This window comes from Triticum urartu, chromosome 5A (genome assembly GCF_056163025.1).
Source record: "Triticum urartu cultivar PI428250 chromosome 5A, HENAU_Tu73, whole genome shotgun sequence".
Taxonomy (NCBI): domain Eukaryota; kingdom Viridiplantae; phylum Streptophyta; class Magnoliopsida; order Poales; family Poaceae; genus Triticum; species Triticum urartu.
This window is the reverse complement of record NC_141877.1, coordinates 433,767,213-433,839,301: the sequence shown is the minus strand read 5'-3', so window position 1 is coordinate 433,839,301 and position 72,089 is coordinate 433,767,213. Positions and strand designations below refer to the sequence as shown.

At 45.6% G+C, this 72,089-nt stretch overlaps 2 protein-coding genes and 1 pseudogene across 2 annotated transcripts in view; 1 reads left to right on the top strand and 2 right to left on the bottom strand.

The window, feature by feature from the left end:
* Positions 1-1,165, bottom strand: part of LOC125509471 (disease resistance protein Pik-2) — a 4,139-nt gene extending 2,974 nt beyond the window's left edge. Inside the window, exon 1 of the mRNA XM_048674457.2 lies at positions 1-1,165. This exon is cut by the window's left edge and continues 36 nt beyond it. Within this exon, the coding sequence (XP_048530414.2) occupies positions 1-908 (908 nt within the window). The 5' untranslated portion in view covers positions 909-1,165.
* A 24,632-nt stretch (positions 1,166-25,797) lies between these two features.
* Positions 25,798-26,379, top strand: LOC147971777 (ethylene-responsive transcription factor 1A-like). Its single transcript, XM_087524111.1, has one exon. It carries the CDS (start codon positions 25,798-25,800, stop codon positions 26,377-26,379), a length of 582 nt encoding a protein of 193 aa, XP_087380237.1.
* A 25,363-nt stretch (positions 26,380-51,742) lies between these two features.
* On the bottom strand, positions 51,743-57,283 carry LOC147971776 (uncharacterized; annotated as a pseudogene).
* Positions 57,284-72,089: the final 14,806 nt, after the last annotated feature.

Sequence of the window (72,089 nt, the reverse complement as noted above, 5' to 3'; positions counted from 1 at the left end):
AGTAGATCCAGCTTCGCCCTGTCTTCCTCAAGGATGCCGGCGCCGCCGCAGCACTTGGCCATGACGGCTGACGTGCCTCGGCTGATGTGACCCCGTACACCCTTGATGGCTGCGGTGACACCGCTCTCCGCTGAGCTGCTTTGCTGCTTCTCATTGCTTGCCTGCGGCCTGACTTGATCGTCGATGCTTCTGAGAATGCCCCCCAGGTCTGAGATCTGAGACACCGTGACCATCGCCCGGTGGTGGAATTTGTCCCCAAATCTCCTATACAGGGCTGTTGCAATGGCGGTCTTCCCCACCCCGCCGAACCCCACGATGCAGGTCACGGGCTTCTCCAGCTCCCGCATGTGCTCCTCCACCCCCACCGGGCCCTTCAACGCGACAAGCTGCAGGCTCTCCTCCTGGTTGTCGGCGGCGTCGAACCCAACGGCAGTACCGCGAGTGCCCGTGGGGGCTCCGCCGGCGCCGGTCTCCGGGTTGTTGACGCCGTAGCGATTGCGCCGCTCGCCGATCTGCTGCGCCCGCATCTTGAGGACGGAGATCCGGCTGGCGACGTCGCGGCGAGGCCACCACGTGAGGACCTCGTACATGCTGTTGACGAGGAAGTAGCAGCAGACGTCGGAGCGCAGGCCGTGGAGGCGGTCGGCGGAGTCGTCGATGCAGTCTTCAATGTCGTAGGTGATGTCGCGGATCTGCTTCATCCAGTCGTCCATCAGGTCGTCGTGGCCGTGGCCGTGGCCCTTGCCGACGGCACGGAGGAAGGACGGCATGGTGCGTAGCTCGTCGTTGATGTACTGGAGGTCGCCGTTGACTCCCCTTATCAGGGTGTACTCCTGGGAGAGAAGGCCCCCCAGCTTGCCCAGGAGGGACTTCATCGTCGCCTCCGACGCGCCCACCACAAGCTCCATGGCTAGGGACTGAGGTCTCTGGATAATTTTGGTGGATAGAAGAAGAAGAGAGAGCCGACGGTGAGCGAGGTGTCAAGGATTCGTTGCTGCTGCCGCCTTCTTCCTCTTGAGTCTTGAGGGTGGCAAGAGCAGAGAAATTTCCAAGGTAGGAGATGGACACACACAGCTTTTCGCTCTCGGGCACTCGTGCGCGAAACAAAAAAAATCGTAATGTTGTCCGGCGACCGTTCCCATTTTCCCAGCTCCCATCCTCCCCTGCCGTTCGATCTGCGTCGCGGCCATAGTGGCCAGGGCGCGTGATGGTGGTGGCAAGGGTCGCGCATTTCGTTTTTCGCCGTGGGGGCTACGGGTCGCGGTTGCCGGGTTGCATGGTGGTGGTCGACGGGGCGTGGTGATGGTGGTGGTCCAGTGCTAGGCTTCGTCGACATTTTTTATTTCTTTTGAATGTTGGCAGAAGAATTGCCAAATTTATTGATCGGAAGAAGATGTTATAAGAGCTTTCAGAGGAGGAAATCACTGCAAAGGCAGCACAAAAAGAAAAGAAAGAAAAGGACCTGTCGGCAGCACCACAAACCCAAGCTCAACCATCAAGCGCGAACACCATCAGAACCCCTCGGCGGGATCACCAAGGTGACGCCTCCAAGGAGGAAAACGAAGCTGAGGACTCCATCGTCACCCGATCTGGCACTGCCCGATCTTAGGTTTTCACCTGGAGATCTCACGCTATTGGGAAGAGAGGGAATGACTCCACAACGATACCTCCAAGGAGGAAGACGACATCCATGGATGCCGTTACCGCCGGCAATGACAGAGTCGATGCATGATTTTCATCCGGAGCCGAGTCTTCCACCAACAATCCAAAGATTCAAGGCCACCAGCGCCACAGTGCAACATGAGCCCAAAGCAATCACTACTAGAGACGAATTGGTCAAGCCGCACGCAGGAACTCGGCGAGCACACGCCAACCCGACCGGTCCGCACCGCCGCTCGCAGGCCCTGGGCAATCCAAGCCAGATCTGGCCATCCTCTGCCTCCGCGCGCAGACCTAGGCGATCCTCCGCACCGCAACGCACAGGAAAGGTCAAGGGAGAAACCAAACATAGCCGATCCGCACCACCGCGCGCGGGACTTGGCAGGATCCAGGCCAAACTATGCGGTTCAAACCGCTGCGCGCAAGAACGGGACTATCCATGCTAGATCTGGCCTGCCCGAACCTTCTGTAGCACATGACAAACTGAACGGCACCACAGCTCCAGGAGACGGGCGTGGACGCGCTTGAAGGAGAGGCAACTGAAGGAAATATGCCCTAGAGGCAATAATAAAGTTATTATTTATTTCCTTATATCATGGTAAATGTTTATTATTCATGTTAGAATTGTATTAACCGGAAACATAATACATGTGTGAATAAATAGACAAACAGTATGTCACTAGTATACCTCTACTTGACTAGCTCGTTGAATCAAAGATGGTTAAGTTTCCTAGCCATAGACATGAGTTGTCATTTGATTAACGGGGTCACATTATTAGGGAATGATGTGATTGACTTGACCCATTCCGTTAGCATAGCACTTGATCGTTTAGTTTGTTGCTATTGCTTTCTTCATAACTTATACATGTTCCTATTACTATGAGATTATGCAACTCCCGTTACCGGAGGAACACTTTGTGTGCTACCAAACGTCACAACGTAACTGGGTGATTATAAAGGTGCTCTACAGGTGTCTCCGAAGGTACTTGTTGGGTTGGCGTATTTCGAGATTAGGATTTGTCACTCCGATTATCGGAGAGGTATCTTTGGGCCCTCTCGGTAATGCACATCACTCAAGCCTTGCAAGCATTGCAACTAATAAGTTAGTTGCGGGATGATGTATTACGGAACGAGTAAAGAGACTTGCCGGTAATGAGATTGAACTAGGTATTGGAATACCGACGATCGAATCTCGGGCAAGTAACATACCGATGACAAAGGGAACAACGTATGTTGTTATGCGGTTTGACCGATAAAGATCTTCGTAGAATATGTAGGAACCAATATGAGCATCCAGGTTCCGCTATTGGTTATTGACCGGAGACGTGTCTCGGTCATGTCTACATAGTTCTCGAACCCGTAGGGTCCGCACGCTTAAAGTTCAGTGACGATCATAATTAGGGTTTTTGTGTTTTGATGTACCGAAGGTTGTTTGGAGTTCCGGATGTGATCACGGACATGACGAGGAGTCTCGAAATGGTCGAGACATAAAGATTGATATATTGGAGCCTATATTTGGATATCGGAATCGTTCCGGGTGAAATCGGGATTTTACCGGAGTACCGGGGGGTTACCGGACCCCCCCCCGAGGGGTTAATGGGCCCTACATGGGCCCTAAGGGAGAAGAGGAGGGCCGGCCAGGGAAGGCCGTGCGCCCCTCCCCCCTAGTCCGAATAGGACAAGGAAGGGGGGCGGCGCCCCCCTTTCCTCTTTCCCCTTCCCCTTTCCTTCTCCAACAAGGCAAGAGGGGGGGAGTCCTACTCCCGGTGGGAGTAGGACTCCTCCAGGCGCACCCCTAGGGGCCGGCCGCACCTCCCCCCTCCCTCCTTTATATACGGGGGCAGGGGCACCCCATGACACACAAGTTGATCTTCGTGATCGTTCCTTAGCCGTGTGTGGTGCCCCCTTCCACCATATTCCACCTCGGTCATATCGTAGCGGTGCTTAGGCGAAGCCCTGCATCGGTAGAACATCATCACCGTCATCATGCCGTCATGCTGACGAAACTCTCCCTCAACACTCGGCTGGATCGGAGCTCAAGGGACGTCACCGAGTTGAACGTGTGCAGAACTCGGAGGTGCCGCACGTTCGGTACTTGGATCGGTTGGATCGGGAAGACGTATGACTACTTCCTCTACGTTGTGTCAACGCTTCCATTGCCGGTCTACGAGGGTACGTAGACAACACTGTCCCCTCTCATTGCTATGCATCACCATGATCTTGCGTGTGCGTAGGAATTTTTTTGAAATTACTACGTTCCCCAACAGTGGCATCCGAGCCAGGTTTTATGCGTTGATGTTATATGCACGAGTAGAACACAAGTGAGTTGTGGGCAATATAAGTCATACTGCTTACCAGCATGTCATACTTTGGTTCGGCGGTATTGCTGGATGAAGCGGCCCGGACCGACATTACGCGTACGCTTACGCGAGACTGGTTCTACCGACGTGCTTTGCACACAGGTGGCTAGCGGGTGTCAGTTTCTCCAACTTTAGTTGAACCGAGTGTGGCTACGCCCGGTCCTTGCGAAGGTTAAAACATCACCAACTTGACAAACTATCGTTGTGGTTTTCGATGCGTAGGTAAGAACGGTTCCTGCTCAGCCCGTAGCAGCCACGTAAAACTTGCAACAACAAAGTAGAGGACGTCTAACTTGTTTTTGCTGGGCATGTTGTGATGTGATATGGTCAAGACGTGATGAGATATAAGTTGTTGTATAAGATGATCATGTTTTGTTGAAGTTATCGGCAACTGGCAGAAGCCTTATGGTTGTCTCTTTATTGCATAAGATGCAAGCGCCAAATAATTGCTTTACAATTATCGCTATGCGATAGCAATAGTTGCAAGAGCAATAGTTGGCGAGACGACCATGTGACGACACATTGATATAGATCAAGATGATGGAGATCATGGTGTCATGCCGGTGACGATGGAAATCATGACGATGTTTTGGAGATGGAGATCAAAGGCACAAGATGATGATGGCCATATCATGTCATATATTTTGATTGTATGTGATGTTTATCTTTTATGCATCTTATCTTGCTTTAATTGACGGTAGCTTTATAAGATGGTCTCTCACTAAATTTCAAGATAAAAAGTATTCTCCCTGAGTATGCACCGTTGCCAAAGTTCGTCGTGCCTAGACACCACGTGATGTTCGGGTGTGATGAGCTCTACGTCCATCTACAATGGGTGAAGCCAGTTTTGCACACGCAGAATACTCAGGTTAAACTTGACGAGCCTAGCATATGCAGATATGGCATCGGAACACTGAGACTGAAAGGTCGAGCGTGAATCATATAGTAGATATGATAAACATAGTGATGTTCACCATTGAAAACTACTCCATTTCACGTGATGATCGGTTATGGTTTAGTTGATTTGGATCACGTGATCACTTAGAAGATTAGAGGGATGTCTTTCTAAGTGGGAGTTCTTAAGTAATATGATTAATTGAACTTAAATTTATCATGAACTCAGTCCTGGTAGTATTTGCATATCTATGTTGTAGATCAATAGCTCGCGTTATTGCTTCCCTATATTTTAGATATGTTCCTAGAGAAAACTAAGTTGAAAGATGATAGTAGCAATGATGCGGACTGGGTCCGTGATCTAAGGTTTATCCTCATTGCTGCACAGAAGAATTATGTCCTTGATGCACCGCTAGGTGACTGACCTATTGCAGGAGCAGATGCAGACGTTATGAACGTTTGGCTAGCTCGATATGATGACTACTTGATAGTTTAGTGCACCATGCTTAACGGCTTAGAATCGGGGCTTCAAAGATGTTTTGAACGCCATTGAGCATATAAGATGTTCCAAGAGTTGAAATTGGTATTTCATACTCATGCCTGTGTCGAGAGGTATGAGACCTCTGATAGTACTTTGCCTACAAGATGGAGGAGAATAGCTCAACCAGTGAGCATGTGCTCAGATTGTGTGAGTACTACAATTGCTTGAATCAAGTGGGAGTTAATCTTCCAGATAAGAGAGTAATTGACAAAGTTCTCTAGTCACTATCACCGAGTTGCTAGAACTTAGTGATGAACTATAATATGCAAGGGATGACAAAAGTAATTCCCAAGCTCTTCGTGATGCTGAAATCGATGAAGGTAGAAATCAAGAAAAGCATCAAGTGTTGATGGTTGACAAAGACCACTAGTTTCAAGAAAAGGGCAAAGGGAAAGAAAGGGAACTTCAAGAAGAACGGCAAGCAAGTTGCTGCTCAAGTGAAGAAGCCCAAGTCTGGTCCTAAGCCTGAGACTAAGTGCTTCTATTGCAAAGGGACTGGTCACTGGAAGCGGAACTGCCCCAAGTATTTGGCGGATAAGAAGGATGGCAAAGTGAACAAAGGTATATTTGATATATAGATTATTTATGTGTATTTTACTAGTGTTCGTAGCAACCCCTCGGTATTTGATACTGGTTCAGTTGCTAAGAGTAGTAACTCGAAACGGGAGTTGCGGAATGAACAGAGACTAGTTAAGGGTGAAGTGACGATATGTGTTGGAAGTGGTTCCAAGATTGATATGATCATCATCGCACACTCCCTATACTTTCGGGATTAGTGTTGAACCTAAATAAGTGTTATTTGGTGTTTGCATTGAGTATGAATATGATTTGATTATGTTTATTGCAATACGGTTATTCATTTAAGTAAGAGAATAAATTGTTGTTCTGTTTACATGAATAAAACCTTCTATGGTCATACACCCAATGAAAATGGTTTGTTGGATCTTGATTCTGGTGATACACATTCTCATAATATTGAAGCCAAAAGAAGCAAAGTTAATAATGATAGTGCAACTTATTTGTGGCACTGCCATTTAGGTCATATTGGTGTAAAGCACATGAAGAAAATCCTTGTTGATGGGCTTTTGGAATCACTTGATTATGAATCAGTTGATGCTTGCGAACCGTGCCTCATGGGCAAGATGACTAAGACTCCATTCTCCGGAACAATGGAGCAAGCATCTGACTTATTGGAAATAATACATACTGATGTATGCAGTCCGGTGAATGTTGAGGCTTGCGGCGGGTATCGTTATTTTCTGACCTTCACAGATGATTTGAGCAGATATGGGTATATCTACTTGATGAAACATAAGTCTGAAACATTTGAAAAGTTCAAAAACTTCAGAGTGAAGCGGAAAATCATCGTGACAAGAAAATAAAGTTTCTACAATCTGATCGCAGAGACAAATATTTGAGTTACGAGTTTGGTCTTCAATTAAAACAATGTGGAATAGTTTCACAAAATCGTGCCACCTGGAACACCACAGCATAATGGTGTGTCTGAACGTCATAACCGTACTATTATTGGATATAGTGCAATCTATGATGTTTCTTACCGATTAACCACTATAGTTTTGAGGTTATGCATTAGAGACAGCTACATTCACGTTAAATAGGGCACGATCTAAATCCGTTGAGACGACACCGTATGAACTATGGTTTGGCAAGAAATCTAAGCTGTCGTTTCTTAAAGTTTGAGGTTGCAATGCTTATGTGAAAAAGTTTCAACCTGATAAGCTCAAACCCAAATTGGAGAAGTGCGTCTTCATAGGATACCCAAAAGAAAATGTTGGGTACACCTTCTATCACATATCCGAAGGCAAGATATTCATTGCTGAGAATGGATCCTTTCTACAGAAGGAGTTTCTCTCGAAAGGAGTGAGTGGGAGGAAAGTAGAACTTGATGAGGTAACTGTACCTGCTCCCTTATTGGAAAGTAGTTCATCACAGAAATCTGTTCCTGTGACTACTACACCAATTAGTGAGGAAGCTAATGATGATGATCATGTAATTTCAGCTCAAGTTACTACCGAACCTCGTAGGTAAACCAGAGTGAGATCCGCACCAGAGTGGTACGGTAATCCTGTTCTGGAAGTCATGCTACTAGATCATGATGAACCTACGAACTATGAGGAAGCGATGATGAGCCCAGATTCCGTGAAATGGCTTGAGGCCATGAAATCTAAGATGAGATCCATGTATGAGAACAAAGTATGGACTTTGATTGACTTGCCCAATGATCGGCGAGCCATTGAGATTAAATGGATCTTCAAGAGGAAGACGGACGCTGATAGTAGTGTTACTATCTACAAAGCTAGAATTGTCGCAAAAAGGTTTTCGACAAATTCAAGGTGTTGACTACGATGAGAGTTTGTCACTCGTATCTATGCTTAAGTCTGTCCGAATCATGTTAGCAATTGGCGCATTTTATGAAATCTGGCAAATGGATAAACAAAACTGCATTCTTTAATGTATTTATTAAAGAAGAGTTGTATATGATGCAACCAGAAGGTTTTGTCAATCCTAAAGGCACTAACAAAATATGCAAGCTCTAGCGATCCATCTATGGACTGGTGCAAGCATCTCGGAGTTGGAATATACGCTTTATAAGTTGATCAAAGCATATAGTTTTATACAGACTTGCGGTGAAGCCTATATTTACAAGAAAGTGAGTGGGAGCACTACATCATTTCTGATAAGTATATGTATGACATATTGTTGATCGGAGATAATGTAGAATTATTCTGCAAAGCATAAAGAAATGTTTGAAAGGAGTTTTTTCAAAGAAAGACCTCGGTGAAGCTGCTTACATATTGAGCATCAAGATCTATAGAGATAGATCAAGACGCTTGATAAGTTTTTCAATGATTACATACCTTGACAAGATTTTGAAGTAGTTCAAAATGGAACAGTCAAAAAGGAGTTCTTGCCTGTGTTACAAGGTGTGAAGTTGAGTAAGACTCAATACCCGACCACGGCAGAAGATAGAGAGAGAATGAAAGTCATTCCCTATGCCTCAGCCATAGGTTCTATAAAGTATGCCATGCTGTGTACCAGACCTATTGTATACCCTGCCCTGAGTTTGGCAAGGGAGTACAATAGTGATCTAGGAGTAGATCACTAGACATTGGTCAAAATTATCCTTAGTGGAATAAGGATATGTTTCTCGATTATGGAGGTGATAAAAGGCTCGTCGTAAAGGGTTACATCGATGAAAGTTTTGACACTGATCCAGATGACTCTAAGTCTCAATCTGGATACATATTGAAAGTGAGAGCAATTAGCTAGAGTAGCTCCATGCAGAGCATTGTTGACATAGAAATTTGCAAAATACATACGGATCTGAATGTGGCTAAACTTCCCTCACAAGCAAAACATGATCACATCTTAGTACTCTTTGGGTATTAATCACATAGCGACGTGAACTAGATTATTGACTCTAGTAAACCCTTTGGGTGTTGGTCACATGACGATGTGAACTATAGGTGTTAATCACATGGTGATGTGAACTATTGATGTTAAATCACATGGCGATGTGAACTAGATTATTGACTCTAGTGCAAGTGGGAGACTGAAGGAAATATGCCCTAGAGGCAATAATAAAGTTATTATTTATTTCCTTATATCATGGTAAATGTTTATAATTCATGATAGAATTGTATTAACCGGAAACATAATACATGTGTGAATACATAGACAAACAGTATGTCACTAGTATGCCTCTACTTGACTAGCTCGTTGAATCAAAGATGGTTAAGTTTCCTAGCCATAGACATGAGTTGTCATTTGATTAACGGGGTCACATTATTAGGGAATGATGTGATTGACTTGACCCATTCCGTTAGCATAGCACTTGATCGTTTAGTTTGTTGCTATTGCTTTCTTCATAACTTATACATGTTCCTATGACTATGAGATTATGCAACTCCCGTTTACCGGAGGAACACTTTGTGTGCTACCAAACGTCACAACGTAACTGGGTGATTATAAAGGTGCTCTACAGGTGTCTCCGAAGGTACTTGTTGGGTTGGCGTATTTCGAGATTAGGATTTGTCACTCCGATTGTCGGAGAGGTATCTCTGGGCCCTCTCGGTAATGTACATCACTCAAGCCTTGCAAGCATTGAAACTAATAAGTTAGTTGCGGGATGATGTATTAAGGAACGAGTAAAGAGACTTGTCGGTAACGAGATTGAACTAGGTATTGGAATATCGACGATCGAATCTCGGGCAAGTAACATACCGATGACAAAGGGAACAACGTATGTTGTTATGCGGTTTGACCGGTAAAGATCTTCGTAGAATATGTAGGAACCAATATGAGCATCCAGGTTTCGCTATTGGTTATTGACCGGAGACGTGTCTCGGTCATGTCTACATAGTTCTCGAACCCGTAGGGTCCGCATGCTTAAAGTTCGGTGACGATCGTAATTATGGTTTTTGTGTTTTGATGTACCGAAGGTTGTTTGGAGTCCCGGATGTGATCACGGACATGACGAGAAGTCTCGAAATGGTCGATACATAAAGATTGATATATTGGAAGCCTATATTTGGATATTGGAATCGTTCCGGGTGAAATCGGGATTTTACTGGAGTACCGGGGGGTTACCGGAACCCCCCAGGGGTTAATGGGCCTACATGGGCCCTAAGGGAGAAGAGGAGGGCCGACCAGGGCAGGCCGCGCGCCCCTCCCTCCTAGTCCGAATAGGACAAGGAAGGGGGGGGGGCGCCCCCTTTCCTCTTTCCCCCTTCCCCTTTCCTTCTCCAACAAGGCAAGAGGGGGGAGTCCTACTCCCGGTGGGAGTAGGACTCCTCCAGGTGCACCCCTAGGGGCCGACCGCACCTCCCCCTCCCTCCTTTGTATACGGGGGCAGGGGGGAACCCCATGACACACAAGTTGATCTTCGTGATCGTTCCTTAGCCGTGTGCGGTGCCCCCTTCCACCATATTCCACCTCGGTCATATCGTAGCGGTGCTTAGGCGAAGCCCTGGACCGATAGAACATCATCACCGTCATCACACCGTCATGCTGACGAAACTCTCCCTCAACACTCGGCTGGATCGGAGCTCGAGGGACGTCACCGAGTTGAACGTGTGCAGAACTCGGAGGTGCCGTACGTTCGGTACTTGGATCGGTTGGATCGGGAAGACGTACGACTACTTCCTCTATGTTGTGTCAACGCTTCCGTTGCCGGTCTATGAGGGTACGTAGACAACACTCTCCCCTCTCGTTGCTACGCATCACCATGATCTTGCGTGTGCGTAGGATTTTTTTTTTGAAATTACTACGTTCCCCAACAGCAACCATCAGCCATCCCCGACACCACCGCTGCAGCCACCACACGTCGCCGGACTAGGCGCGAAACGCAGCCACTCTCCAATGACACCTGGTGCCTCCTCGAGCCAGCCCTCCAGCCACAGGTTGCCAGAGGCCAGATCTGGCCAAAGCCGACCGCAGCGCCCCTGCACCCCCACGGCGGCCGAGCGGGCGGAACTGGCCAGCCGCGCCCGCCGTGCCTGCCTGGCGCCCCGCCGCCTGCACTCCACGCCCGCCGCGCGCATCGCCAGCCCATTCGCCGCGCCTGCCTGGCGCCCCGACGCCCGCTCGCCGCGCCTGCCTGGCGTCCCGACGCCCGCACGCCGCGTGCGCCGCGCCGACCATGCCTGCTCCTCGCGTGTGCCGCGCCCCCGCGCCTCTCCTTGGCCGAACGGCACCGCACCGCCATAGCCTCGCGATTGGGAAGAAAAGGAAGGCCCCGCCGCCGCCGATGCCGTGCAGTCTTTGCCCGGTGGCGCTTTCCGGCGGCGGCGAGGGGAGGTGGGTGGATCTGGAGGAGGCTGGTGCGGCTGCTAGGTTTCACCCGGGGCACCTGCGGGGTGGGGCGGCACGAGCGACTTTTCAAGAGAAAATGGCTTCGTCGACATATACTTAGTGTTTTTCCCCGTGCCCACTACCGCCACAGGCCATCCTCAGGCTACCGTAGCGTGGCGCCGAGGGAGCTGCCACGACCGCTAATGTGTTCATCTCCGTGGACACCCTGCAGGTGTTGTTGTTGTCATAAGTCTTTTGTCACAAACAAATTGAGATAGACTAGAGTTGAAACCCATAAGATCTCTCAACTAACTCATGGTTCTGACACATGGATAGCTAGCTTTCACGCATCCCTGTTCATGGCTAGTTCTTTGGTTATACCCCAGTCCTTTAGATCTCTCTTTTTGAACTCCTCCCATGTCAAGTTTGTGTTGGGGAATGCAGTAATTTCAAAAAAATTCCTACGCACACGCAAGATCATGGTGATGCATAGCAACGAGAGGGGAGAGTGTTGTCTACGTACCTACGCAGACCGACTGCGGAAGCATTGACGCAACGTAGAGGAAGTAGTCGTACGTCTTCCCGATCCGACCGATCCAAGCACCGTTACTCCGGCACCTCTGAGTTCTTAGCACACGTACAGCTCGATGACGATCCCCGGGCTCCGATCCAGCAAAGCGTCGGGGAGGAGTTCCGTCAGCACGACGGCGTGGTGACGATCTTGATGTTCTACTGTCGCAGGGCTTTGCCTAAGCACTGCTACAATATGATCGAGGTGGAATATGGTGGCAGGGGGCACCGCACACGGCTAAGGAACGATCTCAAGGATCAACTTTTGTGTCTAGAGGTGCCCCCCTGCCTCCGTATATAAAGGATCCAAGGGGAGGGGCTGGCCGGCCAAGGGGGGCGCGCCAGGAGAGTCCTACTCCCTCTGGGAGTAGGATTCCCCCCCCCCCCAATCCTAGTTGGAATATGACTCCTTGAGGGAGGGAAAGAGAGAGAGAGGGGGGCCGGCCACCTCTCCTAGTCCTAATAGGACTAGGGGAGGGGGGAGGCGCGCGGCCCACCTTGGGCTGCCCCTTTCTCCTTTCCACTAAAGCCCACTAAGGCCCATATAGCTCCCGGGGGGTTCCGGTAACCTCCCGGTACTCCGGTAAAATCTCGATTTCACCCGGAACACTTCCGGTATCCAAACATAGGCTTCCAATATATCAATCTTTATGTCTCGACCATTTCGAGACTCCTCGTCATGTCCGTGATCACATCCGGGACTCCGAACTAACTTCGGTACATCAAAATGCATAAACTCATAATAACTGTCATCGTAACGTTAAGCGTGCGGACCCTACGGTTCGAGAACAATGTAGACATGACCGAGACACGTCTCCGGTCAATAACCAATAGCGGGACCTGGATGCCCATATTGGCTCCTACATATTCTACGAAGATCTTTATCGGTCAGACCACATAACAACATACGTTGTTCCCTTTGTCATCGGTATGTTACTTGCCCGAGATTCAATCGTCGGTATCCAATACCTAGTTCAATCTCGTTACCGGCAAGTCTCTTTACTCGTTCTGTAATACATCATCTCGCAACTAACTCATTGGTTGCAATGCTTGCAAGGCTTATGTGATGTGCATTACCGAGAGGGCCCAGAGATACCTCTCCGACAATCGGAGTGACAAATCCTAATCTCGAAATACGCCAACCCAACATGTACCTTTGGAGACACCTGTAGAGCACCTTTATAATCACTCATTTACGTTGTGACGTTTGGTAGCACACAAAGTGTTCCTCCGGCAAACGGGAGTTGCATAATCTCATAGTCATAGGAACATGTATAAGTCATGAAGAAAGCAATAGCAACATACTAAACGATCGGGTGCTAAGCTAATGGAATGGGTCATGTCAATCAGATAATTCACCTAATGATGTGATCCCGTTAATCAAATAACAACTCTTTGTCCATGGTTAGGAAACATAACCATCTTTGATTAACGAGCTAGTCAAGTAGAGGCATACTAGTGACACTTTGTTTTGTCTATGTATTCACACATGTATTATGTTTCCGGTTAATATAATTCTAGCATGAATAATAAACATTTATCATGAAATAAGGAAATAAATAATAACTTTATTATTGCCTCTAGGGCATATTTCCTTCAGTCTCCCACTTGCACTAGAGTCAATAATCTAGATCACATCACCATGTGATTAACATCGATAGTTCACATCATCATGTGATTAACACCCATAGTTCACATCGCCATGTGACCAACACCCAAAGGGTTTACTAGATTCAGTAATCTAGTTCACATCGCTATGTGATTAACACCCAAGGAGTACTAAGGTGTGATCATGTTTTGCTTGTGAGAGAATCTTAGTCAACGGGTCTGCCACATTCAGATCCGCATGTATTTTGCAAATTTCTATGTCAACAATGCTCTGCATGGAGCTACTCTAGCTAATTGCTCCCACTTTCAATATGTATCTAGACCGAGACTTAGAGTCGTCTAGATTAGTGTCAAAACTTGCATCGGCGTAACCCTTTACGACGAACCCTTTTTCACTTCCATAATCGAGAAACATATCCTTATTCCACTAAGGATAATTTTGACCGCTGTCTAGTGATCTACTCCTAGATCACTATCGTACTCCCTTGCCAAACTCAGTGGTAGGGCATACAATAGATCTGGTATACAGCATGGCATACTTTATAGAACCTATGACTGAGGCATAGGGAATGACTTTCATTCTCTTTCTATCTTCTGCCGTGGTCGGGCTTTGAGTCTTACTCAACTTCACACTTTGTAACACAGGCAAGAAACCTTTTCTTTGACTATTCCATTTTGAACTACTTCAAAATCTTGTCAAGGTATGTACTCATTGAAAAAACTTATCAAGTGTCTTGATCTATCTCTATAGATCTTGATACTCAATATGTAAGCAGCTTCACCGAGGTCTTTCTTTGAAAAACTCCTTTCAAACACTCCTTTATGCTTTGCAGAATAATTCTACATTATTTCCGATCAACAATATGTCATTCACATATACTTATCAGAAATGTTGTAGTGCTCCCACTCACTTTCTTGTAAATACAGGCTTCATCGCAAGTCTGTATAAAACTATATGCTTTGATCAACTTATCAAAGCGTATATTCCAACTCTGAGATTCTTGCACCAGTCCATAGATGGATCGCTGGAGCTTGCATATTTAGTTAACACCTTTAGGATCGACAAAACCTTCTAGTTGCATCGTATACAACTCTTCTTTAGTAAATCCACTAAGGAATGCAGTTTTGTTTATCCATTTGCCAGATTTCATAAAATGCGGCAATTGCTAACATGATTCGGACAGACTTAAGCATAGATACGAGTGAGAAAATCTCATCGTAGTCAACACCTTGAACTTGTCGAAAACCTTTTGTGACAATTCTAGCTTTGTAGATAGTAACACTACTATCAACGTCCGTCTTCCTCTTGAAGATCCATTTATTTTCTATGGCTTGACGATCATCGGGCAAGTCAACCAAAGTCCATACTTTGTTCTCATACATGGATCATCTCAGATTTCATGGCCTCAAACCATTTCGCGGAATCTGGGCTCATCATCGCTTCCTCATAGTTCGCAAGTTCGTCATGGTCTAGCAACATGACTTCCAGAACAGGATTACCGTACCACTCTGGCGCGGATCTTACTCTGGTTTACCTACGAGATTTGGTAGTAACTTGATCTGAAGTTACATGATCATCATCATTAGCTTCCTCACTAATTGGTATAGGTGTCGCAGAAACAGTTTTCTGTGATGTACTACTTTCCAATAAGGGAGCAGGTACAGTTACCTCGTCAAGTTCTACTTTCCTCCCACTCACTTCTTTCGAGAGAAACTCCTTCTCTAGAAAAACTCCGAATTTAGCAACAAAAGTCTTGCCTTCGGATTTGTGATAGAAGGTGTACCCAACAGTCTCCTTTGGGTATCCTATGAAGACATATTTCTCCGATTTGGGTTTGAGCTTATTAGGATGAAACTTTTTCATATAAGCATCACAACCCCAAACTTTAAGAAACGAAAACTTTGGTTTCTTGCCAAAACACAGTTCAGATTGTGTCGTCTCAACGGACTTAGATGGTGCCCTATTTAACATGAATGCAGCTGTCTCTAATGCATAACCCCAAAACGATAGTGGTAGATCGGTAAGAGACATCATAGATCGCACTATATCCAATAAAGTACGGTTATGACGTTCGGACACACCATTACACTATGGTGTTCCAGGTGGCGTGAGTAGTGAAACTATTTCACATTGTTTTAATTGAAGGCCAAACTCGTAACTCAAATACTCTTCTCTATGATCATATCGTAGAAACTTTATTTTCCTTTTACGATGATTTTTCACTTCACTCTGAAATTCTTTGAACTTTTCAAATGTTTCAGACTTATGTTTCATCAAGTAGATATACCCATATCTGCTTGAATCATCTGTGAAGTTCAGAAAATAACGATACTTGCCGTGAGCCTTAACACTCATCGGACCGCATACATCAGTATGTATTATTTCCAATAAGTCAGTTGCTCGCTCCGGAGAACGGAGTCTTAGTCATCTTGCCCATGAGGCATGGTTCGCAAGCATCAAGTGATTCATAATCAAGTGATTCCAAAATCCCATCAGCATGGAGTTTCTTCATGCGCTTTACACCAATATGACCTAAACGGCAGTGCTACAAATAAGTTGCACTATCATTATTAACTTTGCATCTTTTGGTTTCAATATTATGATTATGTGTATCACTACGATCGAGATCCAACGAACTATTCTCATTGGGTGTGTAACCATATAAGGTTTTATTCATGTAAACACAACAATTTATTCTCTTACTTAAATGAATAACCGTATTACAATAAACATGATCAAATCATATTCATGCTCAACGCAAACACCAAATAACACTTATTCAGGTTCAACACTAATCCCGAAAGTACAGGGAGTGTGCGATGATGATCATATCAATCTTGGAACTATTTTCAACATACATCGTCACTTCACCCTTAACTAGTCTCTGTTTATTCTGCAACTCCCGTTTTGAGTTACTAATCTTAGCAACTGAACTAGTATCAAATACTGAGGGGTTGCTATAAACACTAGTAAAGTACACATCAATAACATGTATATCAAATATACTTATGTTCACTTTGCCATCCTTCTTATCTGCCAATCACTTGGGGTAGTTCCGCTTCCAGTGACCAGTCCCTTTGCAGTAGAAGCACTTAGTCTCGGGCTTAGGACCAGACTTAGGTTTCTTCACTTGAGCAGCCACTTGCTTGCCGTTCTTCTTGAAGTTCCCCTTCTTCCCTTTGCCCTTTTTTTGAAACTAGTGATCTTGTCAACCATCAACACTTGATGCTCTTTCTTGATTTCTACCTTCATCGATTTCATCATCATGAAAAGCTCGGGATTCGTTTTCGTCATCCCTTGCATACTATAGTTCATCACGAAGTTCTACTAACTTGGTGATGGTGACTAGAGAATTTAGTCAATCACTATCTTATATGGAAGATTAACTCCCACTTGATTCAAGTGATTGTAGTACCCAGACAATCTGAGCACATGCTCACTAGTTGAGCGATTCTCCTCCATCTTTTAGCTATAGAACTTGTTGGAGACTTCATATCTCTCAACTCGGGTATTTGCTTGAAATATTAACTTCAACTCCTGGAACATCTCATATGGTCCATGACGTTCAAAACGTCTTTGAAGTCCCGATTCTAAGCCGTTAAGCATGGTGCACTAAACTATCAAGTAGTCATCATATTTAGCTAGCCAAACGTTCATAACGTCAGCATCTGCTCCTGCAATAGGTCTATCACCTAGCGGTGCATCAAGGACATAATTCCTCTGTGCAGCAATGAGCATAAACCTCAGATCACGGAACCAATCCGCATCATTGCTACTAACATCTTTCAACACAATTTTCTCTAGGAACATATCAAAATAAACATATGAAAGCAACAACGCGAGCTATTGATCTACAACATAATTTGCAAAATACTACCAGGACTAAGTTCATGATAAATTTAAGTTCAATTAATCATATTACTTAAGAACTCCCACTTAGATAGACATCCCTCTAATCCTCTAAGTGATCACGTGATCCAAATCAACTAAACCATAACCGATCATCGCGTGAGATGGAGTAGTTTTCAATGGTGAACATCGTTATGTTGATCATATCTACTATATGATTCACGCTCGACCTTTCGGTCTCTGTGTTCCGAGGCCATATCTGCATATGCTAGGCTCGTCAAGTTTAACCTGAGTATTCTGCGTGTGCAAAACTGGCTTGCACCCGTTGTAGATGGACGTAGAGCTTATCACACCCGATCATCACGTGGTGTCTGGGCACGACGAACTTTGGCAACGTTGCATACTCAGGGAGAACACTTCTTGATAATTTAGTGAGAGATCATCTTATAATGCTACCGTCAATCAAAGCAAGATAAGATGCATAAAAAGATAAACATCACATGCAATCAATATAAGTGATATGATATGGCCATCATCATCTTGTGCTTGTGATCTCCATCTCCGGAGCACCGTCATGATCACCATCGTCACCGGCGCGACACCTTGATCTCCATCGTAGCATCGTTGTCGTCTCGCCAATCTTATGCTTCCACGACTATCGCTACCGCTTAGTGATAAAGTAAAGCATTACATCACGATTGCATTGCATACAATAAAGCGACAACCATATGGCTCCTGCCAGTTGCCGATAACTCGGTTACAAAACATGATCATCTCATACAATAAAATTCAGCATCATGCCTTGACCATATCACATCACAACATGCCCTGCAAAAACAAGTTAGACGTCCTCTACTTTGTTGTTGCAAGTTTTACGTGGCTGCTACAGGCTTAAGCAAGAACCAATCTCACCTACGCATCAAAACCACAACGATAGTTTGTCAAATAGACTCCGTTTTAACCTTCGCAAGGACTGGGCGTAGCCACACTTGGTTCAACTAAAGTTGGAGAGACTGTCGCCCGCAAGCCACCTATGTGCAAAGCACGTCGGGAGAACCGGTCTCGCGTAAGCGTACGCGTAATGTCGGTCTGGGTCGTCTCGTCCAACAATACCGCCGAACCAAAGTATGACATGCTGGTAGGCAGTATGACTTATATCGCCCACAACTCACTTGTGTTCTACTCGTGCATATAACATCAAACCATAAAACCTAGGCTCGGATGCCACTGTTGGGGAACGCAGTAATTTCAAAAAATTTCCGACGCACACGCAAGATCATGGTGATGCATAGCAACGAGAGGGGAGAGTGTTGTCTACGTACCTACGCAGACCGACTGCGGAAACGTTGACGCAACGTAGAGGAAGTAGTCGTACGTCTTCCCGATCCGACCGATCCAAGCACCGTTACTCCGGTACCTCCGAGTTCTTAGCACACGTACAGCTCGATGACGATCCCCGGGCTCCGATCCAGCAAAGCGTCAGGGAGGAGTTCCGTCAGCACGACGACGTGGTGACGATCTTGATGTTCTACTGTCGCAGGGCTTTGCCTAAGCACTGCTACCATATGATCGAGGTGGAATATGGTGGCAGGGGGCACCGCACACGGCTAAGGAACGATCTCAAGGATCAACTTGTGTGTCTAGAGGTGCCCCCTGCCTCCGTATATAAAGGATCCAAGGGGAGGGGCTGGCCGGCCAAGGGGGGCGCGCCAGGAGAGTCCTACTCCCTCTGGGAGTAGGATTCCCCCCCAATCCTAGTTGGAATATGACTCCTTGAGGGGGGGGAAAGAGAGAGAGAGGGGGGCCGGCCACCTCTCCTAGTCCTAATAGGACTAGGGGAGGGGGGTGGCGCGTGGCCCACCTTGGGCTGCCCCTTTCTCCTTTCCACTAAAGCCCACTAAGGCCCATATAGCTCCCGGGGGGTTCCGGTAACCTCCCGGTACTCCGGTAAAATCTTGATTTCACCCGGAACACTTCCGATATCCAAACATAGGCTTCCAATATATCAATCTTTATGTCTCGACCATTTCGAGACTCCTCGTCATGTCCGTGATCACATCCGGGACTCCGAACTAACTTCGGTACATCAAAATGCATAAACTCATAATAACTGTCATCGTAACGTTAAGCGTGCGGACCCTACGGTTCGAGAACAATGTAGACATGACCGAGACACGTCTCCGGTCAATAACCAATAGCGGGACCTGGATGCCCATATTGGCTCCTACATATTCTACGAAGATCTTTATCGGTCAGACCGCATAACAACATACGTTGTTCCCTTTGTCATCGATATGTTACTTGCCCGAGATTCGATCGTTAGTATCCAATACCTAGTTCAATCTCGTTACCGGCAAGTCTCTTTACTCGTTCCGTAATACATCATCTCACAACTAACTCATTGGTTGCAATGCTTGCAAGGCTTATGTGATGTGCATTACCGAGAGGGCCCAGAGATACCTCTCCGACAATCGGAGTGACAAATCCTAATCTCGAAATACGCCAACCCAACATGTACCTTTGGAGACACCTGTAGAGCACCTTTATAATCACCCATTTACGTTGTGACGTTTGGTAGCACACAAAGTGTTCCTCCGGCAAACGAGAGTTGCATAATCTCATAGTCATAGGAACATGTATAAGTCATGAAGAAAGCAATAGCAACATACTAAACGATCGGGTGCTAAGCTAATGGAATGGGTCATGTCAATCAGATCATTCACCTAATGATGTGATCCCGTTAATCAAATAACAACTCTTTGTGCATGGTTAGGAAACATAACCATCTTTGATTAACGAGCTAGTCAAGTAGAGGCATACTAGTGACACTTTGTTTTGTCTATGTATTCACACATGTATTATGTTTCCGGTTAATACAATTCTAGCATGAATAATAAACATTGATCATGAAATAAGGAAATAAATAATAACTTTATTATTGCCTCTAGGGCATATTTCCTTCAGTTTGGCCTACCCGACCTCTTGTGACATTATCACACGCTTTAGCCGTCCGCTATGCACTGAAAACTTCTGGAGGCATGCGCTGAATATGCCCAAACTATCTCAGACGATGTTGGACAATCTTCTCTGCAATTGATGATACCCCGACTAAGTCTTGTATATCATCATTCTAGATCTATTCCTTCCTTGTGTGGCCACACATCCATCTCAATATGTGCATCTCCTCTACACCTAATTGTTGAACATCTCGCCAAGTAGTCGGCCAACACTCAGCGCCATACAATATTACGAGTCGAATCACTGTCCTATACAACCCGCCTTTTAACTTTTGCGGCATTCTCTTATCGCAGAGAACGCCAGAAGCTTGATTCCACTTCATCCATCCGGCTTTGATTCGATGGTTCACATATGCATAGATATCCCCATATTAAAACAACATTGACCCCAAATATCGAAAGGTGTCCTTCTAAAGTACAACCTGCCCACCAAGGACCTCCTCCTCCTCGTGCCTAATAGTACTAAAATCGCACCTCATGTACTCAGTTTTAGTTCCATAGCTCTAACTTTCTATTAACCCCCGCCCGACCATCATCGACTAGCACCACATCATCCGCAAAGAGCATACACCATGTGATATCTCCTTGTATATCCCTTGTGACCTCATCCATCATCAAAGCAAAAAAGATAAGGGCTGAGAGTTGGCGTCGTCATCCCCCATCAAATTTGCTTTAGAGGAGCGTGCGTGTCACCGTCACGGGAGAAAATCGAGCTTGACGACGGTGCGGGGGGAGGTGGGGCTATATGACGACACGACAAGGAGGTCTGGCTCGACAAGGTACGTGGGAGGAGGTCGGGCTTGGCATCGTCGTTTGCAGCTATACGCCATTTTCTGAAGCTTTCTTATTAGCTCCATTTTTCATCGATGGATTTGAGTAACAACAACATTATATCTATGCTACAACCATTGGAATTTCATGTTTTAAGAACCTAACATGGCATTTTCTATTGATACATATGGCGGTTTTAGAAATGTTTTTGCTTTAGATCATGGCAAAAAAAGATGATGGCATTTTTTAAGAATTGTTTACTCTAGAACATGGTAGTTTCAAAGAACGAAAATGCCCAACTTTCCCATGTGTTGATACATATGGATTTTGACCAAAAGCAGCCTTATATTTGTGCTACAACCTCTGGAATTTCAGGTTTTAAGAACTCAACATGGTATTTTTTGGTTGATACATACGACAACTTAGAACTGTTTTTCTTTCTATAGGTCATGGCAAAAAAAGATCATGGAATTTTTAAGAACTATTTGCTCTAACCCATGGTAGTTTCAAAGAATAAAATGCCCAAATTCCCCCATGTGCCCCTTACAAATTCCAAAAAAGTTGGCATGGCACAATCTTTTTTCCCAAATAAATTGCCATGTCCTTTGTATAAACACAAATGGTTGTTTTATAGTTGACATGGCTAATTTCATGGGATGTTTTCTCAAGTTGCATAACATTTTTTCGGTGAACAATGAAAATCAACATTCCTAATTTTTTAGTAAGAATATATCGTGGCAATGTGTGCTTTTTTTGTGTGTCATAAGTAGGGAAGATGCAACAAGATAACAAATTCGTGTTTTTCGCAGTCCCTTTTTGATTAACGAACCACCTGCAACTCATATACTTTTTGTGTGTTCTTCAGAAAAATGGCAATTTTTGTATTGTTTGTCATGTTTTACAGATAGTTTGCCAAAATTATTGGCTTCTTTGAGATTTTTAGTTATAGTCCATGATAAAAAAGAAGGACAACGCTAACGCCCACACATGTGGTGGGAGCAAAATCTGCACACAGGCCCTATAACACACATACTATGTCATGTCACCGTATGCATGCATGTGAGAATTTTTTTGGATTTTCAGTTTTTAAAATGTTTTATCTCTTAAATAAAATCTGATTGAAAATCCGTTTTCACCATTAAATCCCCCGCGACGAGATCTTCGAAACTAGATCTCATATCAATATATTTCGATAATTTTTTGGGGGGTTAAAAGTTGCCATGTCTATTGCACATGAATTGCCATGGTGTTTACATTGAAGTTGCTACGATATGTTTCAGCTATTTTCTTCCACATTTAAAAGTAAATTTTGACATTTATAAAACGGTGAATTAAGAAACTAGACTTGCCATGATACATGCACGCAAAATTGCCATGGTTCATACAAAAACTAATTTTCATGGTCAAAGTATTGGAGTTGCCATCATCAAAATAGTAAAATTGCCATGCTCTACAAACTTAAATTGCCGTATGGCAACTTTAGTTTAAGCACTATGACAAATACAGTGTAAACATCATAGCAACTTTTGGGCAAAAAAAAAATCATCGAAACATATCAACATGGGGTCTAGTTTTGAAGATCTCATCGAGACGAATTTAATGGTGAAAATGGATTTTTAATTTGTTTTTTTAATTAGGAGATAAAAAAATTTAAGCCGAAAACCAAAAAAAATCCTGCTGATGTCATTTGTTCACATGTGGCAAAATGAGTGATAAATGAGGCGTGTGGGCGATGTGCAAGATGTCACACGTGTGGACGTTAGTTTTTCCAGAAAGAATAGAAAGCGTTTTTGAAAACCATGGCAATTTTTGTAAAACTACATGGAATTTTTATTAAGACCATGCCATTTTTATTATTAGGAGCGGGGAAATTTTATTATTAAGAGCATGGTATTTTTATTATTAAGAGCTTGGCAATTTTATTTTTTTAAGAATTTGGCATTTTTAAATCTATAGGACGGTAAATTTATTTTAAATGGCATGGAAATTTTAATTTATGAATCAAGTCATTTTATTTTCGTGTGGTTTTTTGTTTTGACAAATAAAATACACAGTATGGAAATTTTAATTTTTATCATCACAATTTTATTATTAAGAACATGGCATTTTATTATAAATAGCATGACATTTTTATTATTAAGAGCATGGCATTTTTAATACGTAAGAGCATGACATTTTTCTTGTTAAGAGCATGTTATGTTTACGATTATGAGCATGTCATTTTTATTATTAAGAGCATGGCGTTTTTATTATTTTAAGAACTGTTTTTGTGTTTTTCTAATAGACAACGCTAACATGGCAAACCTTAAGTTTTTTGTTTTTTGTACACATGGCAATTTTTTTTCGAAAAGAGGTTCCCATGGGCAAATTGTAATGAACAACATTTTTATAGGAATGTTTTTGGAAATGTCTGCATGGCAATTTTGTAGATAATTTACAACAAGTTGAAATTCTTCCGTCAGTTTCCATGGGATCATTTTACAATTTTCATGGAAACTTCAAATACATTTTTTACTTTTTGTATGCTCTTAAGTTGAAAAGCTGATTGGACAAATAGAATTGTGATACTCTAACGCGTGGCAAACGGACGGAGAGAAAGCGGCACTTAAAACACGCCTAGCTCCTGGAATCTCATTGCCTGACCATCCTTCTAGCAAGCACACGGTGCCTCCACCAACTCCAACGATGATGTTTCGCGATGATGGCCCCATATTTGAGGTGAGCGAATCTCCATTTTTCTTAACGAATTTCGCTTTCTTGAGGACGGTGAGCGAATCTATATCTGGTCCATGTAATTGCTTTATTCGTTGCCGCAGAAATGAACCCGACCAGGCGAATCCCCGGACGGAGCGAACAATTTGGCATCCTCTAGCATCCTCTGCATAGAGAAAATATTAGGGTATCTCTAACTGAACTGCTAAATATTAACTTCGCAAATGCCTTGTTAGGTCCTCAAATTTGAGAGTTAAAAGAAATATGTAGCTAACCGAACCCTCACATTTAACTTCTCAAATGAACTAAACTACGCATGAAAGCCTCTCGCACTCTCTTTTTCCTTCTTCCCTCTTCTTTCCACACGGCCATCGACGATTTTCATGCAGTAGATGATGTCCAGGAGATAGTTATGGCTAAAGATAGATGATCTGCAAAAGCAATTTAATAGAACCTCACCAAGTGCGAAATATGCGTGCGAGGAAGTAGTCAAGAAAGTCGGCTAATTCGTCCCCCACGGGCCACGGATTGGGTAATTCTTTGTCTGAATGAGTTCATCTCCTCTTCATTCACCTTGTGGCTCGATTGCATGGTTCGGGACACAATGATTCATCAGAATCAGCGACGGCAATTGGAAACCATGTAGGTGTTCAATGTAGGTTGGTCTGCACGTGATGTGTGTGTGTTGTGATGCTCCGTCGAGGATGGAGGCGAGGAGTGCGGCCATGACTGGGGACGACCAGGAGTAGCGCGGAAGTAGCCATGACCGGGGACGGCGAGAAATCAAAGAAAAAGTTCACTGGAATTTGGCAGGAGTTCAGCGGGATTGAGGGTTGTCGATGGGCGTGCGTGGTGGTCCCCGGAGGCAAGGACCGTGGTGGAGACGGCGATGATGTGGACACGTCTAATCAAATCATTTAATGAGAGTTGTGTTTGGCTGCTCAAATTTAAATGGTGGTCGATGCTTCTCCTTAAAATTTTGAGGAGTTAAAGATTTTGAGGGTTCAGTTAGAGTTGACTTAACTCCTAAAAAGAGAATCTTGTAAGGAGTTAAAGCTTTTTTTAGTTTCGGTTACAGTTGCCCTTAGCTGCTACCGTGATCCGAGGTCATCTGAGCATTAGATCTCAAATCCAGTGGTCATGGTTGGTGTTTCTGAATTTGCGTGCAGTTATAGGAGTAATTGGGTATTACTCCTATAAAGGATGATGGAGTACCTTCCTCCTAAGGCTCCTCGAGGGCGAAAAGCGCCTCCGCATCGTCCGTTTCCGGGTGGCGTGACACGGGAGCCTCTTGGGGGGCTCTCCACGTCGTTCGATCTGCCCGGACGACTCTGACCTAGGCAATCCATCTTCACGGTCCACGACGAGTAGACCGCGGGGCTCGCGCGGGGTCACACATGCGGTGGCGTCGGTTGCGCCCGCGGGCGCCCTTTCGCGCGTTGTCCCGTGGATGGGCTACTTGGACCCGCACATCGGCCTCTCCAGCTGACCCTGGGCTGCTTGGGTCACGACAGCAGGGGCATGCGTGCCGCCCGCGGCACCGGCTCGCATGTGGGGCTAGGCTGTTAGGGTCGTTTGCACGAGGGGCGAGCCAAGCCCACCTTTAAGGGGCTGTTTCGCTCGGTCTAGGTCGGTGCGCGCGGTCGCTCCAGCCAAGTCCGAGTGGTTAGAGCAACTCCAATGGGCCGACCCAAACGGATGACGTTTTTGTCCGTTTGGGTCGGCCGTCCGCCCGCCGTCCGCCCACTTTTAGTTTTGAGTCGGTAGTGCGCCCAACGGGCCGCCTCATTTCATGACCGCACGCGTTTTAGATCATGCCAGCGTCCATGCCATCGCCCTGGCTTTGACGCTCCAGCGCATGGGAAAGTTTCACACGCGCGCGGGAAAGGTTCGCGCGCGCGCCGCTGCCGGCGCTCGTTATAAGAAGGCGCTCCCTCCACACTCTGTCCGCTGCCCACTCGTCTCGCCCCCTCTCACTAGCCTCGCCACCTCTGCGCCAACATGTCGATCCGCCGCCTGGGCGCTTCGGATTTTCGAGGAGTCCACGAGCGCCGCTCCGGCGCCTTCTCCTCCGAGATCTGGTTTCGCGAGAAACGTCTCATCCTCGGCACCTTTAACACCGCAGAGGAGGTGCCCCGCGCGCACGACGCGGCGGCGTGGCGCCTCCTGAGGCCTCGTCGGGATATGAATTTTCCCAACGTGTCGACCCAGCCGGCGCAGGATCTGGTGCCTCTCCCGCGGCTTTTCATCGACGAGGATCGTCGTGTCCACCGGAGGCGGCAACGTCGCCTCGTCATTGCTGAGATGGGCGTGGAAGCCTTGGTGGTGTGGTGCGAACGCTTCCCGCAAGACATCATCGACGAGCGCCAGTTCTACAAGCAAAGGAGGTTGGAGAGGGATGCGGGGAGGAGGGAGCGAGCCGCCTATCGGGAGGACAAGCGTTCGCGGAAGCAGACAGCTCAATTGAAACTGAAGCTACGAGAAACGTCGGGTTGGGACTTTGAAGATGAGCAGCATGCTGACGCCTACATTCAGACGTTGAAGGAGGACATTACCGAGTCGGAGTCAGAAAGCGACGAGTAGTGGTCTTTTCTTTTATCTATGTACGCTAGAACTATCTATGTATCCATTTTTATCTGAAAAAATGGCCGGCGGCGTCGACGACAAAGCAGGCGGGTGAGGGTGTGAATCCAATGTTCCACCGACCAGCAGGCCCAGTGAGAAAAAAGGACGAGCGCGTGTGCGTCCGTCGCGTGTCTGCGCCGACGCAAATCAGGCTCAAAAATGGGCCGGAAATGGATCGGCAGGCGGACAAAAATGGACGCGCATCCGTTTGGATCGGCGCGTTAGACCGGTTTTTTTATCTGCGCCGACCAAACGGACGGCCGCGGATGAAATGGGTCGCCCCATTGAAATTACTCTTAGAGAGGGTCGTCCGGTCAGGGTTTGCACCAGGAGCGATTGGCAAGGTTGAGTCCACTTATCAGCGCATGTTGTCTGTTGCTGGGTCACCACCACGATTAACGAGGTTGGGTCCGCCTATTAGCGCCCATCGCTTGTTGCTTGCGGTGATTTTTTAAGGGAAAGCCTATCAGTGTTTTATTTCACAGTCAAAAGAGTTACATCACTTATTACATAAGGAACAATGAAATTGGGTGGATCTCCATCCCAATCAAAAGCAGACTGAGTATCATATGAGTGCTTCGCCAGATGGTGAGCAACTCGATTGGCTTCCCTAGGGCAATGGGAGAAAGAAACTCCATCAATCATCTTGGCTCTCGCAAAGCAGTCAGCTAAAGTCGCAGAATAAGGACCATAGATCTCCAGCTCCCCATTGCATGCCTGAATGAGCTCCAATGAATCGGACTCACATGTGATATGGGTGCAGCCCAACTTCTCAACTAATTCTAGTCCTTTTAGCAGTGCAAGGGCCTCCGCCGAGGCAATATCAAAGGCCGTATGAAAAGGACTTGCAGCTCCTGCCACAGCCTCACCTGCACTATTACGTATGACGACCCCAACTGCACCCGAACCATCTTGGCGGAAAGCAGCATCTGTATTTAATTTATAACATCCTCGGCTTGGCTTTTCCCATGTTATTTCATGTGGTTTACTGGAATGGGAAACAGCTCCAAAATTTGATGTTAGAGCCTGAATCGCAAAGGCCGTCCGGGGGGGATCTGCTATAGTTTCGCCCTTCACTGCTTCCCTCCTTTGCCACCATACATACCAACACGCAACGGCTACTGACTCCTGCAATCCTAACATACCTAGGACCGGCAACTTCCTGTTTGGGTTGCAAATAATATGCTCAAGTACTACTGATCCTGACATGTTTGCAATCAGTGCATCATCAATGATATTGAGGAGCCCGAGCACAGACCAAACCTTCCGTGCACGAGTGCATGTAAATAACAAGTGCCGAATATTCTCCGGACCCGACCGACAAATAGGGCACTGTGGTGAGACGGGTATGTGTCGCGAAGCAAGAATCGCCATGCCTGGAACTGTACCATGCAGAGCCTTCCATATAAACACCTTAATCTTACTTGGAATTTTCAGCTTCCATAAAGTGTCCCACACCGGGTTCGGTTCAGCAGAGCCTTGCCCATCTTCTCTTCCAGTTCGTGCGCCGAACTGATGATCCCATTCAATGTGATAGGCAGAATGGACAGAGAACAAAAAGTTTTTTGTCTTATGCCATGCCACAAAATCTTCATGTAGATGTGGACTCAACGGGATTGCAAGAATATTGTTCGCATCAATGGGTAAGAAAATATCTCTGATAAGTTGTTCGTCCCAGCTATACCATTATGTTGATCAATCAACTCATCAACAGTACGCAAAATACAGTTTCCCCTCCTGGTAAAAACTTTCCTGGAATGACTATTTGGGATCCAATGGTCCTCCCAAATGTTAATTTTTCCTCCTGAGCCAACTCTCCAAATGTGTCCACGCTTAAAAGTTTGTAGTCCTGTAAAAATGCTCTGCCAGGTGTAAGAAGAGCCTTTTTTTGGACCTGCATTCAGTAATTTCCCATTAGGATAATATTTCGCTCTCAAAACTTGAGCACAAAGTGAGTCAGGATTATTTAGCAATCTCCATGTCTGTTTTGAGAGCATAGCCATGTTAAAACGAAAATAGATCTCGAAATCCCATGCCGCCCAACTTTTTTGGAACACACATTCTCCACCAAGAAAACCAGTGCATCTTCTTTTGATCCTCAGAATCTCCCCACCAAAAGGCAGACATAGCATCATTCATCTCTTTGCATAATTTTTTGGGGATCTTAAAAACAGCCATGGCAAACACTGGAATGGACTGAATTACTGCCTTCAAGAGAATTTCTTTCGCCCCTGTGGAAAGTAGCTTCTCCTTCCATCCCTTCAATCTTTCGATGGTCCTTTCAAGCAAATGAACAAAACTATCACTTTTATCCAGCCCCACCATAGAGGGTAGGCCCAGGTACTTTTCAGAAATTGCTTCAGTGTGGATATTAAGTTCAGTACACATCTAGGCTTTTATTTCCACATCAACATTTGGACTGAAGAAAATACTACATTTGGCTTCACTAATAAGCTGGCCTGAATTAGCACAATAAGCATCAAGCACTGATCTCAACGAGGTTGCATTAATCATATCTTCCTTCATGAGTATAAGGGAATCATCAGTGAATAATAAATGAGATACTGATGGTGCATTTCTGCACACCCGAACACCCTCTATGCCACGAACCTCCTCTTGTTGAGCTAGAGCACTTGAAAACCCTTCTGCACATAAGAGAAACAAATAAGGTGATAACGGGTCCCGCTGACGGAGGCCCCTGCTTGGCACAAACATATCTGTCTCTTGATCATTAAATCTGACTCTGTATTTAACTGAACTGACACAGGCCATCAACAAGTCAATAAAATCACCATGAAAGCCGAGCCTACTCAACATTCTTTCCAAAAAAATCCATTCAACGCGGTCATATGCCTTGTGCATATCAAGCTTTACTGCACAATATCCTATCTTGCCCTTCTTCTTGTTTTTTATAGTATGCATACTTTCATAGGTGATGAGAATGTTGTCAGAAATTGATCTCCCAGGTACAAAAGCACTCTGGACAGGAGATATTACTTCATACAAAATAGCCTTTAAACGAAAAGCAATCATTTTAGAGATGATTTTATACAAGACATTGCATAAACTGATAGGCCTATACTATGATATATTTTCTGGGGAATCCACTTTAGGTATTAGAACTATCACAGTATCATTCCAACCATCAGGATCAACTTTATTATTTATTGCGCTCAACACTTCACTTGTAAGTAAATCTCCAAAAATGTGCCAACATTTTTTAAAGAACACGGCATGCAATCCATCCGCACCTGGTGCTTTTGTGTCACCTATAGAGAATAAAGCCTTTTTCACCTCCTCCGCAGAGTATGGTTTCAGAAGCTCATTGTTCATGTTTTTCGTAACACGAGGCACGACATGATTTATGAAAACTGGGTCCGTTTCCTCAATCTCTGTAGAGAATAGACCAGCAAAATAATCTGAAATTAGAGGATTCAAATACACCGTACCTTCTTGCCAAACACCCTGGGCATTCCTTAGTTTTTTAATATGGTTTCTCAGACGTCTTGCTGAGGCAAAGTTCTGGAAATAGGCCGTGTTACGGTCTCCAAACTGCAGCCAATTCAGCCTGCTTCGTTGAGCCCAATACATTTCTTCCATCTCTAGTAATTCTTCTATCTCCATCGATAGTTCCTTCTGCCTCGCTACATTTTCATTGGACAGTTCTCGCCTCGAGACCTCTTCCATCTCCTTTTTTACACTGTGAAGTTTATTCTTTGTACCTTTAAGGACTGATCTGTCCCAAACGTGCAGGTCCTTATGGATAGCCGCTAATCTGTCAGCCAGCGAAACATTCCCAGCTGGAGCATGAGACCAATCCCATGCTTGTTGCACAACTTCCAAAAATCTTTTCTCCTTCAGCCATCTTGATTCAAACCTGAGCAGGGCGGGCCCATTATGCTCGTGCACCGGCTCTTCATCCAGAGACATCAGAATAGGCCTATGATCAGACTTGCTATAATTCAGATGGTGTACAGTAGCATTCGCAAATTTCCTTTGCCACCCATCGTTTGCAAGTGCTCTATCCAATCTTTCTCGGATCATGCCTCGTTGCCAAGTGAATTTATCTCCCACATATCCACAGTCAACAAGATGACAGTCATCAAGAGCATCGCGGAATGCCTTCATATATCTGTCTGGACGAGGTCTCCCCCCTCTTTTTCAAAAGAATATGCAATATCGTTCAGATCTCCCATGATCAACCAAAGCATATCACTAATGCCAGCTAGATCACACATCCTCTGCCAGGTGAGATGCTTATCTTCCCAACGTGGTTCATCGTACATACCAGTGAACCTCCACATATTATCCAGATCGTTTCCAACATATACATAAATGAAATTGTTTGTCTTGAACTTCAGAGAGACAACCACTTCCTCCTTCCAGTATAGAACCAACCCGCCACTTTTACCATCACTATGGACCACCTCCTTATGATCCATCTTCATTCTCCTCCTCAGACACTCTGCCGGGAATTCATCTAAATGTGTTTCCGATAGAAAAACTATGTCAGGGCTCCTGCTCGTGTGAACTTCAAGGAGGGCCCTGACCGCTGCGCCTTGCTGCAAGCCACGACAATTCCAACTAAGTATTTTCATTGCATCCGGTCAGCCTCCCTCACCTCGGAGACCGCCACCAATAAAATTTAATCCTTCTAAAACTCACACGATACTTCTCCGACAAAGTCGATTGAGCAGACAAACTGAATAAAAACCCTACCACAATCGGAACACTACGGAGGGACAGTAAACCGATCACAACACCTTGCAAGGCAAAAGAGATGTGCCGGGACAGAAAACCAGCTTCGCGAGACGCGCGTTGGGACATGAACTATGCAGGCTTCCGATCCTCTGAAAAAGCCAGCAAACCAGAGAACCAAGAACGACACTACCTCTTCTCTTCTCCTTCTCTCATCAGGATCAGATTAGGACATCACGCTAGTGGCCAAGAGGGGCCCATGACCCCTACAGTATTAAACAGCAGACAGGCGGCGGCACCCGCCGCCGGTGGCCGTGGGCAAAACCTAGATCGCCTTCAGATCACCCTTTTGCTTTGGTTTGTCGAGCAAGCAGACAGCGGTGCGGTGATGACTCAACTGACTGGTAGCACTCAGCCATATCTGAATGCTCCCCGAGATTAGCTGGGTCTTTTTCTTAAGGTGGTTGTGTCTTTTTATTTTTTTGAAACGAGGAAAAAGACTTGCCATTTTCATTGATTAAGAAGAAGAGAATTGTCCAATTAATTGACGGAAAATCGGGCTAAAACCGATACAACACAACCCACATGACATGGGCACCATCGGCCAACCTAGCCACCGACATGGAACAGAAGCCACGACGGCACATGCCAACGGATGGCACACGCGCAAGCAACCGACAGCTCTGACTTTGACGACGAGCAACATAGGGGAAACATCCAGGACTTGCGCCGACCGTGCCGAAAAGAGCACCTCGGACATGTCGGGAAGAACCGACTACCGAAGACCACACCACGACCCAAGATCCTCTCGACGCCATGATCGTTGCCAAACAGAAACCAGCGCCCCACCTCAGCAAACCACGCGGCGAAGATGCCGCCATCGACGGCGAAGATGCCATCATCCTCTGTCTCTCAGTCGTAGCCGGCTCTGAGACGATGCCCCCAAGGAGGAGAAAGACGCGAAGATGCCTCCATCGCCCGGTCCAACGGATCTGAGGTTTCCCTCCGAAGCCCAAGCCGTGGGGAGAAGGAGAAACTCCACGGTGACGCTTCCAAGAAATATCACGGCACCCGCGGGCGCCGCCGTCACCGGCTCCGGTGAAGACCGGAGCAAGGATTTCTCCCGGAGATGTGCCGACCACCTATCACCATTGACCGCCACCCACTGACCACCACCCCTGCCGAGGCCGACCTCACTCTGGCCACGGGATCCCACGATCCATCGTGACCAGATTCGCACCACCTCCTGGCCGAAGCCGCCGCCACCATACCCGGGGCCGCCGCCCTGGAGCCCAAGAGCCGCCACATCATCGTCATCACCGTCGACAGGAGCCCGACGACATGGAGCCCACATCTCAAATCTGGAGGCAAGGGAGGGCCTGGCCAGACTGCGGACTCGCCCCAAGCCTTGCCTCAGAGGGCCGGAGGACAGCCAAAGCCGCCGCCGGAAGGCTACAGTCGAGCCGCACCAGATCTGAACCGCCGGAAGCCAGAGCCGCACGAGCAAGATAGAGCGGTCGCAGCCACCTAACCTCGATCCACCGCTGGACGTCGCGAGGCCGCCGTCGTTGCCGCGCCTACTCGCCACACCGCCCAGCCGTCGTTCCACCGGAGGAGCAGCCGCCTCCGTGGGACCTGCAGCCTGGACCACCACTAACCCGAGCGAGGGACAAGGCGCGCCGTGGCGCACGCAGTGCACCGTCCGCCGAGTCGCCGAGCCGCCCACGCCGCCACCACCGGGCCCAGCCTCGCCGAGCCCTCGATCCGCCAAAACGCGGTCGCCCGCCCTGGAACCCCCCGCCGTCCGCGCCGCATCTGGTCACCGTGAGGCCACCGCCGCGCCTCCCCTACTCTCGGACCACTGGATCTGCGTCAGCCATCGCCGGAGCCGCGCCCGCTCGCCCGCTGGACCCCGCCGAGCTCACACGCCAGATCCACCCTTGGGCCACCCTGAGAGAAGCCCCGCCGCCACCCTCCCTGGAGCCTGACCGGGCTTTGCCGGCGGGCTCCTCAGGCGGCGGCGAAGTGCTGGGGCAGAGGGGGGGGGAGGAAATAGCCGGCGCCGGTGGTGTTCCCCCGTGTCGCCCGAGAGAGGCGACGCGGGGGTCCGAGACTAATGGTGTTGTGTCTTGTTATCAGTTTGTTGTTTTATGTTGCACTTAGAATGGCATGCACGTTAGCCTTCCTCTCATTTTTTGCTTGCACCTGCTACTCCCGAGCGCTCTTTGCCTGTTCCCGCCGGCGACGGCCAAAAGCGTCTCCTATCTCTCCCTTCACTAAAAAAGACACATCCATGACATTATGGCCTGAACGAAAACTATTTCTGTCATGGTTGTGACACTTCTATGACGATAATTGTGACAAAAACACGTATCATCGTAGATGTGGTGGGCTCCTACTTCTATGATAAAAAATCATGATAGAAATTGCGCTTTTTGCCCTGGGCGGGCCGGAGATGCACCTGTGTGACATTCTTTGGGTTCTCTGTGAAGTAAAAAATCATGGTTGAAGTGAGGGCGAGAAAAAATCCAGGGAGTTCCCGGTTATGGTGGATGGTCGGGCTCAAGCGATACAGTGCGGTTTGCGCATTTCTCCCGTACGTACACATGTGTGTGTGAGGCGCCCTCTAACTGAACCCGAGCAAGGCTACACACGCGGTTGATGAGTTTTAATTAAGTTAAGTGTCAAGTTCTCTGTAAAGCCCCGAGACCGATGTGCCAGGTGTTGTTCAGTTATTCGTTGTCATTGCCGTGTCATTCACTTGTGTGTTGCATCTTGCCATGTCATCATGTGCATTGCATCATCATGTTTTCAAAACTTGCATCCGTCCGGGTTTCCCCAGTGCCATCCGTTGTCCGTTCTGAACCCACACACACTTGCACGCGCCCGCGGCATGTCCGAAATATTATTTTATAAGTGACCGGAGTATGTTCTCGGATTGGGTTGAAATTTGGTGTGTGGTCTTGTTATAGTGTAGACAGGCCGCCTGTCAAGTTTCATCGTAATCGGAGTTCGTTTGACGCCCCAACGGATAAATATAGCGGCAATAGTAGCCGGTCAAAACGTCGGACGTTTTCGGTCTCCGGAAATAGTCGCAGGGCCTCCCTCTCTTCTCTTCTCTCAGCTCGAGACCGTCTACACAACCCACTACTCACCGCCAGGCCCTACCTAACCTCTCTCGTCAGCCCGCGACCCTCCTCGCGCGCACCCGAAAGCTGTCCCGGACCCGACTCGGACAGTCGTTACCGCTGTGTTCGGATCAACCCCAAACATCTGCAAAACGTCATCGTTTTCTTATTTGGGCTCACTAACTATTTTATTCGCGACCGTACGTTTACGATCATAGGGATGAGGTAGCCCCTAACCTAACCCACCTGCGTATATAATGGGCAACCCTAGAAATTAGGGATCTGTCCCATCCAATCCCTCTCAGCCGCCGCCGCCATTTCCTTTGTTCTCAACGCCAAGCCAACCAGTTTCCTTCCCCGTTCCAAAATCTCCGCAGCCAACCACATCTCCTCGAACCAAATCATCATCGCCTTCTCCACCCAACCAACCGCCAGCCGCAGCGCCCATCCTCTCGATCTAGGAGCCGAGCTCCCCTGCCAGGCCGACCTCGCCTCCATTTTTCTCTCCCTCGTTGCTCTCTCTCTCACCCGGTTCCCCCTCTCTCTGTTTCCTCGCGCAGGAGCCGCATCGCAGCATGGCCGGAGCTCCTTCCCCGACACTCGTCGCTGACCCCCCCTGTTTCTTCGGTCCCAGCAGGAGACAAGCCGCCGGATCTGACGCCTCACCAGGGAACGCCATGGCCGCCGCACCATGGAGCCACTTCGACTTGGACCCCGCCGGATCGACGCAGCCCGCCGCCGTCCTGCTTCGCTAGCTCGGGCACGAGCGCCCCGTCTTCCTCCTCGTCGCGCGGACCCAGGAAGGGCCCCCGCCAGCACCGCCGCTCCTCTGCGCCCTCGCTGCCCAAGTCGCCTGCATCCCCTGCTTCGTGAACGAGAAGACCGGCGCTGCACCTTCGTTGACTCGTCCCAGCGCCAGCGTGGACGAGATCCACGTCGCCCGCGCCTGGGTCTTCTCGCCCGAGGCCCAGCTCCTCCCGAGCCGGCCCCTCTCCACATCGCCCACTCCCTGGCGTCAAGCCAGATCCAGCAGGCCCAGCGCCTCCCCAAGGCCCAGATCGCGCCGGCCTCACCCGGCCTGCTACCTCCTCCTCCTCGCCGACTGGGCTTGGCCCATGGTGAGAACTCCCCCAGCGCCCATCTTTTCTTTTTTTCTGGTTGTTGGGCCAGCTAGTTTCGGCCCAGTGCAGTTTTATTTCCTAGTCCTGCGATTCTGCTATTTAACCGGGGAATTACAGTTTTACAGAAAAGACCCTTTTGTTCATGCATTTAATAACTCACTAACCGTGCATCGGATTAAAATGTTTTATATATGAAACTTGCTCAGAATTTTGTGTAGATTAATAATATCCAACTTTCATCTATGTTTAAAATATTTAAAATGTTGTTTGCATTAATTTGCTCCTATGCCTTGTTAAAATGATTTTATTCATAACTAAATAACCGTAACTCGGATTTTAATAATCTTTATATGTAAATGGGGTAGAATTTTGCCTAGTTTAACATGGTGCAATCATCTTGCATGTTTAACAACTCTAAAATTGTGTTTAGGGCAGAACAGTACTAAATCTATAATATGCTCATGGGGAGTTTCCGGAATTGTTGTTCGTTGCTTCCGGCCCCATTTAAATTGTTTAAATGGTATAGTTTTGTTATGTTTCACCTCTTGCCATGTTAACCAACATTTAATATTGTTGAGTACTTAAACGGGAGAGAACTAAATATTGATGTGGTGTTTTGTCAATATGCATCCCGTTGCATATTGAGCTCCACTTAATTTGTAGGATTGTTTGTGCATTTTGCCATGCCATGTATCATTAAACCGGACATGCATCATACTTGATTGTGCATCATGCCATGTTCATGTCGTGGTTGTTTACTATGTTGTGTGCTTTCTTTCCGGTGTTGCTTCTTCGGGTTGGTTCCGATAACGTCGAGTTTGTGAGGAACCGTTCGACTACGTCCGTTTGTCTTCTTCATGGACTTGTTCTTCTTCCTTGCGGGATCTCAGGCAAGATGATCATACCCTCGAAATCACTACTATCTTTGCTATGCTAGTTTGCTCGCTCTTTTGCTATGCCAATGCTACGATGCCTACCATTTGCTTGTCAGCCTCCCAAATTGCCATGTCAAACCTTTAACCCCCCATGTCCTAGCAAACCGTTGATTGGCTATGTTACCGCTTCGCTCAGCCCCTCTTATAGCGTTGCTAGTTGCAGGTGAAGATTGGCTATGTTACCGCTTCGCTCAGCCCCTCTTTTACGAAATGCCAAAAAATTAGTTGTACTTGCTGCTCATGGAGATGAGGAACCTCCTAAAACCCTCGATGCTCGTTATGTGACAGATATTATGTACTACTTTGATAATCCAGAGAAAACCCCATTCAATTTGATAATGGGAGACACGTTGGATCAACACTCAGAGGAGCACTGGCCTGGGGGTTTGAAATAAAGATGACCCTCAGGCTCACGAAAACCCAAGGGAAAAGGCTTAGGTGGCAAATGCTAAAACCAAGGTTGGGCCTTGCTGGAGGAGTTTTATTCAAAACGAACTGTCAAGGGGTTCCCATAACACCCAACCGCGTAAGGAACGCAAAATCAAGGAACATAACACCGGTATGACGAAAACTAAGGAGACAAGAGTGGAACAAAACACCAGGCAAAAGGCCGAGCCTTCCACCCTTTACCAAGTATATAGATGCGTTAAATTAAAATAAGAGATATTGTGATATCCCAACATATCCATGTTCCAACATGGAACAAACTTCAACTTCACCTGCAACTAGCAACACTATAAGAGGGGCTGAGCAAAAGCGGTAACATAGCCAAACAATGGTTTGCTAGGAAGGTGGGTTAGAGGCTTAACATGGCAATATGGGAGGCATGATATAACAAGTGGTAGGTAGCGCGACATAACGATAGAGTGAACAACTAGCAAGCAAAGATAGAAGTGATTTCGAGGGTATGGTCATCTTGCCTGCAAAGTTCTTAGAGTTGTCGAAAGCTTGATCCTCGTTGGCGTACTCAACAGGTTCCTCATTCACATACTAGTCTCCTGGCTCTACCCAGAACAAGAACACAAGAAATGGAACAACAATCAATTACGATGCAATGCACAAGCAACATGATCCAATACATGGCATGATATGCGAGATATGATATGCAATGCATATGCGTGCTCCGGAAGGGAAAGAATGATCAAGGCATCAACTTGGCAAACCAAGTATGCCGCTGGAAAGATGAGATGATTTCGGTTGAAATCGATATAAAGACCACCGGAAACGGATGCACGGTTTGCAAATGGCAAGCAAAACAAGAATGGTGCAAAACTGTGATTAACATCATGATGGCATTTAGAATGCAACAAGAAACTAAGCTACTGCACTCCAACATAACAACAAAGCATATGGAAGTGATGCACATGAGATGCTTGACAAAACATGAACACAGAGCTACGGCTAAATCACACTAGAACATGTTCAAACAAGCATGGAAAAAGTGCAAAAGATATCAGCTTCACAGACTTGGTGAAAATACTAACATGTCAAAAACAACATCAGGAAGCACTGTTTAGAGCTAGAAAACAACATGTTACAGGAAAATATCATAGCAAACAAAGCCATGGCATGATTCTAATAAAAGCATAGAGAAAAAGTGTCTTACTGAACATGAGCCAAAAAGGCACAGAAGATATGATGGCACCCATGTAAACATAGCAAGTTTTATTAACAGTTTCAGACAGTGAAAAACAGAGCATGGCATAAACAGATTCATGATAGCAAATTTATGAGCTCATGACACTAATCACAAAGCATTGCATGACAAAACAAGCATACCAACAACAAGACGACATGTTCATGAATCTAACCATGGCAAGATCAATCTCATAAGATGCATGGATCACTAGCAACAACCATGGCAATATTGATTAACATGTTAACAATCTGCCAGGAACATTTTATCGCAAAAGTAGAGCAAGAAAAAGACATTCTAGAGCACTCCATAATTTCAACCAGGGGCATGAATGGATAGAGCATAACCACATGTTCAAAACATCCTTAATGAAGTATCTCAAAATAAGCATGGATCTCAATGTAGCATCAAGTTTACATGGCATCCAAATAACAGCAGGAAAAAGACTTAGCAAAATCCTAAGTCCCTGAAAACAACAACATTGTGGAGCCTACGTTGCATGCTTGTGCTAGTCACCACATAGATCACAAAAATATAAGACTTGCACCTCTGTAAAGATGGCATGTTGTAGTTCAAAACACATGTAGACCTCATTCTAATATGATGCACACATCAAATGCAACAAAAATGACAAATCATCATGATCTGATAAGTACCAGTAGCTAACATTTTATAGCACTCTTGCAACAATGAAAATGGCATCATAATGGACATTAACATGCATGTATATGATGCTAACATGACGAGCTCAACGAGATGAACAATTTGACATATCATATGCAAGATTTGGAGCTACGGCCATCGAGATATAGCTTGATGAAGATGGCATAAAAATAATGCAGAAAAAGGACTTGGACGAAATATACCACTCCGGATGGATCTAGGGTTTGATGGCACGGTTCCCAAGGATGGCCGGAACTTCGCCGGGATGGAGGAACGCGGCGGCCGGAGCTCGGGGAAGGAGGGAGCCGGCGGATCTGGCTGGCGCCGGCGCTGGCGACGGGCGCGGGCTCCGCGGGTGCGGGCGAGGCGAGACGGCGGGCGAGGCGAGGCGCGTGGCCGGCGCGGGGATCCATGGCGGTCGGGTCAGCGAGGTCGGGGCACCACGGCGGCGGGGTCGGCAGCGAACGGCGGGTGGTGCGCGGGAGGAGAGTGGCTCGGGGGGCCCGATCCGGGCCTTGCCGGGGCGGCGGCCTGGGGCGGCAGCGGTGGACTGTGGCGAAGCCCAATTGGCTGCGGGGCGGCGGGCGAACGTGTCCGTCGTTGGGGAAGGTGTGTCCGGCGGCGGAGAGGGGAAAAAGCTAGGGTTTCATCCGCGAATTTTCGGGGAGGGGCACATATTTATAGGTAGAGGGAGTTTGGAGTGTCCAAATGAGGTGCGGTTTTCGCCCACACGATCGTGATCCGACGACGGAGGACATGGAGATGGTTTAGATGGGTTATTGGGCTGTTTCGGAGGGGTGTTGGGCTGCAACACACAAGGGGCTTTGCGGTTACCCGGTTAACTATTGGGGTATCAAACGACCCCAAATGGAACTAAATTTGACAGGCGGTCTACGGGTGGTGTACCAAGGCCACTTGACAAATCTCGACTCATTCTGAGAACGTTTAACTCCCGCTCACGAAAAAATACAAGAGGGGTGCGCCGGTGCATGTGGGAGTGTCGGATTGCGAAACGGACAACGGGGAAAATGCTCGGATGCATGAGACGAACACGAATGCAAATGCAATGCACATGATGACATGATATGAAATGCATGACATGAACAAAATGCAAAACGAAGACAAAACCCAACCATGAAGGGAAGCTCATAACTTAAAGCCGAAAATGGCAAGAGTCGGAGTTACAAATATGGCAAGTTACATCCGGGGTGTTACAGTGGACTGGGTGAAACAATAATGTAGCATTTATGCAACCCATTTATATATTTTGTTAGAATTTACAGTCAAGTTGCATATTTTGTAGAAATACACGAATTTGCTGGGCTAGTTGAAAATATCTTGTTGGGCCGGACGAAGAAATGTTATAAAAACATAAACATGTGATTACACGTCTAAAATCTTAGCAAGATTATATACGCAATCACTGGGGATTAACTTGCTAACTTACTGTTAACCAATTATTATTATTATTATTTTGTAAGAACTTATTGATTTATCAAATAAAAAATTGTTTTAAATTGATGAGTTAATAAGACATGGGGTATTATTATAGGCTAGACGTGGGACAGTTGAGTTGGTTCTAGGGAAAACTAGTGAGAGAAAAAACATACTACCTCAAAAAAGTGGGAGAAAAATCAGAAATAGGATTAAATACAAAAATAAAGGAAGTGGGAAGGTCTATACAAAGGTTGGATGAATGGCAGGTCAAACGGGAACCTTATGTTGTTTCTAATATATATATATATATATAATAAAATATAAATATAAATACTATTATAGAAGGGAAAACATAACTTCATTTTGGCGTTCTTATAGAAAAATAGACTGAGTTGTGCGTTGTCTTGAAAAAACAAACATAAGTTGGGCTATTGATGTCATAAAACAAGCTAGGCTGGGAGGCCCTGAGGCTGCTTGATACCTACTAGACCTAAAAAAAAGTTGAAATCTGTTGAATCAACTGCGTCTGCATGTCCTGGGTCATGCATGTTAACCAACAAAACCTAGGCTTTCGACCTCTGAAAATGACTTCTTGCTAGGTACCGATGACAGCCACCTGAAAAAGGTCCGCGATGACAGTCTTCCTTGTAAACTTCTCTCATGTATTGACTACATGGACAATTTCGTTTGCCCACATGTCAACATACCATAAGAAGGAAGCATTTTTTGCAATATATAAGAAGGCACTTGCTTGTGTACGGCCATGGACCTGGTGGGCCCGGACTGTCAACCTCTCCACGTACAGTCATCTCTCGATAACTCTCATTTGTTGACCATGTTGAGAACGACAGACGGCGGCGCCACGATAAGAGCACCAAGGCGGAAGACGATGTCGAGACCTCAGACCGAAACGAACCGGGGCCAGGGAAGACGCATGTATAGGGGGGTATGAGGGTTGACTTGTTCGGGTGCAGGGTGGGCCGGTGGAGCTGCCACCGCTGGAGAAAAAAATAGATGTGGGGGAGTAGAGGGATGGTCTGCCGCCACCGCTGTCGGAAGATGACCAAAAATTGAACAAAATAAAGAAATACAAATGGATAGGTGGTTGGTCCCAGATATTTTTGTGCGAGACCTACTAGGTCCACCTGAGAAGGGAAATATGTTGGGAGGAAGGAGATTCAAAGCGCACCAGCCGCTAGATTTGAATCTAATTGCCGCCGGAAGGACTGACGCAAGAGGTATCAAAATTAACTTGTTCTCATCGTTCGTGATCAAAGATGGCCACCCTGAGTGAAGTTCTGTGGTAATCTCAGCAAAACGAATGACTGTGCGAGCTACAGAAAACTGCACCCAGACTTCAAAAAGAAAAAACCGAACTAAAAATGATACACCTGCTGGATCCCCATAATCATGTTGTGGGCCACAAATGTCCTAAGAAAAGAAACCTACACTGGGCAGCCATGTGGGAACACGACAGCCCAGTGAACTAGTACTCTTATTACATACATAAGAAAATGCCACTCAGAAAAAAGCAAACATGTTAATGGGTTCTTAGACCAAATATTTCAGATAAAACAGATAACTACGACACATAGGCTAATGAATGAAACACTCCGATGATAAAGGTGCTTAAACAGAAAAAGTACACCATCTAGATCTTCATGCCATGCTTAATCATGACGTTGCGGATGTCCGCGTACTCCTCAGTTACAGGAAGTAGACACGACCTCATGTCCTAGATCTGCCTGTACATGTTGTAGCATACGTATGTGTTCTTGACCATGTAGGTGGTGTAGGCTAGACCCCAAGGTACCTCCCACGTGTTCAGGTCCTTCGTATCCATGTTTTCTTTCATGTTGGCATGGCATGGGCTGATGATGACCATGGCGAGGTCAACCATGGAGTCCTTCTCCTACCCGTTGCCGATGATCTTGTATTGCTTCTGGATGTCGATGAGCTTCTTGCACTAGATGGCCGAATCATAAAGCACAATGGCGTTCTTCCTGCTCTCCACCGTAGCGAAGGTGAAATCGGCAGTGCCGATGAAATGGTCGAATGCTCCAGAACCTCTGATGGCCCTATAGTTGTGGTAGACGAGAACCTCATTCCGCATGCATACCTAGGCGATAGTGATCCAGTTGTCCCTATGAGGAGACAGATGGATGGGCACAAGGTCTAGTCCTGTGACCTTGTGCTTCTCCTCCTGTAGGTACTGCTTGAACTTGGTGAGGCAGAGGTTCACCGAGTCCGGATCGTTGGTGTACATCACATTCAGCTTGGTGCTGCCAAGGGTCTAAACGACGAACTAAAAGGTGAACTCCTTGCTGAAGTCCATATCCAGCAGGTTCACCCCTCAGATTACCATTGGAGTCTCTTCTCACACAGAGTTGACGTGGCGGTTCTTGTTTTGTGCAGATTAGGGGCAGGGGGAAGATGAAGACGATGGGGAGATATGGATAGCGAAGGGCTCCTTATTTACACTAGGGATCAACAATTATGACCCCTCCTCCCTCGCCCGCTGCACGCCCGGTAGAACACGCCTCCTCTACACATTCAAACACCTCCATTAAACCCGCGTGGGAGCCGAGAAACCTATTCGGGCCATGCGTCCGTTCACACTGGATCGACATTGGCACTGTAATAACAATTTTTAGTGTAGTCACTTGATAACCCACAAGTATAGGGGATCAATTGTAGCCTCTTTCGAAAAGTAAGAGTGTCGAACCCAACGAGGAGCTAAAGGCAGAACAAATATTCCCTCAAGTTCTATCGACCACCGATACAACTCTACGCATGCTTGATGTTCGCTTTACCTAGAACAAGTATGAAACTAGAAGTACTTTGTAGGTGTTTTTGGATAGGTTTGCAAGATAATAAAGAGCACGTAAATAAAAAGTATGGGATGTTTATAAAGACACAACTAAGTTAGTTTTAGTAAAGAGCTTTTTGTTACGAGAAAGTTATTTGTCCCTAGGCAATCGATAACTAGACCGGTAATCATTATTGCAATTTTATTTGAGGGAGAGGCATAAGCTAACATACTTTCTCTACTTGGATCATATGCACTTATGATTGGAACTCTAGCAAGCATCCGCAACTACTAAAGATCATTAAGGTAAAACCCAACCATAGCATTACATCATCAAGTCCTCTTTATCCCATGCGCAACAACCCCCTTACTCGGGTTTGTGTTTCAGTCACTCACGCAACCCACTATAAGCGAATCATGAATGTATTGCAACACCCTACAGCGGAGATCCCTCACGCTTGCGCGACACGGAGAGGACCATAGGACAGCACCAATAATAAAACATGCAACCCAAACCAATCTTGATCATCGAATAACCCATAGGACAAAACAGATCTACTCAAACATCATAGGATAGCCATACATCATTGGGAAATAATATATAGCATTGAGCACCATGTTTAAGTAGAGATTACAGCGGGCAAGAGAGAGGTTACACCGCTGCATAGAGGGGGGAAGAGTTGGTGATGATGGCTGTGAAGTTGTTGGTGAAGATTGCGGTGATGATGATGGCCACGGCAGCGTTCCGGCGCCACCGGAAGAGAAGGGGAGAGGGGGCCCCTTCGTATTCTTCTTCCTTGACCTCCTCCCTAGATGGGAGAAGGTTTTCCCCTCTGGTCCTTGGCCTCCATGGCGTGGGAGGGGTGAGAGCCCCTCCGAGATTGGATCTGTCTCTCTGTCTCTCTCTGTTTCTGCGTTCCCAGATTCTACCATTTCACCGTTTCTTATATTCCTGAAGATCCGTAACTCTGATTGGGCTGAAATTTTAACACGATCTCTATCCAGATATTAGCTTTCTTGCGGCGAAAGAAGGGCATCAACCACCTTACGGGGTGGCCACAAGGGTCAGGGGCGCGCCTTGGGGGTTGGGGCGCGCCCCCTGCCTCGTGCCTCCCTCGGGCATCGTCTCGCGTGGATTTTTCTTCCCAAAAATCATATATATTCCAAAAAAAATCTCCGTCCGTTTTATCCCATTTGGACTCCGTTTGATATGGATATTCTACGAAACAAAAAACATGCAACAATCAGGAACTAGCACTGGGCACTGGATCAATATGTTAGTCCCAAAAATAGTACAAAAAGTTGCCAAAAGTATATGAAAGTTGTAGAATTTTGGCATGGAACTATTAAAAATTATAGATACGACGGAGACATATCATCACTTTACTTATAAATTTTATTTGTTTTACTTAAATTTTATTTTTAAAACAAGGAAAGCATTGGCTCGTTCCATCAGTGTCACATAATCAACATGCAAAACAATTTGAATTATTATTCTAAGGACGCACATGATCATCTCATTTGCCGCACTTTCACACATACAATACTACCAAGTTTGTACAGCTTGTTAGGGTTGTTGTCCTCTGTATCATCATGTCGTGTTTCCCATCTTGCAAGATTCACAACCAACCCATAAGATTCAAATAATAAGTACAACAAAGATGCCTACGCATCTCAATGATTCACACAACAGACCCAATAGTTACTGTACAACTAAAACGTTGTGAGAATGTGAACAAATAAAAAAATCGATCGATGCTTCATGTAAGAAATTTGATTCAAGGATTTACTGAAACATTGAAACAAGTCATGTTTATAGCCATGCATCTCAAACATTGGCAGATGAACATGTTCTGCATTGCTGCTACTTCCACATCCAATATCTTCCAAGAACTTGGCGAATGCTTTGACCATCCAAACATCTGTAGTTGAGTATTCTTGTTTGCACATATAAAGAAAGAACTTATTGTATCCCATATTTGATAATAGTGGAAGAGGATTGAGTGGCTTCGGCCCGTGGTTTTTTCCCCTCAAGTTAGGGGGTTTTCCACATAACAATTTGGTGCCTCTTTGTTGATGCTTACTGCTGTTTAGAAAGTTACTTCTACCACAAGACACTCATCAGAGGAGCGTGCTGCCTGTTGAGTAACATATTTACCTTCATATATGCTGCTGCATATGTTTGCTTCCATGCTAAGTAACAATCCTTGAGTTAGTACATGATGTGGTGTCGAGATTACCTTGTTTCTCCTACAGTTTTTAGTTCATCACAAGTGCATTTGTGTGCTAATTCCCAACAATTTTGAGCTTCAAGGCTTCGATAATGGCAGGAGCCCTGGGATAGGATCATTGTCACACGACTTCTCGTAAAACTATTTCAAACCCATCCCAACATACCATGAGGATTTTTTTTCCGAAGTTGCTCCCGGATGAGCAAAACATTGTTCTTGCGCATAGTGAATGTTCGGGTGTAATATGATCCTTACTTTAAGCTGATGAAGGATTGTTGCCGACAACTTTCTTTCTCTCCTACAGAAAAATACATAGTTGCTCCGAGGATGCTTGCATATGGTAAAGCCACAGATGTTGACTTGAGGCCACGGTGAACCCGCACCATGGTGAAGGTGTTTGGACTAGAGTACCTAAGAGAACTAACCATGGAGGACACATAAAAGTTATTGGCAATTGAAACAACAAAAGGTTTCCCAGGTATGCTTGGTTTAGTTAACTGCATGCATTTGGCAATGGATGAACTGACTGAAAGGTTTGCGCATGCAGTACTAAGGTCACACCAAAGAGGACACCATCATATTTGAAGTATTGGAATCAAATGACTCATGGATTTTGCATGTTTTGTTTGCCATATGCCTGGTTCTCACAACGACATCAATATGCTCCAGCAATCTCTGTTGTTTAAGAGACTTTTGTGATGGGGATGGTTTGCGTGCAACTACACCATCAACGGGCAAAACTATTACATGGGGTACTACCTTGCCGATGGTATCTATCCTAAATGGGCACTGTTTGTGAAGAAAATATTCAAGCCCAGACGTAACAGACAATGTCTATTTGCACAAATACAAGAAGATACTAGAAAGGATGTGAAGAGTGCATTCAGAGTGCTCCAAGCTCGTTGGGCTATTATTCATGGAGCTACAATGATGTGGGAATCGAAGATATTGTGACAGATGATGACATGTTTTGTAATCTTGCACAACATGATTGTGGAGGATGAGGGTGTGTAGCGACCCAACCCAAATGGATCAAGTCTCTGTGCATAAGTGTCATCCCTCGATCACTATGCTGACACACACAGTACTCGAGGACTTATAACAGAGTTCAATCACATGTAAAAAGTAACGTAAATACTATTACCTCAATCCATATAGCGGAAGTGACAACAAAGTTGTGGAGTCCCAACAACACCAACGACAAAGTTGAGTGTAGACATCGTAACCCTATCGTATCACTTACTCGTCGTAAAATTCCTGCAACATGAGACTTTCCAGCCATGTAGGTCAGTACATTGAATGTACTGGCAATTTCACACCATAGAATAATAATGAAAATATCTATCTCAATATGCATATTTGGCTGGTGGAGGCTCTAAGTTTTATTTTTGCATAAGCTAATTTTTCCCTACAACAAAGGAATAAATTTTATTCATTACCAAGTTTATGCCATTGTGGAGAAGGTTCCTCCAACTCAACCCCAAAATTCCCAAATCATTAATAACCCAATACATTAATTAAGTAACGTGATGAGATCAACCAATAATTCACTTCTAGATACTCAAATTGTCCATAATCGGGGACATGGCTAATCATGATTAGTTTGTACACTCTGCAGAGGTTTGCGCACTTTTCCCCACAAGACTCGATCTCCTCCATTGAATTCCTCGCACTGCTTGTTGTTTGAGAAGCTGATGATGGAGACACAGTCTTTTTGAAGAGGTCCCCTTAACTGATAGATAGGCCGGTACACCTACAATCCCCTACATCTGCTAGCCTATCATGGAAAGGTTTCCCACAACTTACTCAACTACGCCAAAGCCCATAATGGCTTGTGGCTACACACGTAAGTTTCTAGGCATGAAGTATCATATGATCCCTTTGAGCCTGGGTGGCATTCCATGGGGTAATCACACGGATACTCCGGGATTCCCTTGGGCAAGCACTTGTTTCTCCAGGTGCCCGGGCAAGCCACTGGTTTCTCCAGGGTCCCCCAACCATTCCACCTAGATGTGTGTTAATGTTGGCACCTTAAAGTTACCCTTAATTATTATCTCTCTCATAACTTGCATGAATCTCACATACAAATCCCCATCTATGAGCATGGCTAAGTAATTTATGAGCATAACGTATATTCCCAGGGTGATCAAAGGTAATAGGTTCCTAACTCATGAACTACATAGCAATAACCACATGGTCCCAATTGTACTCATGCAATCTTTGAGGGTGAAACTAATGCAAGTAAAACCAGGTATAGGAAGAATATGATCAAAGTGTGAACTTGCCTTGTACTGTTGATGAAGATTCTTCGCACTCATAATTCCTGATAATTCTACTCGTCACACTCCGATCAATCTATCGTAAGCAAGCAATTATAACCACACATAAGATATCACTCAAAGATCCAAAAGAACGTAGAAAATATTTCGGAAAACTTCAAAACCATCAAATAAAGCTTATAGACAAAAACATATTTTTAATAATAGCAAAATAATGTGATTTTGATCTTAACAGAAAGTACATGTCAAGAGCTTCGATTTGCAAAAAGAATCAATTAAATCGGAGTTATAAAACTCAAGTTATCACCAAAACAAGTTTAAATTTGAATCTGATCTAATTCAAAATTTTAAACTTCAAAAAGTTGATTTAATAAGTTCTCTAGATATTTGAGACCATGATGAAGAATTTTGCGTTGGTTTCGTTGAATTTGGACAAACGGTTTAAAAGTTGTGAGGGTTTGAAAACCAAGGGTTAAACTGTAAGAAAACTATTTGCATCTGGGTCCCTGACTACGAGACAAAAACTAACGGATGAACGTCCACTATAGAAGCTTATATGACGAATTCGTTCACTGCAAAGGTTTAACCATCAACCTCCGCTGAAAAAAGATACGGGTTGGAACTAAAAAAACAAATCTAATCTAATCCTATCCATCTAACCTAGATCGGATGGACAAGGAGCAGCGGCGGCTTACCATGGTGGTCGGCGTCGACGTCGCCGGAGAAGACGGCAGCGGCGGCGTTGGCTTCAAGCGGGCGGCGGCTCCGGTGGTCGGCGGCGGTGGTGGAGTCGTCGAGGAGGTCCGGCTCGGCGAGACAAAGACGACAGTGGCGGTCGAGGGTGGTCGCTGCGCGAGCGGGCGACGGTGCGGATCTCGTCGGAGCTCGCAACTCCGGCGAGGGCTGCATGAGGCGTGGAGAGGCGAGGGCGACTGGTTTGAGGGAAAACGGGGACGGGGCCTCGGCTTATAAAGGGGGGTGGCCTTGGGCGATGGGACAAGACAAGGAAGGAGTCCGGGTCGAGCACGGCAATGGCGGCGACTCGTGCGAGCGGCGGACTCCGGCGCGAGGTCGGGGACGGACCCGACAGGTGCAACCCACTTATCGGTGGCAGAGAGAGGTGGCGGCCGATCGGGGCGGCGAGCGGGCGAGCGAAGCGAAGGTGGTTCGGGCGCGGGGAGGCACGCCGCGACGCTGGGCTGGGCTGGCCTGACGGCTAGCTGGGTCGGCCTAGTTCGGCGGTTTCCCTTTTTTTCAAAACACAGACATAACTAAAGAAAATAAAACCAAATAAAATAAAAATATAATATAGGCATATTATATATCAAAATTTTCAGAAAAAGATTTTATAAAACATTAAACATGAACATATTTTTAGAGGCAAATAAATTCCACCATAAATTAAATAAACAAAATAGTGCTACTGGTTCATTTAAAAACCAAATAAAAATATTTTAAAATACCAAAATGATTTCAAACTCATTTTCTCCACTTTTCTACTATAGGGAATCATTTTACCCTATTTTCCATATAGTTTATTTTTGGAGAAAAATAATTTGAATAAAAACCAAATAACCCCAAATTGAAAGTGGGTTTCAAAATGACTACAAAAGGACTGTCAATTTGATTCTTTGAAACTTCCAACTCTCTTTCTTAGCATTTGAAGAAGTCATTTTATCTTCTCTCATGAAACTCATTGAGTTGCATAAAGTTTCTGAACTTGAAATATTTTCAAATGAAATTCAAATATTTTTAAAAACCCTTTTCATTTTAAGTGGAAGAAATCATGTCATCTTCACTCTTGGGTTTTGTATTTGAAAATAATTTGAATTCATGGAGATCAAAATGTAAAGTGGAAGTTTGGGAAAGTCATTTCATTCCCTCTCATTCAACTTTAAAAAAAATCAAATTTTACTCAATTTCACACAAGCAACCACACCACAATCAAACAAACAATCAAAACTATTTATTTAATATAACATTCCAAAATTTAGAATTTTGGGATGTTACAGGGTGTAGGAGCAGCACACACACATGATTTTGAGAAGCCCGGAGTACATGTCTACCTCCTAGAACAAGATGAAGCGCATATTGTGAACTTTGTAGAGATGCACCGACAACTTCAACATCAATAGATGGACTGTCACTACTTCAACGATCTTGTGGATCATAAGTTGATCATGTTTGAATTTTGCGCTCTATTTTTTTATGTTTGAACTATGTATTTTTCTCTATGAATAAATTGTATTTGTGTGTGGTATTCATTGTTACGTATATTTGTATCTTAAATGATTGATGGACATGCATGTAGTTGCATTTTGAGGTTTTGAAAGTGAAGGATGTGGTTGCACGGGCAGATATTTTTTAGAGGAAAAGGGCTTTTGGCCGCGGCTCCATTGCATACTAATGAAACTCGAACAAAGTCAGAGTACGGTTATTTTTATTACAAAGAACGCAACAAAGGGAAACTAGGGGGAAAGCTAAAGCTATAATAATAAACTCTCCCTAAACAAGTTTACCAAAAAGTAAACAAAGCAAAAGCTAGAGGAGGGAAAGCACCACGCGTGCCTCATCTAAAAACAAGTAGGAACAGGGAAGGACACGGGTGCAACCCCCCTTCAGCCGCACTCCTCCAGATTACTAATCAACGAGCCCCACACCTCCTGGAGAGAGGCCACATCTTCCAAGGATCAGTCTGGATCCGGCCACAAGATGAGCGCGAGGGGGGGTCTCTTGCTACCTGTTCTAGTCACCACACGCACTCTTTTATCTCCACCTTCACAGGATCTATGCAGAGCACCTCCCACATAGTAAGGATGCTGGCAACTTTTCCTCACGATCACCTGCATTCCAGACCAAACTGTCCAGTTGAAACAAATGTCATTTATACATTTCCAGAGAGCCCACGGGGTTAATGCTTGCACTATAACAGCAACAGTGTAGGGGCTATGTTCCCAATGGTCAAGCATAGCTAGCACCACTAGTAAGCTCACCGACAACTCTCCAAAGCTCTACAACAACAACACACTAAAAAATAGATGAAAAGAGGACTCAGGTTCAGTACGGAATAAAGATGTCAAATCCAGAACATTGTGTCTCTTGTGAAGATTATCTCTGGTTAGCAACTTATTCTTAGCTAGCAACCAAGGAAATATTTGGATCCACTGGGTATTTTCAACCTCCAAACAATAGGAATATTTCCCGGAAGAACCCCCCACCCTTAAAATTAATGTCTTATAGAAGGTTTAATAGTGTACAACCCTTTTGCCTCATATTTCCATATGACAGTGTCAGGTCTGTCACTCAAAGCAAGGTTTTTAACCTTGTGGAACATGTTGTTCCAATCCATCAACATCTTGGGATAGAAGCGTCTTCTAAAGTTAATTTTAAGGTTACTTCCATCCTAAACATCACTAATAGTGACCTGATGGTTCACTGCAATGGAATAAAGATGCCAATATTGGGTAGCAAGGTTAACCTCACCACACCAGATATCTTCCCAAAATCTAATACTTCTACCATCACCCACCTTCCATGAATATCCAAACTTAGAAGCTTTGATGGCCCATAAAACTCTTTCCAAAAGGGGGAGGCACCAATGCTAGAGCAAGTAAAAATATTAGGATTGTGGGTGTTATATTTGGCATCAATAATATTCTTCCAGATCTCACCATCATCCAGTAGGTATCTTTTACCCCAGGAAGCAAGCAAGCAAAGATTAAAATCAGACAAATTTGTAGTCCCCAGACCACCAAATTTCTTCCTGGTGGCTAAAGCACCCCAATTTGCAAGATGGTATTTATTATACCCCTCATAATCACCAAAAGTAATGAGCTAGCTGGGAATTTATCAGGGCAATGGCACACTTAGGGAAATTTATAATCCCCATTAGGTAGGAAGGAATCCTAGCAAGGCAAGATTGAACTAAACTAAGTCTCTTGCCAAAAGAAAGGAGTCTACCTCTCCAACCTGCCCTTCTTTTAATAATCTTATCAATCACAGGTTCGAGATCCTCTTTTCTAAGTTTGCTATAGTGTAGAGGAGCTCCAAGGAACTTAACTGGAAATCTACTATGTTTACAGCCCATCGCTTGAGCAAAAATATGAGCACTATCTCTATCAATATTGATAGGGACCAGATCACACTTATGAAAATTAATTATCATGCCTGAAATTTTTTCAAAGCAAGATAACAACCACTTCAGGTTCTTAGAATGGTCTAGATTATAATCCATAAATAGCAGAGTGTCATCCTATGGGAATATACCTCAACCCATGGCAGATCAGAGGTCTGTTGCACATTTAAATGTGTATTAGTATTCTCCTCCTCTCCGTCCTTGGCCTCAATGTTAATTGAATTAAATTCCTCACCAGTGATATCAATATCAGGAGAGGAAGAAATATTTCTGGATTATTATCTTGGAATTTTTTAGCCTACCTAACTCAATCTCTTTGATAACATCAACATTATGAGCATATGTAGGGCAATTATCTCCAAGGTTAATACCAGAGCAATCACCATTCTTAATTAAAAGCTCATTATCTAAGCAGGCAAAGGAAATTGTAGAGCCTTTGTATTTTTTACCTCTAAGAATCTCCAAAACCTTCTTTTGCTTCAATTCTTGAGCTTTCACCAGAGCAGGTTTCCCATCTCTAGTGATTTTGTCACTCATTCTAGTAGCCACCACACGTCCCCACTTCTTGTTCACAATAGTTTTTTCTTTCATCTTGAGGACAACAGTCTTGGCTATAGGTGGAGCTTTAGTAGCATCAAACATAGGCAACAAGTGCCCACCAATGTTTTTAGTAGGAATTCTCTTCACCACTTCCAGATAGCTTTTGGACAAAGGAGCCCCTTGAATTTTTAGATTTTTCCAAAGTACGTTTTTTCTTAGGAGTACATCAGATTTGCATACTTTTAGATGTGGAACCTCTAGGGACAGCAGAGGGCCTGGGAGTGTTAGTGTTCTTATCAACCACTTTCTGACTCTCAGTCTCCATTTCTTTCCCCAACAGGTCATCATCATCACTGTTGACAACTTTGTCCTCAATCAACTTGTTACTAGCAGGGCCAAAGGGATTTTCAGACTTGGATCTGTCATAAATATCTTTCTCAACTTCAAATCTCAGCAGGTATAGCTCATGATGTATTTCAACCACCATGTCAGCAGGTATCTTGCTTGGGTCTCTGACAACCACCTGGATCCTCAACTTCTCATAAAAGCTTCTAAAAATTAAATCATATGACAATCAACATTAACCAGCACACCCAAAATAGTAGCAACCCGAGCAATAACATTCTAGTTGTTTTGCTTTGGGGTAGCCCTTCTACAATCACCCAAGTCTTTGTCAAGGTATCATAAGTAGGCATTTCTCCTTCCTAGTTCATGAAAGAAATAGTAACCCCTTTCTTCTTCAGGTTTATGGAAGGGTACTCAACTAGCTCAGTAATTTTCTTATGTGTGTGAGGGGGGTGCTAACTAAGAACTGGTTTTTGACATATATACGGTCTTATCTGCCATGGCCAATTTGTTTTCCACATATCAGCAAAGCATTGTCCCAGTTCTTCATCAGTAATGTTTCCTTCCTCAACAATAACCAAGCCCACATTGCCAAAATTGAGCCACTCACTCTCATTGACCTTACCAGCTTCAATATGGAAGAAACCCAAGCCTGTATTAGTACTACCCTAGTAGTGCACGACAGGATATGGTTTATACCAAGTAGGGCAAATATCCATATGATGGCCAGGAGTCTTGCAGATGAAGCAAATTTTTGGTACGTAACACATTCCCAAAAAAATGCCCACGAAGACCACAGTTATAGTAGATAGCACCAATGAACTTGGGTCCCACATTGAAAGGTATATTTCCTTCCAAAGCATTGACATTTTGTCCCTGGCTGGTAGTAGCCTCCACAGGCACACTTGCTTACCAGGATTCTTCTACTTCTTTTTGTTTTTACTAGATCCATATGTTGGAAATATGCCCTAGAGGCAATAATAAATTAGTTATTATCATATTTCCCTATTCATGATAATCATTTATTATCCATGCTAGAATTGTATTGATCGGAAACTCAAATACATGTGTGGATACATAGACAACAACATGTCCCTAGTAAGCCTCTACCGGACAAGATCGTTGATCAAAGATGGCTATGGTTTCCAAGCCATGGACATGAGTTGTCATTTGATAACGGGATCACATCATTAGGAGAATGATGTGATGGACAAGGCCCAAACTATAAACGTAGCATATGATCGTGTCAAGTTTATTGCTATCGTTTTCTGCATGTCAAGTATATGTTCCCATGACCACGAGATCATGCAACTCACTGACACCGAAGGAATACCTTGTGTGTACCAAACATCGCAACGTAACTGGTTGACTATAAAGGTGCTCTACATGTATCTACGAGGGTGTCTATTGAGTTGGCATGGATCAAGACTGGGATTTGTCACTCCGAATGACAGAGAGGTATCTCTGGGCCCCCTCGGTAATACAACATCACAAGAAGCTTGCAAGCAATGTGACTAAGGAGTTAGTCGCGGGATCTTGTATTACGTAACAAGTAAAGAGACTTGCCGGTAATGAGATTGAACTAGGTATGGAGATACCGAGGATCGAATCTCAGGAAAGTAACATACCGATGGACAAAGGGAACTACATACGGGATTAGCTGAATCCTTGACATCGAGGTTCGACCGATAAAGATCTTTGTAGAATATGTAGGAACCATTATGGGCATCCAGGTCCCGCTATTGGTTATTGACCGTAGAGGTGTCTCGGTCATGTCTGCATAGTTCTCGAACTCGCAGGGTCTACACACTTAACGTTTGGTGACGATATAAGCATAGTTCTCGAACCCGCAGGGTCTACACACTTAATATGTTCAGAGAAAGACTAAGTTGAAAGATATTGTAAGCAATTATGCGGACTAGGGCCGTAGCGTGAGGATTTTCCTCACTGCTTCACAGAAGGCTTATGTCCTTGATGCACCGCTCGGTGTGCCAACCCCTCTAGCGTCGTCTGTGGATGTTGTGAACATCTGGCAGACACGTTTTGATGACTACTTGATAGTTTAATGCGCCATGTTTTACGGCTTAGAATCGGGGCTCCAAAGGCGTTTTTGAACGGAATGGAACATATGAGATGTTCTAAGAGATGAAATTGGTATTTCAGCCTCATGCCCGTGTTGATGGGTATAAGACCTCTGACAAGTTCTTTGCCTACAACATGGAGGAGAATAGCTCAGCCAGTGAGCATGTGCTCAGAATGTCTGAGTGCTACAATCGCTTGAATCAAGTGGGAGTTAATCTTACAGATAAGATAGTGATTGACAAAGTTCTCCAGTCACTATCACCAAGCTACTAGAACTTCATGATGAACTATAACATGCAAGAGATGGGGATGATCCCGGAGCTATTCGCGGTGCTTAAGGCCGCGAAGATAGAAATCAAGAAGGAGAATCAAGTGTTGATGGTTAACAAGACCACTGGTTTCAAGAAGGGCAAGGGCAAGAAGGGAAACTTCATGAATGGAAAGCCAGTTGCCACTTCAGTAAAGAAACCCAAGGTTGAACCCCCAAACTCGAGACTGAGTGCTTCTATTGTAAGGGGAATGGTCACTGGTAGCGGAACTACCCAAATAGATAAGAAGGCTCACAACTTCAACAAAAGTATATTTCATATACATGTTATTGATGTGTACCTTACTAGTACTCCTATTAGCACCTGGGTATTAGATACTGGTTCAGTTGCTAATATTGGTAACTCAAAACAAAAGCTGTGGAATAAACAGAGACTAGCTATGGGCGAGGTGACGATGTGTGTTGGAAGTTGTCGTGGAGTTGACACGCCAGATGTCCTAGAGCAAGGACTTAGTCGTAGGGCCATCGCACTAAGAAGCTTAAAGGGGTTAATCGGGACAAAGGACACACGAGAGAATTTTTATACTAGTTTGGCCCCTTACGATGAAGGCAAAAAGCCTACGTCTAGTTGGGATTGGTATTGCTGAAGTTTCGATCTCCAAGAGGCTTAACTCGTCGGCTTGGTTATCGACTTGGTTGTTTCTTGTCCTAAACCGCCACCGGGTCGTCCCCTTATATACACAGGTTGACGCCTGGTGGCCTACAGAGTCTCGGCCGGCTCATAATCGTGTCCGGCTCGGTGACTTCTTTTACATGCCTTTCTTTACAAGTCTTTCCTTACATACGGCGGTTTACAGTATCAGGCCTTAAGCCGGCCCCAGGCCTTTGGGCCTTCTATACGTTTAGTAAACTATCATCTTGAATGATTATTGGGCTTCTTATGTAACCTGCCATTAGGGGTGACCCGGACCCTCCTGGGCGGGTCATACTGGTAGTAATATCCCCAACATTAGGCCCCAGGTTGACTTTGAACTTTGTTCTTTGTCAATATTCAATACTTAGGTGGAATCCATCCTCTGTCTGAAAACTTCTGTAACCTGCCGTGACGTCATCTTCTGAAAACACAAAAACTTTCATGACGTCATCTTCCAACGGATCTTTCATTTTTTAATGTCTTCCGAGAATCGAGGCGTCCGTTTAGTTGGATAATCATTATTCGGGTCTCCTTGATTTTTGCGCCCGCCTGTTCGCGCACTCCCTTATAAATAGGTACAACCTAGGTCTTTTTCATTCTCCCCCTTCGGTCGTCTTCCTCCTCTCGCTGTTTCGCTGCCGCTCGAGCTCTTCCGCCGCCGCCGCAGATCTCCTCGTCTTCTTCACCTCAGGGCGCTGCATCGACCTGATTTGACTAGAGAAACACGACGAACCTCCACAGTAGCCCTGCATCTGTAAGTCCCTTTCCTCCTCTGCCTTAGATCTGCATTACGGCTTCTCGAGTTCGTCGGTGTTCGTCACAGACTCTTGGTAGATTTCACCTCCGATGCCCTTTCCTGATCGTCCGATAGTGTAGAATTGCCGCGGTAGATGTTTGGCATTCATTTTTTATATCGGTAGATCTCTTTCTCCTGTATAGATGCTTTGTTAGCTGATCAAATCATCTATACTGGAGTTTTAGGTCTAGAATATTTTCTTTTTGGGACAGCCATTTGATCCAAAATAGTAATGATAGCTTGGTGAAAATTGTTTATGCAAACACTTAGCTGAATCTGTTTTCTGAGAAAATCTGTAGTCATGGCGGCTTACCACTCCGGATTTCTTTTCCTTATATGTCATTAGCCCTTAGTTTAAGCCGCCGTTACTTGTTTTACAACTTCAATCTTTAACTGTAAATTGAACCGGCATGTTGTTTTTCCTTTTCAGTCCCTTACACGTCATGCCGTCAAAGACACCCACCATCTGCAATTGGGTCCCCTCAACCATAACCGAGGAGCGTTTAAAAGAGTTCTTCCTCAGTGGGTTTCTGCCCTCAAGAAGCATCATGTCTTATCGTGCTCCTGACCCGGAAGAAGAACGACCCAATCCAAAAGACGGCGAAGTGATCGTCTTTACTGACCACATGAACCGGGGCTTTTCACCGCCCGGTTCAAAGTTTTTCAGAGAAGTTCTTGACCTTTTCAAACTCCATCATCAGGATATTAGGCCCAATTCCATATCCAATACCTGTAACTTCCAAGTGCTCTGTGAGGTATATCTTCAGCAAGAGCCGACTATGGAACTATTTAGAGAGTACTTCTATCTGAACCGGCAGAACGAGTGCACCAATGGCCTTAGCTTAGAACTTGGAGGCATCTCAATTCAGCACCGGCAGGGTGCTGTCTTCCCTCTCATAGTTTTAACAAGTCACCCAAAGGACTGGAACCAAACTTGGTTTTATTGTCAGGACATCTCACCCGCCAACGAGAAGCCACTGCCGGGTTACCGCCCCGATCGTCTTCACCCCAAGTTCACCCTGCTAGATAAACTTACCGTTGCTGAATGCAAGAAGCTGCTTCCATCTATCAGAAGAATCAATGGTTTGTTGGGGAATGGTTTAACCGGAGTCGATCTAACCCGCTACTGGATCTCATGGCGGATTATTCCATTAAGCCGTCGTTCAAAATTGATGTATGAATATGGTGGAGAACCGGACGACTCTCTCCGTCATACCCCGGTTCAACTAACCGAGGAGGACATTGTCACAATGTCAAACCTTCTGGTGAATGCGAAGTATGAAGACTGCAGTGTTGTTGGGTTAAATCCTTTCTGTAAGCTTAACCTGGTACCAGAAGTAAGGACATTCTGATCTTTTTTCCTTCATATTTTTTCCAGCCGTATTGTTTATCACTGATCCTTCCTCTTGTCTTTGTAGGCCAACTCTAACGTTTGGAAAGTGAAATATGATCATGAAGCTGCCAAGAAGGCGAAACTTGCCGCCATGAACGCCAAGAAATCGACCCGGAGAACGAAGAAGAAGAAAACCACTGTTGAAGATTTAATGAAACTTGATGACACGTCTGACTCGGAGGTAGCCCTTGATTCCCTTGGCCAACTTTTTAACAATCTTATTGACACTGATCCTTATCAAGATGACACTGGGGCCAGTTAGGCTGGGGAAGCAGAGGTAACTATCATTTCCTCCGACTCAGAGCCCTTGCCAAGACACAAAATTCGACGAGTGATCCATAAAGTAAGGTTTTCTAACCCCTTAGCTCACTTGGATCTCAACTTTCATTTGAAAAAGCAGCAACATGAAAGCCACCGTGAAGTTGAGATTGAAGATGAACCGACTGTTGTCCTTCAACAAACCCCTCGGAAACGCCCGAACGAAGTTTACTTATTACTGTCCTTAACATGTTTTAATAAATCCTGCTCCTTGTATTTCTTTTAACTCCTTTCTTTTACCTTTTCAGGAGGTGTCTCGTTCCTCAGGTGAATCATCACAAACACAATTTCCGGCTTTCAAGACTGCTCCAGGGTAATTAGAAATCCTCTTTTCTTCCGGGTTGATCAATTGTATCTTGATGCTGACTACCCTGCAATATTTTTTCCTTAGTGGCCAGGCTAAATCCAAGAAGGCGAAGGCAGCAAAACCGGCGGAAGACCCGCCAGTACTAGCATCTGACCCGGCTAGGCCGCCTTCTCCATTAACTGACACCCCAGAAGACCTGCCTATTGTCAATGAAGCAAATCCTCCGGAGCCGTCCCTTGACAAAGCCACTATGAATCCTTCTACAGCTAGACCGTCAAGCTCAACCGACCCGCTGTCTCCACATGTTCAAGATGTTCAAATTACTGGGAGCCGCTTTGTTGAGCTAGGGAACCCAACGGTGTTGGCTCGGTGCACAGCAAAGCAAGAAGCATTGGAGAGGCAGAAGGTTCACTTTGATGTTGCCAATTATGACCGTCTCAATGCCAGTGATATCTTATCTGGCTATCTCAGTCATGTACACTCCAGTCGTGAGTCTGAGATCGAGATGGTCAAGCAGTTTCAGTTGAAGTATGAGGTACGTTGTTTCCGGTTTACTAATATTCCTTCAGCCCCCAAGTCTTCAGATTATGAGAGAAACAGAATAACCTGTAGACTTAAAGTGCAGTCCAAGACTTTTACCTCTGAATCTTTGCCTGATATTTGATAGAAACAAAAACTTCACTATAGTCCCCAAGGACCGGTTTATTTGACCATCAATGAATCGGTACTTTAGAATTTAAAACCATCTTCAAAATACTTAATCCTCCGATTTAACCTTGATAAATTTGTTGAACTGCGTACATTAGCCCCCAAGTGCCAAGTGTTGTTACTTTGTAAGGGACTTGGGACTTTAAATATGTTTGTAGAGTCGTAAAAATTTGATTTGGCATACAATAGCCCCCAAGTGTCAAGTGGTTTACTCATAAAGTACGTTGAGACTTGAATCTTGAATTTGAATATTTGAAACCAAGTCTTGACTTATCTGAACGTTTCACAGAATGCCTTGTCTGAATTGAACTCTCAATTGTCGGACGCAAAGACCCGGCTAGCAAGCCAGGAGTCCGAAATCAAATCTTCCACTTCCAAACTGCAAATGAGCCTTTCTGCAACGGAAAATTTGAAGACCAGCTTTGCTTCCAAGGAGAAGGTTTGGGAAAATGAGAAAACACTTCTGACCCGACGAGCTGAGACGACCGAAACAGCTCTGAAAGAAATTTCAACAGAGCTGAACGGTTTAAAGGGCCGGGTGTCTCAGATGGTCGCTGCTATCTTTGGTAAGCTGCCTGATTTGACCTTTCGCATAATTTTTGCCAAACCAGAGTATAATCCGCCAACTTACTCTGCTAAAAATATATGCAGGTCCACGAAGTAAAAATCTGAGCCAAGACCCGTTGATTAAATTGAAGGCAGTATACACCTTGGTTGAACAATTGTATATTGGTGCACAACGGGTTGTGGCCGCTATCTCTCCTGCAAATCAAGGACCCAACCGGCTTAGCGATGTCCTGAAGAAGCTGTCCATCCTTCCTGCTAGATTCCAAGAAGTAAAACGCTCCTGCGCGTGAGCCGGAGCTTTGACTGCCCTAAGCCGCTCCAAGGCTTGGGTGCCAGACCTAGACCCGGCGGACGTAGCAAGAGGTTACCCTACTGTGAAGGAGGACGGGTCTCCGTTTGATCAGGATGATTTCGTAGCGTGTGTACGTGAAGTCCGGCCTCAGGCGACTAGTCTTGGAGATGACACCAATGTTGACAAGTACCAACCGGGTTTTGATAGTGAAAATAAGAAGATGCCCACTCCTTCATACAAAGTAGCAGATCTGATCACACCGGTGAGAGAAGATACCTTTGCCCCGGAAATTGACCCGGTTGGCCTGATTGACGACGAAGCCGAATTTGTCGCCATGAACGGCTTTGATTGGTCAAAATCCAACTTCCAGCAAACAGAAGGTGGTGAACCGGCGAGGGAGGGACGATGATCATCTTCATAGGCTTATAAAGCCTTGTAATAACTTAGTTGCTAAAACACCGCATGTTTGCTTATGTCGTCGTGCATAAAATACTTCTATGTGAATCTGCTTCCAGATGTCAATGTATGCATCGGTTAATGTTTGTCTCTGCGATATTTGAACTCTGTTCCTGTGAATACAAGAAAAAGACTGGCAAGGCGGTTTAGAACCAAACGGGCTTAAACACCCTAATTTATAGCCAATATATTTATCTCAATAAAAAACAGAGACAAATATAAAGAAAGGATAAGGGTTAATACTAATTCTTGAGTTAACGCAGCGGGTAAGCGCGTATAAGTAAGAACCATACCTTGTCCTTGTTGATCCTTAGATCGCCGGTTTTAATAATCCGGTTGGTGAACTTGATAATTCAATATGTATGAAAAGTTAATACTTCTTGAATACTAAATGATCATCATATCTTAGTAGCTCGTACCTTTGGATCCTTGAGCCACCGGCTTGAATAACCCGGGCGGCTGTGTTGTTCAATAATTGAGCCGGTGAAGAAAACCAGGCTATCTTATTTGTAATATTGAAACAACAAAAGTTAAAAGGCAAGCAACAGATAATAAACATAATTTTAACTCTGTATTCAAAAGGCTGGGGGTTTCTGATTCGAATACGATCAGTAAACCAGACCAAAGGGGTTAAACTAAGGTTCGAATACGACCATATAGCCCCCGGTGGCTTTGGCATTGCGCCGATCAAGAGGGTACCGACAGCTATGTTCTCTTTGGTTCGAATACGACCTATGTTTGAACAGGAAGCCCCCAAATTACCTTGAGAGGTTTTAACGACCCTGATTCGAATACGATCCAAGTCGGACTCAAAAGGGGTTAAGCTATGAATCAGATACGATCAAGAAGCCCCCAAGTGAGTTTGGCCTTGAGCCGATCAAGAGGGTTACGACAGCTATGTTCTCTTTGGTTCGAATACGACCTATGTTTGAATAGGAAGCCCCCAAGTGACCTTGAGATTTGCAGCTAGATTCGGATACGATCATAAGCCGTACGAAAAAGGTTAAACTTGATTCAAATATGATCAGCTCCTTAATAGTCATTTGTAAGTAAGAAATAAAAAAGATGTATAGTCTGTGAAAAGAAAAGAGACCGGTGGTCTTACTTTATTGCTTATCATAGTATATACAACGTGAACATATGTCCATGTTGAGAGCCGGTGGCTCAGGTGTAATATGGCCGAAGTTGAGCAATGTTCCATGGCCGGCGGGTCTCCTCTTCCGACTTACGTGAGTCTGCATGCTCTCGAACGTCAATGAGGTAGTATGACCCATTGTTTAAATTTTTACTGACCACAAAGGGTCCCTCCCAAGGTGGGGATAACTTGTGTGCATCTGAAAGATCCTGGATGAGCCGGAGCACCAAGTCGCCTTCCCGGAAAGTCCTGGACTTAACCCGGCGGCTGTGATAACGACGCAGGTCCTGTTGATAAATTGCTGACCGTGCCACTGCTAAGTCCCTTTCTTCATCCAGCAAGTCAAGCGCATCCTATCTGGCTTTTTCATTATTAGCTTCAACATAAGCCGCCACATGGGGCGAGTCATGACGGATATCACTAGGCAACACTGCTTCTGCTCCGTAAACCATGAAGAAGGGTGTGCAACCCGTAGACCTGTTGGGCATAGTATTGATGCTCCATAACACTGAGGGTAATTCCTCTACCCAACAACCCGGTGTTCGCTATAAAGGAACCATAAGCCGGGGTTTTAGCCCTTTCAGAATTTCCTGATTGGCTCTCTCAGCTTGACCATTGGATTGAGGATGAGCTACAGAAGAAACATCAAGCCGGATGTGCTCTTGCTGACAAAACTCTTCCATAGCCCCTTGGGACAGATTAGTGCCATTATCTGTGATAATACTGTGTGGAAAACCGAAACAGAAGATTACTTTTTTCATGAACTAAACCGCCGTGGCTGCATCACACTTACTCACAGGCTCCGCCTCAACCCATTTGGTGAACTTGTCAACTGCCACCAAGAGATGTGTCTTTTTATCCTTAGACCTTTTGAAAGGTCCCACCATGTCAAGCCCCCAGACCGCAAACGGCCAAGTGATTGGAATCATCTAGAGTTCTTGAGCCGGCACATCCGCTCGTCGTGCAAATTTTTGACATCCATCACATCTACTGACCAGATCTTCTGCATCAGCATGAGCCGTCAACCAGTAAAAACCATGACGAAACGCTTTGGCCACTAAAGATTTTGACCCGTCGTGATGACCACAATCGCCTTCATGGATCTCACGAAGGATTTCTTGACCTTCTTCGGGGGAAACAAACCATTGAAACGCTCCAAAAACACTGCGATGAAACAACTCTCCATCCGAAATCGTCATGGACTTAGATCGCCGGGTTATCTGTCGAGCCAGGGTCTCATCCGCTGGCAACTCTCCCCGGGTCATGTAAGCCAAGAACGGCATCGTCCAATCTGGGATGACATGAAGAGCCGCTACCAACTGCGCCTCTGGGTCAGGAACATCTAAATCTTCTTCTGTGGGCAACTTGACAGAGGGGTTATGCAAAACATCCAAAAAGGTGTTGGGTGGCACCGGCTTACGCTGAGACCCTAGCCGGCTTAAAGCATCAGCCGCTTCGTTCTTTCGACGGTCAATGTGTTCCACCTGATAACCTTTAAAATATCCTGCAACAGCATCGACCTCTCGGCGATAAGCCGCCATGAGAGGGTCTTTGGAATCCCACTTGCCAGATACCTGTTGAGCCACTAGATCTGAGTCACCAAGAGATCTGACCCGGCTCAAGCTCATCTCCTTTGCCACTCGAAGACCATGGAGCAAGGCTTCATACTCTGCTGCGTTGTTAGTGCATGGAAACATCAACCGTAACACATAACAAAATTTATCACCTCGTGGCGAAGTTAACATGACTCCAGCCCCCGAGCCTTCCAATTGCCTGGGTCCATCAAATGAATAGTCCAATATGTGTTGTCCGGCTTCTCTTCCGGCATCTGCATCTCTGTCCAGTCATTGATGAAGTCAACTAGGGCTTGAGATTTAATTGCAGTACGTGGAACATACTTCAACCCATGAGACCCAAGCTCAATTGCCCACTTGGCAACTCGCCCCGTGGCTTCTCTATTTTGAATAATGTATCCCAAAGGAGCAGAGCTAACCACAGTGATTCGATGTCCCTGAAAGTAATGCTTAAGCTTCTGGATCGCCATGAACACCCCATAAACAAGCTTCTGCCAATGTGGATATCGTTGTTTAGACTCAATTAGCACTTCACTAACATAATAAACCGGCCGCTGAACCGGATGCTCTTTGCCAGCCTCCTGGGGCTCTACCAAAATAGCCACACTAACAGCCCATGAGTTGGCAACTACATATAACAATGGCGACTCTTTCTCAATTGGAGCAGCCAGGACCGACGGCTCAGCCAGTTGTGCCTTCAGATCCTCAAAAGCAGTGTTCGCAGCATCGCTCCAAACAAAAACATCCGTTTTCTTCATCAACTGATACAGAGGAATGGCCTTTTCCCCTAATCGGCTTATGAACCGGCTCAAAGCAGCCACATGACCCGCCAGTCACTGAACATCATTGACGCATGTTGGTTTGGCTAGAGATGTGATTGCCTTGATTTTCTTCGGGTTAGCTTCAATACCTCGGTTAGACACCAAAAAACCCAAAAGCTTGCTGGCTGGCACTCCAAAAACACACTTGGCCGGGTTAAGCATCATCTTGTAAACCCGAAGATTATCAAAAGTCTCTTTCAGGTCTGTGACCAAGGTTTCCTCTTCCCTGGATTTCACCACTATATCATCCACATATGAACATTGCGCCCAATTTGATCGTGAAGACAATTCTGCACACACCGCTGGTAAGTCGCCTAGGCACTCTTAAGCCCAAAAGGCATAGACACATAGCAGAAAGCTCCAAAAGGAGTTATAAAAGTTGTCTTCTCTTGATCCTTGACTGCCATCTTAATCTGATGATAACCGGAATAAGCATTTAAGAAACTCAACCGTGTGCAACCCGCCGTAGCATCAATGATCTGATCAATACGGGGGAGAGCGAAAGGATCAGCCGGACAAGCCTTGTTCAAATCTGTGTAATCCACACACATACGCCAGGTGCCATTCTTTTTTAGTACAAGCACCGGGTTAGCTAACCATTCTGGGTGAAAGACCTCCACAATGAACCCGGCTGCCAAGAGCCGGGCCACCTCTTCTCCGATGGCCTTGCGCCTTTCTTCATTGAACCGTCGAAGAAAGTGTCTGACAGGTTTGAACTATGGATCGATATTAAGAGTGTGCTCAGCGAGTTCCCTCAGGACACCCGGCATGTCTGAAGGTTTCCATGCAAAGATGTCCCGGTTCTCACGGATGAACTCGATGAGCGCGCTTTCCTATTTCGGATCCAAGTTTGCGCTGATGATGAATTGTTTGGATGAGTCGCCAGGTACAAAGTCAACCATCTTAGTGTCATCAGCTGATTTGAATTTCAACTCCGGCTCATGCTCTGTTGTTGGTTTCTTTAATGACATCATGTCCGCCGGGTCAACATGATCCTTGTAGAATTTTAACTCCTCTGTTGCACAAACAGATTCAGCATAGGCGGCATCACCTTCTTCACATTCCAATGCTATCTTCCGGCTCCCATGTACTGTAATGGTGCCCTTATGACCCGGCATCTTGAGCTGCAAATATACGTAAAACGGTCAAGCCATGAACTTGGCATAAGCCGGCCGCCCAAACAGAGCATGATATGGGCTTTTGATCTTAACCACTTCAAAGGTTAATTTTTCTGCTCTGGAGTCATACTCATCCCCAAAGGCTACTTCCAGCTCAATCTTCCCAACTGGGGTATGCCGACTTACCAGGTACCACACCGTGAAAAATAGTGTTGGATTGTTTAAGATTTTTATCCGTCAATCCCATCCGGCGGAACGTCTCATAGTAGAGGATGTTGATGCTGCCACCTCCATCCATGAGTACCTTAGTAAACTTGTACCCACCAACCTGAGGTGCCACTACCAAAGCCAAGTGACCCGGACTATCAACCCGGGGCGGGTGATCCTCTCTGCTCCACACAATAGGCTGCTCCGACCAACATAGATAACGTGGAATTGCCGGCTCAACGGCATTGACGGCCCTCTTGTGGAGTTTCTGGTCCCTCTTACATAAACTGGTAGTAAAGACATGATATTGTCCGCTACTCAACTACTTCGGGTTGCTCTGATAGCCGGATTGCTGCTGCTGCTGATTCCCTTGGCCGTGTTGCTAATTATATCCTCCTTGGTGACCAGGATAACCCTGACCGTGAAAACCTCCTCCGCTTGAACCGGCGCCCGGGCCCTGAAAGCCGCCTCCACCTGAGCCGCCACCTGGGCCGTGACCCCCATCAAATGCATTTGAATTTTTAAATGCCTTCATGATCGTGCAATCCTTCCACAAGTGGGTGGCTGGTTTCTCCCGGGTGTCGTGTTTTCGACAAGGTTCATTTAACAACTGCTCAAGGGTGGGGCCTGACCCGCCCGATCGAGGGGGTTGTCTGCCCTTGCACCGCTGATTACCACCCTGCGCATTAGTATTAGCAACAAACTCATTGGCCTTACGTTTATTACCTCCCTGATTCACTGGGTTATGCTGGTGACCCTTGCCATTGCCGTTTTCTTTCCCTTCGTTGCCTTTTCTTCGTCAGACACCGGGTCCTTGGTGGTATCAGAATCGACATACTTGACAAGAGCTGCCATCAACGTTCCCATGTCATTACAGTCACGTTTAAGCCGCCCCAACTTCTACTTCAGAGGTTCAAAGCGGCAGTTTTTCTCCAACATCAAAACTGCTGAGCCGGCATCCATCTTATCAGATGAATGTATTATCTCCTTGACCCGGCGCACCCAATGGGTTGTAGATTTCCCATCCTCTTGCTTGCAATTGGTAAAGTCCACAATTGACATTGGCTGCTTACACGTGTCCTTAAAGTTCTAGATGAACCGTGCTTTCAACTCTGCCCATGAGCCGATAGAATTGGGTGGCAATCCTTTCAACCAGGTCCGAGCCGTTCCATCCAACATCATGGTAAAATACTTGGCCATCGCAGCATTGCTAACCTCCAACAGCTCCATAGCCATCTCATAACTCTCAATCCAAGCCCCCGGCTATAGGTCAGTCGTGTAATGAGGCACCTTACGAGGCCCCTTGAAATCCTTGGGAAACCGTTCATTTCGTATGGCTGGGACCAGGCAAGGCACGCCTCCGGTTCTTGTGGCCACTCCTGTCTCAACCGAGGTTGCTGGATAAGCCGAAAAGGTCTGGTGAGCCGCCTGCTCTACCGCTATCTGAGCCGCCCATTCCGCCTCTTCACGAATCCTCTCCTGATCCGCCAAGTTAAGGGCTCCAGCCCGCACCGGCTCATGCCTATATGGCCGGTTGTGGCGTTGAGCATTACTTGACATCTCTGCGGACTCCATGTGCCTACTGTAACTCAGGCTCCGGCTTGGGCGAGGAGTTGAATGAATCATGTCTCGACTGTAGGAGTATGCATCCTGCTGGGCCAAAGCTGTCTGAAGTAGTTCTCTTACCCTCCGGGTTTCAATTGCTGCTGGCGAGTCGCCTTCCATTGGGAGAGCTACCAAACGAGCCGACGCTGCAATGAGATTTTCCATAGGGTTAGAGAAGTGACCCGGAGGTGTTGATACATAACAAGGAGGAGCTGTATTCAGGCGGGGTGGCTCCATGGTGCGTGGCTGATCTGGTGCACCGGGTGTCGTGACCCGGTTCGCCTCCGGCGGGTTGCTCCCCCCAGCCCCGGGTGTATGGAACAGGTTCCTCGGATCCAGCGTTAGAGGCAGACGCGATTGAGTTTTCTGATGCCTCCTCCTCATGACCTCGTTTGACGCATTAAGATCCACCGAGAGCCAGAAAGTTTCTGCTTGAAGCTGCTGAGCACGAGCATCCAGAGCTGCTCGTTCCGCTGCCATCCGGGTTTCCTCCGCGGCTAGATTTTCCTTAGCTTGCACCATCTCCTCCCACACGCGTGCCACTTCTGCATCATGCTGGTCTTTATCCGCCGGTTCTACCACAGCGGTTAACAGAGTCGCCAGTCTATCCATGAGGTCCATTAGAACCTGAGCCGGGGGCGCGCGGGGTCTCCTGACCCGGCTGCTGCCGACCCGGTAGCTGCTGCTGCTGTGGCGGAGTTCTGCCTGAGTTGCGTCCCCACCATGAAGACTCCGGGCAGCTCAAGCGGGTCGGGAATACTGCTGCCATCGGAACAGTCCCCGAGCATACCGTCTTGCAGCTGGTACAACGAGTCTGTCTCACATGTTGATGATGCAGTATCAGAGCAGATGGCCGTCTCCCCGCCTTCCATCGATCCTTCGGAGTATTCACCGCCATGGACGCAGCCTATGAAGGCATGTTTCACGATAAATTGAACACGGGCGGACCCGGCACACTGAGCCATTTCGATGAGGTTGGTGTGGACGTCCGGCTCAGGGCCTGACTCACCGATCCGGCCGATGAAGACGTGAATTCCGCTGAAGGGGACCCGGTACCCGTACTCGATCGAGCCGGCCTCGGGGCCCTAGCCTTCGTCGTCGATGTAGAGTTTTCCGCGATGACTCTTGGTCATCCGGCCCACAGCGTATCCCTTAAGCCCTTCGAAGTTGCCCTTCAAGAACTCAATCCACCGTGCGCAGGCCCCAAGGTGGGCGCCAACTGTCGTGGAGTTGACACGGCAGATGTCCTAGAGCAAGGACTTAGTCGTAGGGCCATTGCACTAAGAAGCTTAAAGGGGTTAATCAAGACAAAGGACACACGAGAGAGTTTTTATACTAGTTCGGCCCCTTACGATGAAGGTAAAAGCCTACGTCTAGTTGGGATTGGTATTGCTGAAGTTTCGATCTCCAAGAGGCTTAACTCGCCGGCTTGGTTATCGACTTGGTTGTTTCTTGTCCTAAACCGCCACCGGGTCGTCCCCTTATATACACGGGTTGACGCCTGGTGGCCTACAGAGTCCCGGCCGGCTCATAATCGTGTCCGGCTCAGTGAGTTCTTTTACATGCCTTTCTTTACAAGTCTTTCCTTACATACGGCGGTTTACAGTATCAGGCCTTAAGCCGGCCCCAGGCCTTTGGGCCTTCTATACATTTAGTAAACTATCATCTTGAATGTTTATCGGGCTTCTTATGTAACCTGCCATTAGGGCTGACCCGGCCCCTCCTGGGCGGGTCATACTGGTAGTAATATCCCCAACAGAAGTGTTTCCAAGGTTGATGTGATCACCATCGCACGCTCCCTCTACCTTCGAGATTATTGTTGAACCTAGATAAATGTTATTTGGTGTCTGCGTTTAGCATGGACATGATGAAATCGTGTTTATTGTAATGCAGTTATTCATTTAAGTTGGAGAATAATGGTTATTCTATTTATATGAATAATACCTTCTATGGTCATCCACCCAATGTAAATGGTTTATTGAATCTCGATCGTAGTGATACACATGTTCATAATATTGATGCCAAAAGATGTGAAGTTATTAATGATAGTACCACATACTTGTGGCACTGCTGCCTAAGTCATATTGGTGTAAAGCGCATGAAGAAACTCCATGCTCATGGACTTTTTGAGTCACTTGATACATGTGAGCCATGCCTTATGGGCAAGATGACTAAAACCCATTTTCCGGTACAATGGAACGGGCAAGTGACTTGTTCGAAATCATACATACTGATGTGTGCGGTCCGATGAGTGTCGACGTGCGGTGGATATCGTTATTTCCTCACCTTCACCGAATATTTGAGTAGATATGGGTATATTTACTTAATAAAGCATAAGTCTGAAACATTTGAAAAGTTCAAGCAATTTCAGAGTGAAGTTGAGAATCATCGTAACAAAAAGATTAAATTCCTACGATCCGATCGAGGGGAAGAATACCAAAGTTATGAGTTTGGCAATCACTTAAGACAATGTGGAATTGTTTCGCAGTTGACGCCACCTGGAACACCACAACATAATGGTGTGTCCGAACATCGTAATCGTTCCTTATTGGATATGGTGCGTTCTATGATGTCTCTTGCCGATCTACCACTATTGTTTTGGGGTTATGCATTAGAGACAACTACATTCACTTTAAATAGGGCACAATCTAAGTACGTGGAGACGACACCGTATGAACTGTGGTTTGGCAAGAAACCTAAGTTGTCATTTTTTAAGGTTTGGGGCTGCGATGCTTATGTCAAAAGGCTTCGGCCAAAAAAGCTTGAACACAAAGCGGAAAAATGTGTCTTCATAGGATACCCAAAGAGACAGTTGGGTATACCTTCTATCTCAGATCCGAGGGCAAAGTGTTGTCACTAAGAACGGGTCCTTTCTCGAGAAAGAGTTGGTCTCGAAAGAATTGAGTGGGAGGAAGATAGAACTTGATGAGGTTGTTGAACCTTTACTTCAACCAGAGAGTAGCGGAGCACAGAAGAATGTTTCTGTGGCACCTACGTCAGTTGAAGAGGAAGCTAATGATGATGATCGTGAAGCTTCGGATCAAGTTACTATCGGACCTCGTAGGTCGACAAGGGTACGTACAGCTCCTGAGTGGTACGTTAACCCTGCCTTAGAGGTCATGTTGTTGGACAAGGGTGAACCTACGAGCTATGGAGAAGTGATGGTGGGTCCGAATTCCGACAAATGGTTAGAGGCCATGAAATCTAAGATGGGATCCATGTATGAAAAAAAAGTATGGACTTTGGAAGTATTACTAATACGTCTCCGTCGTATCTAATTTTCCAAACACTTTTGCCCTTGTTTTGGACTCTAACTTGCATGATTTGAATGGAACTAACCCGGACTGACACTGTTTTCAGCAGAATTGCCATGGTGTTATTTATGTGCAGAAAGAAAAGTTCTCGGAATGACCTAAAACTCCGCGGAGATTATTTTTGGAAATAATAAAAAATATTGGCAAAGAATCAAGGCCAGGGGGCCCACACCCTAGCCACGAGGGTGGGGGTGCGCCTGCCCCCCTAGGCGCGCCCCCTGCCTCGTGGGCCCCCTGGAGCTCCACCAACCTCAACTCCAACTCCATATATTCGTGTTCGGGGAGAAAAAAATCAGAGAGAAGGATTCATCGCGTTTTACGATGTGAAGCCGCCGCCAAGCCCTAAACTCTCTCGGGAGGGCTGATCTGGAGTCTGTTCGGCGCTCCGGAAGAGGGGAATCCGTCGCCGTTGTCATCATCAACCATCCTCCATCACCAATTTCATGATGCTCACCGCCGTGCATGAGTAATTCCAACGTAGGCTTGCTAGATGGTGATGGGTTGGACGAGATTTATCATGTAATCGAGTTAGTTTTGTTAGGGTTTGATCCCTAGTATCCACTATGTTCTGAGATTGATGTTGCTATGACTTTGCTATGCTTAATGCTTGTCACTAGGGCCCGAGTGCCATGATTTTAGATCTGAACCTATTATTTTTTCATGAATATATATGTATTCGTGATCCTATCTTGCAAGTCTATAGTCACCTACTATGTGTTATGATCCGGCAACCCCGAAGTGACAATAATCGGGACCACTCCCGGTGATGACCATAGTTTGAGGAGTTCATGTATTCACCATGTGTTAATTCTTTGGTCTAGTACTCTATTAAAAGTAGGCCTTAATATCCCTTAGTTTCTGCTAGGACCCCGCTGCCATGGGAGGGTAGGACAAAAGATGTCATGCAAGTTCTTTTCCATAAGCATGTATGACTATATTCGGAATACATGCCTACATTATACTGATGAATTGGAGCTAGTTCTGTGTCACCCTATGTTATGACTGTTACATGATGAACCACATCCGGCATAATTCTCTATCACCAATCCAATGCCTACGAGCTTTCCATATATTGTTCTTCGCTTATTGTTACATGATGCATCAAACATGGTTCAGATTTTAGTTGCGTGTCTGATGCAGGGCATACGGTTCAGTTCAATTACTGTTTGCGATGAGGAGGAACAAAAGAAACAGGCAGCCAGATGAAGGTGTGTGAGATATACAGCATACGCTTCACTTGGATGAACTTTTTGTGATTAGGAAACACAAAAGAAACGGGCGGCCAGATGAAGGTGTGTGCGATGTACAGTGAACATTCAATACGAGGGTCTTGTGTTTGCTGCCACCACTCATGGCATTGTTTTTGCATGGAATCCTGATGCTTTCGGTACGTTTGTCTTCCACCGTAATTATAATTGTTTCATCCACATGCATGCAGGTTAGCTAGTTTCCCTTTACTAATTAACCTTCTTGTGTTTCCAAGGTCCTGTGAACATTCCACCACCTATACTTGAAAAAATTTATAACCAAGGGGGAGATGACGATGCTGATGATCACGACCATGAGGACGAGCAGGACCCATATACTCAGTGGCGCCTGGCAACTTATTCCGATGGATCACCTCTTCTTGTCTGTATACAGGGCACTGCTGATGTTACTAAGGAAGCAGGTGTTGTCTCGCATGGTCGCACTCTCCGGACCTATTCAAACATCCGTTGCAAGGTATTCGGGATGGATACTAGTGAAGGAAATATACCCTAGAGGCAATAATAAAGTTATTATTTATTTCCTTATATCATGATAAATGTTTATTATTCATGCTAGAATTGTATTAACCGGAAACATAATACATGTGTGAATACATAGACAAATATAGTGTCACTAGTATGCCTCTACTTGACTAGCTCGTTGATCAAAGATGGTTGAGTTTCCTAGCCATAGATATGATTTGTCATTTGATTAATGGAATCACATCATTAGGAGAATGATGTGATTGACATGACTCATTCCGTTAGCTTAGCACTTGATCATTTAGTTTGGTGCTATTGCTTTCTTC

Coding starts and splice junctions, on each gene's coding strand:
- LOC147971777 (XM_087524111.1), top strand. CDS start 25,798: ATGTCGATCCGCCGCCTGGGCGCTTCGGATTTTCGAGGAGTCCACGAG.